The sequence below is a fragment of the Ixodes scapularis genome, unplaced genomic scaffold (assembly GCF_016920785.2).
Source record: "Ixodes scapularis isolate PalLabHiFi unplaced genomic scaffold, ASM1692078v2 PGA_scaffold1__304_contigs__length_218370807, whole genome shotgun sequence".
Classification (NCBI taxonomy): domain Eukaryota; kingdom Metazoa; phylum Arthropoda; class Arachnida; order Ixodida; family Ixodidae; genus Ixodes; species Ixodes scapularis.
The window spans coordinates 66549941-66622029 of NW_024609846.1; the positions used below are offsets into that span (position 1 = coordinate 66549941).

General features: G+C 45.9%; 1 protein-coding gene across 1 annotated transcript; it reads left to right on the forward strand.

Moving 5' to 3' along the window:
* Window positions 1-23602: 23602 nt before the first annotated feature.
* On the forward strand, window positions 23603-52474 carry LOC120844617 (male-specific histamine-binding salivary protein-like). The gene is made up of 6 exons (XM_040216486.1): window positions 23603-23704; window positions 30809-30975; window positions 31048-31118; window positions 34117-34125; window positions 37077-37154; window positions 52323-52474. The coding sequence occupies exons 1-6, from the start codon at window positions 23603-23605 to the stop codon at window positions 52472-52474; spliced, it is 579 nt and encodes a 192-aa protein (XP_040072420.1).
* The last annotated feature ends 19615 nt before the right edge of the window (window positions 52475-72089 follow it).

A 72089-nucleotide genomic window follows, 5' to 3' on the forward strand; every position in this document is an offset into this window, starting at 1 on the left:
AAACAAACCGAAACCCCGAAGCTGTTAACAATGTCTTGACTCTCTCATGTGCCGTCAGATTGGGCTAGTAATGCGATACACAATATATAGAGTAAAAGATAACAGAAACGAACATCGGATTCCTTAAGTAGATAGTTGAATTAGATGAAATCGTATCTATATTGGCGTTAACTTCAAATGTCCTCCAAAGTACATACTGTAAAATCCTTAATGCTCGCAAGCCCTTAGAGGGGTTATCATACGCCAAAAATAAGATATGAAACAACTGTACTGCTAGGACCTGTAGTTTATTCCTATAATCCCCTTATATTTGTTTTGAAAATGCCGCGATAGTTTCGTGGATAAATCGAGGGGCGGATCCGGGCAGACCAGGAGGCTGGTAAAGAGCTTTCACGATCACATGGTTCATGGATACCATGGCGTTACTACCTTGGGCAGTGTTGCCTGGCCGTGTAATGAAAATGACGAAAATTCTTAAATTGAATATTGCAATTACCAGCGCTCTAAAAATCGTGTAACTTGGTGTATATACTAAATAGCCTGTAGAGTCTCGGGTTGTTCTAGACTTGGTCTGGAACGGTTGGTGAGAACACTAACATTTTATTTCGTTAACTGATTATTACTTGGCCAAATTTATAACAATGATGAAAGAGCGTTGTCGGCGTTTATTCAGGCCGCTGGTCCCATGCCGTCTCGCTGCTCACTCCGTCTCGTCTCTGTTCAGTCCTCTGTCCCGACTCCTTTTTAAACCCTAGTGCTGAGGGTTACCTCGCGATGGCGTGAACTGGTGCAATCGCGAGGCAATACGTCAGCCAGATGAGACAGCAGTATTGGCAGTACTATGGTGTGATCGCCAAGATGTTATCTAATGTGGTGCGATGGATGTTGCGCGGACTAATGTAAGCGTGCGGCAACATCCGTCGACGACGCAGCACTTGGCCCGGGTAAGGTAAACTGACGCTCTCCGGGGCCGCTCGATCGAGCGGAGAAAAGTTCTCTCGGGAGCCGCTGGGTCAATGCGTGCGTACGAGACCACAAGCCTATGAGCATTCCATTTCAAGAATAATCTATCAGTTTAAGTTTTGTGTCATAACACCTTCAATTTTTGCGAATTTCGCGAATTCAAAAGTTTGCTAAATTTAGCGGCAAGCGGGAATTTCGCGCCTTAAGGGTTTCAGTGCAGGTGTCTGCAATCTGCGAAATTTAGTGGCCGCAATTATGTCCTCTTTAGCCGATTGCAGAAAAATAGGGGCCACAAAAATAAAAGATTTTACAGTATATCAACCTTCCCATTTTTTATGTTCTGAGGTATTCCTACTATGGTCGAAGATACACACATATTTTTTATTTAGCTCTATTTTCTGAACATATAGAAACAATCTGAGATTGAGGAACGCGAAAGTTCACACCAAGAGAAGAGAAGAACGTCGGAAACACATGGCTGTGTTTGAAAATATCGCGATTGTGCCGAACGGCTTTCTTCTGTCTCCTCGTCCGTCCTTGCCTCACCTTTCACTCTAGAAACCACAAAAATAAAATCCAGTCATATTTCTGAACTTCTTTTGTGTTTTCAATTCAAGGCCAGAGATCTTTCCTTCTTCCTTTGTCTTTTACCTCGTCTATTTTAGCGCGTTGTTTTTTTGTTGTTGTTGTGGTGTTTGTTGTTTGTTTTTTTTTTGAAGAGGAGGAAAAGGGGTGGAGGGGGGTAGTTGTCGGATATGCGTACAGAGGAATACAAAGCATTGTTGTGAAGCTCTGCCGTCCTTGGTTCGCAGCATATTTCCAGGCTAAGAGCGAAAGAGTCAGTTTTCATGAACAAATACGCCCGAACAGGCGTGTCAAAGCTCTACGTGCCGGTAATTTACTTCCGTGTTCGTCTCGCCGATAGCAAAAGTATGTTGCAAAACAAAAGTGCGAGCTGCTCGATCGTTGGTGACTGTCCTTTCATGGACGCAATATGCCCGCGGTAACATTACAAGCCTCTTTATATTAGTGGCACCCCAGTTTCTCACGAATCGTTCTCTACGCGGTTGAGTCAACGCAAGCGAGCTAAGAGCGAGCGAGCCAGTTTCCATTATTAAATACGCGCGAAAAGACGTGTAAAATTTCTTCGTACCGCTAATTTAGTTACATTTTTGTCTCGTCTCATGATCGTATTAGGCGATGTTCATCGGCGAGACCGAAAGAAGCATGTAATACTATTCAGAGTTTTACAGCGACTTACCTCGGAACGTCTCTCTCAAAGGCAGTTGAAACTTTTCGGAACAATCCGGTGGAGCCATTGTCTTCGTCGCTGGTGATTTTTTTTCCCGTCGGGACGGCAAAAAGCTCCTTCCGTTTCGCAACCCCGTTTGTGCAATCCACAGCGGAGCATGATGGTATCGGGTTGCCGCCAAAACGGTAATAAAAAATAAATAAGAATACCCTCGGCCGGGCCGTAAGCAACGAAGCAACCGCCACGCATCACACAATGAGGGCGTCGATTTCTAGCAGGCCACCGAAACGCGCGCTATGATAGGAAGGTAAGGGACACGTGCCGCGCACGAAGGGAAAGGTAAGTTTTCAGAGGGAAAGGCATGGTCGAAGCTAAATTTAACTTCCCCATTTCAGGCTATAGTTTGCACTCCCTTTGAGTACATAGGAACCTTATCTGGTTCGGACCTCTAGCGCTATCTTTAGGCAAATCGTTCTGCGATGCGTAGATTATTTTTAAAGATAACTAATACCTGCGAATTTTTTTGGGAGAACACTTCTTAGAACTTTCCTTTATAATGAGTTATGTGAAAATCAATGACGATTGTCATCTGTTTATTGTCAAAAAGGACAACAATTTAAGGCCTTCTAAGTATTACTGGATGAAGCAGAAGCGATAATGCGCCGAGTGACCTTCTGAAACGAGCTTTGGCCGACATGGTGGTGTCATGTGCGGCTGCTGCCGCTATAAAAATACGCAAAAAGAAAGAAAAATATACTCTAAATCACTAATGTTTGTGTAAAAATACTCGAAGCCTAAAAAGAAAATAAAGTTTATTCTGTGACCAATCACTGGCACCTGGTTTGCTCAGTGTAGTACGCTCTCAGCACTAGTACACATCAATACGGTGGAAACAGACAGTGCCAAAACATGGGAGCTCCCAGGAACCTCTGGTGACAGTGTCTGTATTCACAGCCCAGTAAAAGCTGAAACGTAGGAAACTTCACAAATTTATTCAAGTGATTGGACCAATTGCAGTCATTTCTGATTTCAGATTTCATTGACCAAGGTAGAATTTAACGACTAAAAGAAACCGTACGATATATCATATTGTTGTGTATCGAAGGTGATGTCGCGGAAAAGAAGACAACGAGGAGAAGAACACAGAGTGCTCGTGAGAGAGTTGGAAGCCTACGAGCAAAGCAAGCGGACGTCCAGTAAATGAACAGCTTGTAAGCAGTAAAGGTTGCATTGGTGTCAGAAGTGGCATTTAGAAGATTTCACTGAGGTTCGGACGAAGATGAAAGGCTAAATCTTCGGGAGCCTTTCATCTTCGTCTACAGGACCGATTGCCTGACCCCATGGAGCCCCCGGTCGTGGACGTCCCAGCCTAGACCCCCTTGGGACACCCGAGCCTACGACTAAAACCATCACCATACAACGGTAGCGCTGACGCGAACAGTTGGTCAGAGGTAAAAGGCTCAAGTCTTGGCCACCCATTTCGCGGGACCAGCGTTGACCCTATTGCATCTTTTGCCACAAGAAAATCATAAATCCCACCAGGCTTTTGGTCGCGGCATTTTACGAGCGTTTTGGGGAAGGGCCACTTCGGTTCCTTTATCACGCACAACTTCGGAACCGCCGTCAGTCTCCGCTGGAGACCATCTCCGAACTCGCGGATGACATTGAACGCCTTGAGAGTCTTGCGTTCCCAGATTGCCCAGAGGACACGGTGGAGGCTGTCGTTACCAGGGCATTTATCGAGGCCATCTCGTCTGTTGAGGTACAGGATACGGTTCGCCTTGCACACGCTAAGACTCTGCGAGTGCACACACGTCTACCTTGGAGGTGCAGGCTGCCCGACTGGCATCTCGATCCACGCGTGTAGAGTCCTTCATGCAACTGCAAACTCAGCTATAAAAACGCCAACACCTTCAGCTCCAATTTGCTGGAATCGCCACTAGCAAGGTCACTCGGGGTCGCATTGCCCCAACTATGACCTTGCCTCTGGTAGCCGGAGCTCAACGAGAATGTCCCCAAGAACAATTACATAAACTCGCGTCTTGGCTTCATCTTTCAGTTCCATCTACCTCCAAGGCGCCGTAGCGTGCACTTGTCGATACCGGCGCGACAACCTCTGTGATCCGGTGAGAAGTTTTGGTGAAGGCAAACCGAGTTGTCCAAGCAAACTCCGGTAGCTATGCTCTACAGACCGCAACAGGGGATACAGTAGCTGTACTCGGCTGCATTACCGTGCCTTTCACCGTAGGAAGCCTTCAAGCTGCTTTGCCCGTTGTCGTCGCGGCTGTAGAGGAGCAGTGGATTCTTGGCGGTGATTTTTCTCTAAGCAGGCAAATGCATGCTTGACTTCAATGCCGGATTGGTGCATTTGGGAACCGACTCCTTGCCCCTTGGTGCTGCCACAGTGACGGTTCTCTGCGACAGTGAACCCCCAATAAACGCCGAGTTCCCGTGTCCGTGTCTCCGCGTATTACCAACCAAGTTAGCAACACACGTGTCACCTCTCTACGAGGGCGCGACTGTTGGCCTCGATAAAAGCAGCGCAGGTAAGCTTCATCAGTTATTTGAAAGATTTACAAAATTTTTCAGCACGGGAGACAGGGATATGGGCTTGTCATCAGCAGCAACACACCTCATCATGACGGAACAAGCTACCTCTGTGCGACAGTCTCCTTGACGCGTTCCCCTTACACAACAGTCATTCGTTAACGACATGAAAAAGACCATGCTACAGCAGGGCGTGATTGAACCCGCGTGTTCCCCTTGGTCTTCACAAGTCGCACTGGTGAAGAAAAAGAACGGCTGAACATGTTTCTGCGTGGATTATCGACAACTTAATTATGTCACCAAGAAGGGCTCCTTTCCTTTGCCCCAAACTGGCGATATCGTGGACGCTCTTGCAGGCTGCGAGTGGTTTTTTACGCTTGACCTCAAGAGTGGAGATTGGCAGGTTCCCTCCCGTACACCCGGATGATCCAGGAAAGACTGCCATCACTACAGGTCAAGGCTCATATCAATTCCGAGTGATGCCATTCGGGCTCTGCAACGCCCCGGCTACATTCCAGAGACTAATGGAATCTGTGCTGCATGGTCCAATAGAAACAGTTTGTCTTGTATACCTCGACGACTTTGTGGTATTGGGCAAGACATTTTCCAATCACCTGGCGAATCTCGAGCTCGTGCTTGCAAGCTTCAAAAGGCAAACCTAAAACTTACGCCAAATAAATGCTCGCTGTACTCAAGCCAGGTTGAGTACCTCGGGCACATCATTTCGACGGACAATTTTTCCACAGGTCCTCGGAAACTCTCTGCTATTGCCGAGTGGCCAACCCCGAGATCCACCACTGACGTTCAAAGCTTCATTGGGCTGGCATCGTACTACCGAAGATTCGTCCCTAGTTCTGCCCACATCCCCAAGCCCTTGTATATCCCGACAGAAAAGAAAGCTCCGTTTGTCTGGTCCCCAGAATGCCAACTGGCGTTCGAGATACTCAAAACGGCCCTCACGTCTCCACCAACTCTTGCCTTCCCAAAAAGACACAACACCATTCTTCTTTGACAGTCGCACACAAAAATCGGCAGCCGGTGCTGTACTTATGCAAGAACAAGATGGGCATAAGCGAGTCATTGCGTATTAGAGTAAGGCTTTTACGAAGCCAGAACGCAACTACTGCACCACCCGACGCGAACCTTTGGCCATCATTAAGGCCATAACCCATTTCCATCATTATCATGTTGGACGGATATTCATTATCGGAACCGACCACACATCATTAACTTGGATGTTGAGTTTTAAGAACCCTGATGGACAGGTCGCCCGATTTCTGGAACGCCTTCATTAATACAACTTCGGCATATAGCATCACCCCGGCTGACTCCACACCAATGCCGACGGCCTTTCGCGTCGCCCATGCAGTAAGAAGTCGTGCAAGCAGTGCACAAGCATTGAAAAACGCAGCTGCATCTCGCTCAAAGCAATTCCTTGTGGCCACGAAGCGTGGACACCGGAAAGTCTTCGGGCATCTCAACTTGTCGATCCAGATATCGGCCTGCTCATAAAATGGAAAATGACGAATAGACGACCTCAAGGCAAAAAGGTATACACCTGATCTCCTACCCTTAAGCGCTACTTGATGCAATGGGACTCTTTATACCTTCGCGACGACGTTCTCTATCGACGCTGGGAGTCCGCTGCGGGTGGCTCTCTGGTCTGGTAACTGGTAGTGCCACACAGTCTCTGCTCCCACGTATTTGAACAACTGCGCAGCAGGCCAGAAGGAGGAAACTTCGGCGTGAATCGCACGATAAAAAGATTCGACAACGCTTCTACTGGCTGCAGTGCCACAGTGACGTGAAGCAGTTGTGTCGTCATTGTGACATGTGCGCCTCCCGTAAAGGGCCTCACGCCAAACAGCGAGCACCACTTCAAGAGCATGTGACGGGGGTGCCTTTTAAGCGCGTTGGCATTGACGTGCTAGGCCCACTTCCCCGATCTAAATCTGGTAACAGGTTCTTGCTAGTCATTGTTGACTATTTTATAAAGTGGCCGGAGTTTATTTCAATTCTAAACCCTGAAATTGCTGGCGCCCTGGTGAAGCATATTGGAGCACCAGCTAAACCAGACCGCCCCTCAGCATTCACTCGGATCAAGGCAGGAGCTTTGAATCTCACGTATTTCAAGAAGTTTGCAAGATCTTCAACATCGCCAAGACGAGAACCAAACGCTTCCACCCGCACTCAAAGGGCTTGATAGAAAGAATACACCGCACCATCTTAAAACATCTGTCGACGTTTGTAAATGATCGTCAAGATGACTAGGAGAGCATCGTGCCCCTATTTTTGTACGCATACCGTGCAGCAGCTCACGATGTCACCAGTTATACGCCAGCGATGATGCTGCTCGGCCATGACCTTCGTATACCCTGTGAACTAACCATTCCACGAGCATCAGAACCGGCCACAGACCCTGTGTCTTTCGTGAGCAAACTGAGAACGAATCAAGAGCGAATGCACGCATTTGCTCGACAACGGCTGTCACGCGGCCTCGCTCGCATGAAGAGCCAATATACACACATGTCACAACATGCCCTTTTTCACCAGGCGACAGGGTATGGTTGTATAACCCGATTCGGAAACGAGGACTGTCCCCAAAGCTGCAGCGTCACTGGCAAGGACCCTTTACAATCGAGAAACGGCTCAGTGACGTGGTCTATCGCATACGTCAAAACGACCGATCCCGGGCTCTCGTAGTTCACCGTGATCGACTGTCCATGTATGAAGGACTTAATTAAATCTGGATAAAAGACGGGAGGGGAGTAATGTAGCGAAGGTGATGTCGCGGAAAAGAAGACAACGAGGAGAAGAACATAGAGAGCTCGTGACAGAGTTGGAAGCCTACGAGCAAAGCAAGCGGACGTCCAGTAAATGAACAGCTTGTTAGCGGTAGACGCTACAGTTGGTTTTGCAGAAAACATTGCTCAGCTCTTCGAGACGTGTCACGTTTTTATTCTCAAGCCATTTAACACCTTAATTTATCGTTACGATAAATTAAGGTGTGATTAAAAATAAATAATGTCCTCCAAAAGCTAGGCGCCGGATTTCTAAGGGCTGTTGTTCAAAATTGTGCGAGAGTTGGTCGGGCCGAGATGGACTCCAGCAGCGCGCTCTTGAAAGCGAATTCGTTTTAGTGCAACAAGAAGTGCATTCAAGAACGATACGTTAGAAACCGTGAACAGTGGTACAGGAAAAAAAAACCCAGGCTGTAAAAGTTAAAAAAAATTTTTTGGTGCGAGACAATACTCCGGATATTGTAAAGCACCAAGACGTACAAGCGGCCCATTTTAACCACCGCACAATTTCAATCCTCGACGGCGTAACTCCTAGCTATAAACTCTAGAAACAAACTTCATGCGGATAAATATATTATAGTCTGTCAAACACCAGGACATTTCCAAATGAGACAAGACCTCTTTAGCTTCATTCTAAGTGTACGCATCCGTGAAGAATAATTTAAATGTTTAGATCATTGGCAATCGTAATGACAATCCAGAAGGGCTGCTTTTTTGCTTCTGATACATTGGTGTTTTTGTGTGTGCTTGCAATTTCAGCTGGCCCTGAAATAATTATCATGCAGTCCCGTATATTTTCGTCTGGTATTATTGCGATATGTATTTCTATCTGCGTTTCGAGATTCATGCTCTCAGTGTTAGATAAACAACATCATCTACTAAATTATTTCCGAGTCTGAGCACGAGTCCGTGGAAGCGGCCCAGATTTAAGATTGCCTACAGCAATATACCTTGTGAGTGCCGAAAAAACAAAAATTCGGTTTACAGCCTTACGGCAATTTGCGTCCACGTGACCACCGGGTCACACCTATATAGGTGCTAAACCCCATTCCGAAAATCTGGCTTTCAACAAAAAGAGACCCAAATCTCTAAGTTGAAATAACGCGATATTAAACGGTTAACAGTGTCTTGACTCTTTCATGCGCCGTTAGATTGGGCTAGTAATGCGATACACAGTATATAGAGTAAAAGATAACACAAATAAACATCGGATTTCTAAAGTATATTGTTGAATCAGATGAAATTGTGTATATATTGGCCTTAACTTCAAATGTCCCAAAAAGTACATACTGTAACACCCTTAATGTTCGCCATCCCTTAAAGGGCTTATGACACGCCAAAAAGAAGATATGAGACAACACTACTGCTAGGACCCATTGTATGTTTCTATAATCCTGGTATATTTGTTTTTGAACTGGCGTGATAGTTTCGTGGATAAATCGGTTTATATGCGGGTCCCTCGGAAGGGCGGATTCGGGCGGAGCTGGAGGCTGGCTACGTAGCAAGCCTCCCGCCCGGCGTCCCCTTGTACGCACTCACAGACTTGGCTCTCTTGGCGTCTCGATCTTTAGCCTCCTCGTTTACCTTTCGCGTTTTGAGCACGCGGTCCGTGACGATTACGTCTACGGCATCGCTCGCCTTGTCACAGTGTTCGACATTGGTCGCAGCAGCGATGAGAGTGATTGCTACCAAGAAACGTAGGAAGCTGTTCATTTTGGCTGCGACCTGCTAGCGACGAGCTCTAGCGACGGCGAGTAACTAAAGAAAGTCGCCGTGGTCGCCGTCGTCCGGGAATATCTCCAAGGTGCATGCAAGGTGGAAGTTCAACGGGCCGAGGGCCAGAGCGAGACTAGCGTTCGGGTTACCGAGTTGCGTGAGCGGTTTTGGTCGTAACTTGCCGAGGGGAGCTTGGGCGATCACGGAGGCGCCTAGAATGAAAGGGCGTTCATGATCACGTGGTTCATGGATACCACGGTGGGACTAACCTGGGCAGGGTTGCCTGGCCGCGTAATAAGAATAATTAAAATTTTTAAATTGAATATTGCAATTACCGGAGCTCTAAAAATCGTGGAACTTGGTGTATATACTGAGTAGCTAATGAGGATTCCATTTAAAGATTAATCTATCTGTTCAGTTTGCGTGTCATAACCCCTTTAATTTTCTCGAATTTAAGGGCACGCGAGAATTTCGGGCCTTAAGGGTTTCAATGGAGACGACTTGAATTTCCGAAATTTAGTGACCGCAATTATGTCCTCTGTAACCAATACAAGAAAAATAGGGGCCACGAAAAATAAAAGATTTTACAGTATATCAACCTTCCCAATTTTTATGTTTTGAGGTATTCCTGCTACGGTCGAAGATACACAAACATTTTTTATATAGCTATTTTTTCTGAACATATCAAAACAATCCGAGAGTAAGGAATGCGAAAGTTCACACCAAGAGAAGAGAAGCACAACGTCGCAAACACATGTCAGTGTTTGAAAATCTCGCGATTGTGCCAAACGGCTTTCTTCTGTCACCTCGTCCGTTCTTGCCTGACTTGTCACTGAACGACAATTGTTGAAAGCAGAAAAATAGAAACGAGTCATATTTCTGAACTTCTTTTGTGTTTTCAAGGCTAGATATCTTTCTTACAGCTCCCTTTGTCGTTTGCTTGTCATTTTCTCACGTGTGTTTTTTGTTGCTATTTGTTTTGTTTGTTTTTGTTTTTAAAGGGGGGAAGGGGGGTAGTTGTCTAATGTGCGTACTAAGGAATACAAAGCGTTGTTGTGAAGCTCTCTGGCGTCCTTGGTACGCAGCATATTTCTTGGCGTACACGAATTTCCGCTACTGCTTCCTTGGACTGATCATGATGTCTCCAAAATTGCTGTCACTCCTGGCTAAGAGCGAACGAGTCAGTTTTCATGATCAAATACGTACAAAAAGGCGTGTCAAAGTTCTTCGCGCCGGTAATTTAGTTCCGTGTTCGTTCGCAAATCGCAGAAATATGTTGTAGAACAAAGGTGGGAGCTGCTCGATCGTTGGTGGCTCTCTTTTCACGGACGCAATGTGCTCGTGGTAACGCTACAACCCTCTTTATTTTAGTGGCATCCCAGTCTCTCACGAGTCGTTCTCAACTCGACCGACAGAACGCAAGCGAGCTAAGAGCGAGCAAGCCAGTTTCCATTATGAAATACGCGCGAAAAGACGTGTAAACGTACTTCGCAGTGCTAATTTATGGTGAATTCTACTGGGCGTTTTGGAGCGCGCCGGGATCGACTTTTCTGGAGCGAGCCTATTTCACTGGGTGATCGGGATCCAGACCGACGTGCTTCACTGGTCGTTTTGGATTAGCTCCCACTCCAGATCTCGATCTGGATCCGAGAAAAGTCGCTCCTACGATTTCGGGGGATTCAACCGGAAGCCAGCCGGGCCAGCCCTCGCCGCACACACGTGACTTCCTATCTCGTGGGACATCTCGCCTGATCTCGCCCATCTCGCCTCAGAAGAAGAAGAAGCACGTCGCGGGCTGGGCTCCTAGATTGTCTTGACATCAGAATTCGTAATGGCCGCTTGCTTACCCCTTGGCTCGACAGCCGGTTCATTTTCCAGGAAGGAGAAAAGAAGGTATTTGCCGCGCTACGGGCATTCTGGCAACCTTAGCCAGAAGCGCCTAAGCCATTCCTGCCGCTCGTGCATCGAACACGTGTTAGCGCCGGAATTGCAAAAACGTGTTTGAAACGACCGCGGCGGCCACGGAAAGGGGATTCCTGGGCAGTTGAATGACGGGAAGGCATCCGCCGACCCCGGAGCAGTGGTCATGTTCAACTGGGGATCCGTAGGCGGCGCGACCCCGTTCGGATCGTGTGCTCCAGTCCGGATCTGGTCGACCGATCCCGGCGCGCTCCAAAACGGCCAGTGGAATTCACCATTAGCTCCGTATTTGTCTCGTCTCATGATACTATTAGGCGATGTTCATGGGCGAGACCGGAAGAGACAAATAATACTATCCAGAGTTTTACAGCGACTTACCTCGGCATGTCTCTCTCGGGCCGTGTTCCAAAATTTACTCGATCTTACTCCAGAGTAAGGGTTTTCTACTCCTGAGTTTCAAAATCTACCCGCGTCCAGCACTTTTCAATCTGTAATGTCACGTGACACGACCCGCGGGAGTAACTCAGATCCATTTGGGTAAGATTTGTAACACAGCCTCGGAGGCAGTCGAAACTTTTCTGAACGATTCCGTAGAGCCATCGTCTTCGTCGCTGAAGGTTTTCTTTTCCAGTCGGGACCGAAAAAAGCTTCCTTCCTTTCGCAACGCTGTTTGTGCAATCTACAGTGCAGCATGATGGTATCGCGTTGCCGCCAAAATCGTAATAAAAAAAATAAATAAATAATCCCTCGGCCGAGCTTGAAGCAACGGAGCAACCGCCACGCATCGCACAATGATGGCGTCGATTAATAGCAGACTACCGAATCGCGCGATATCATGGGAAGGTAACGGTCACGTGTCGCGCGAGATCCAATTGACGGGAAGGGAAAATTAACTTTTAGGAGGGAAAGGGCATGGGCGAAGAGAAATTTCTCTTCCCCATTTCAGGCTATAATTTCGCGCCACCTTTCAGTAAATAGGGATCTCATTTGGTTCGGACCTCTAGCGCTACATTTGGTCAAATCGTTCTGGGATGCGTAGTTTATTATTGAAGAGAATAAAATCCTGCAAATTTTCGGGGGATCACCATGTAGAACTTTCCATTATAATGAGTTTAGTGATATGCAATGACCATTTGCATTTGTTTATTGTGAAAAAAGACAACATTTTAAGGCCTTTTAAGTATAACACGATGAAGCAGAAGTCATTATGCGACTACTGATCTTCTGAAACTAGCTTGAGATAACATATTGGTGTCGTCTGCGTCTGCCGCCACTGCAACTACGCAGAAAAGGAAGAAAAATATACTCTAAATCACTAAAGTTGTGTAAAAATACTCGAAGCCTAAAAAGCAAGTACATTTTATGTTGTGACCAATCACTACCACCCGGTCTGCTCAGTGTAGTACGCTCTCACGACTCGCACACATAAATACGGCGGAAACTGACAGTACCACGCGGTGCCAGCATCGTCCAAAAATGGGAGCTCCCAGGAACCTCTGGTACCATTTTCTGTATTCACAACAAAATAAGGGCTGGGATGTAGAAACTTCAAAAATTTATTCGATTGAATGGACCATTTGCAGCCATCTCTAGTTTCAGATTTCACTGGCCAAAGAATCATTTTAACGACTGAAGGAAACTGAATTACTTAGTGTATTTTCTGGTTTAACAAAAAAACGTTGCTCATCTCTTAGAGACGTGTCAGGCTTTTATTCTCAAGCCATTTCACACCTTAATTTATCGTTCCTTTATCGTCCCCCCTTCTTTCCCTCAAAAGCGGGGGCCTGATTTCTAAGCGCTATTGTTCAAAATTCTGCGAGATTTGGTCGGGCCGAGATGGACTCCAGCAGCGCGCTGTTCAAAGCGAATTCCTTTTAGTGACACACGAAGTGCAATAAAAAATTATACGTTAAACACCCTGAACAGCGGTACAGGAAAAAGACTCGGGCTGTAAGAGTTGCATTTTTTTTTTTTGTGCGAGTCAACACTGCGGATCTTGTAAAACGCCAAGACGTACACGCGGCCCATTTTATGCCACGGCACAATATCAGTCCTCGACTTCGTTACTCCTAGATATAAACTCTAGAAATAAACTTCATGCGGATAAATATATTACAGTTTGCCAAACACCAGGAGATTTTTGAATGTGACAAAACCTCTTCAGCTTCACATTAAGTGTACGCATCCGTGAAGAACAATTGAAACATTTCGATCATTGGGAATCGTGATAACAATTCAGAAGGCCTGCTTATGTTTGCATTTAATATGTTGATGTTTTTGTGTGTGCTTTCAATTTAAGCTGGCCCGAATCTTCATGCAGTTCCGTATATTTTTATCTGGTAGTATTTCCATTTGTCTGTCTATCCACGTTTGAACATTTATGCTCGCAGTGCTAGTTAAACAACGCCCTCTACTTGATTATTTCTGTCTGAGCACAAATCCGTGGAAGCGACCAAGATTTAAGATTATACCTACAGCAATATACCCTGTCACTGCCGAAAAACAAAAGTTCTGTTTACAGCGTTACGGGAATTTGCGTCCAAGTGACCACCGGACCACACTTCTAAACTCCGTTCCAAATATCCGTCTTCCAACAAAAATAAACTAAACTTATTGAGTTGAAATAATGCGATATAAAACTGTTAACGGTGTCTTTACTATTACATGTGCCGTTAGATTGTGCTAGTAAGGGCATACAAAATATATAGAGTAAAAGATAACACAAACTAACGTAGGATTTTTTTAAGTAGAGAGTTAAATTAGATGAAATCGTATCTATATTGGCGTTAACATCGAATGTCCCAAGGAGTAGATACTGTAAAACCTTTAATGTTCGCAAGGCCTTAAAGGGGTTATGACACGCCAAAAATAAGATATGAGACAACAGTACTGCTAGGACCCATTGTATGTTCCTGTAATCCTGCTATAATTGTTTTGGAAATGGTGCGATAGTTTCGTGGATAAATCGATTTATATGCGGGTCCCTCGGAGGGGTGGATTCGGGCGGAGCTAGAGGGAGGCTACGTAGCCAGCCTCCCGCGCGGTGCCCCTTTGCACGCACTCACACACTTGGCTCTCTTGGCGTCTCGAGCTTCAGCTTCCTCGTTTACCTTCCGCGTTTTGAGCATGCGGTCCGCGACGATCACGTCTACGGCATCGCTCGCCATGTCAAAGTGTTCAACATTGATCGCAGCAGCTATGACAGTGATTGCTATCAAGAAATGTTGGAAGCTGTTCATTTTGGCCGCGACCTCCTGGCAACCAGCTCCAGCGACGCGAGTTACTGACGAAGTCGCCATGGTCACCGTCGTCCGGGAATATCCCTAAGGCGCATGCAGGGTGGTAGGTCAACGGGCCGGGGACGAGAGCGAGAATAGCGTTCGGGTTACCGAGTTGCGTGAGAGGTTTTGATCGTACCGCAGCGAGGAGAGCTTAGGCAATCATGGAGGCGCCTAGAATGAAAGAGGTTCATGATCACGTGGTTCATGGACGCCATGGTGGATGGATGGATGGATGGATGTTAATGGCTACACACTTTTTAACGGGCGGTACCTGTGCCACCTAGCCTAAGTCTAAAAAGACAAAAACGTTATTGCTCCTGCCCTTTTAAGACCACTTTTTCTCCCCCTAACTATCACCAGGCCATGAGGGATTGCACCAGGATGACCTTCGGGGGATCGATCAAAAACACTTGGACCGATTTGGGCAGTGTTGCCTGACCGCGTAATGGAATTGATAAATATTCGTAAGTTGAATATTGCAGTTACCAGAGCTCTAAAAATCGTGTAGTTTGGTGTATATACGAAGCAGCCTATGAGCATTCATTTTCAAGAATAATCTATCCGTTTAATTTGCGTGTCATAACCCCTTTATTTTCGCGAATTTCTCAAATAGAAAAATTCCCGAAATTCAAGGGCACGGGAAAATTTCGGGCCTCATAGATTTTAATGCAGGCGTCTGGAATTTGCGAAATTTAGTGGCCGCCATTATGTCCTCTGTAACCGATTCGAGAAAAATAAGGGCACCGAAAATAAATGATTTTACAGTATATCAACCTTCCCAGTATACATGTAATCATGTATTCCTGCTACAGTCGAAGATACACACACATTTTCTATGTAGCCATATTTTGTGAACATATCGAAACAATTTGAGACTAAGGAATGCGAAAGTTCACACCAAGAGAAGAGAAGGAGAACTTCGGAAACACATGAGTGTGTTCGAAAGTATCGCAATTGTGGCAAACGCCTTTCTTCTGTCACCTTGTCCGTTCTTGCCTCGCCTCTCAACGACAATTCTAGAAGGCACAAAAACAGAATCGAGTCATATTTTTGAACTTCTTCTACGTTTTCAATTCAAGGCTAGAGATCTTTCTTTCTGCTCCTTTTGTCTTTTGCCTTGCCTTGTTTTCACGCGTTTTTATTTTTTTTGGAAAAGGGGAGAAAAGGGGGGGGGGAGGTGTAGTTGTCGGATGTGCGTACAGAGGAATACAAAACATTGTTGTGAAGCTCTGTGCAGTCAACTGACAATCCAACGACAGTTGTAGAAAGCACAAAAACAAAATCGAGCCATATTTTTGAATATCTTCTGTATACATTTCAAGCCTAGAGATCTTTCTTACAGCTTCCTTTGTCTTTTTCCTTGTGTTTTTCTCACGCGTGCTTTTTTTTAAAATGGATGTGCGTTGTTAGGTGTGCGTACAAAGGAATACAAAACATTGTTGTGAAGCTCTCTGCCGTCCTTGTACGCAGCATATTTCTAGGAGTACACGAATTTCCGCTATTGTTTCCTAGGAATGATCATGGTATCTCCAAAATTGCTGTCACTCCTGGCTAATAGTGAACAATTAAATTTTTATGATTAAATACACTCGAAAAGGCGTGTCAAAGGTCTTTGTGTCGGTAGTTTAGTTCTGTGTTCGTCTCGGCGATCGCAGAAATTTCTTGCAAAACAAAGTGCGAGTTGCTCGATCGTTGGTGACTCTCCTTTCACGGACGTAATGTGCTCGTGGTAATACTACAGCTGTCTTTATTTTAGTGGCATCCCAGTCTCTCACAAATCGTTCTCAACTCGGCCGACTCAAAGCAAGCGAGCTAAGAGCGAGCGTGTCAGTTATCATTATTTAATACGCGGGAAAAGACGTGTAAATGTCTTTCGACCACTAATTTAGTTCCGTATTTGTCTTGTCTCATGATCGTATTGGGCGATGTTCATCGGCTAGACCGAAAGAGGCAAATAATACAATTCAGAGTTTTACAGCGACTTACCTCTGAAAGTATGTCTCGGAGGCAGTCGAAACTTTTCTAAGCGATCCGGTGGAGCCATTGTCCTTTGCACTGAAGATTTTCTTTTCCCGTCGGGACGTCAGAAAGCTTCTTCCCCTTTGCACCACTGTTTGCGCAATTCACAGTGTAACAGGATGGCATCGCATGTCCGCCAAAATCGTAATAAAAAAAAAAAAAAAAAAACCTTGGCCGCGTTTTAAGCAACGGAGCAACCGCCACGCATCGCACAATGATGGCGTCGATTTATATCAGACCACCTAATCGCGCGGTATCATAGGAAGGAAACGGACACGTGTCGCGCACGATCCAATAGACGATTTGCATAATTCGCAAGCGCCCCGGACCGAACTCAAGAAATCATGGGAATGGTGGTCACTGACGAGGTGAAAACGGCCACAAGGATGGGCGGACTAGACTGTCTCAGAAAAACACGACACGACGCCAGGAAAGTACAACAAAACCACCGGTATTCCACCGGGCAAAGGGGAAAATAGGGAATTGTACTAGATCGTTTCCGCAGCCCGCTAAGCACCCGGATAGCGCTCCGTAATCCGGCACAAGACCTTGAACTATGCAGACAAGTCTGGCGGCGCGCATGCGCAGCTGCGGCGTTTTCTTCGCGGATACCGTAGCGGAGGAAAAAAAACGATCTACTACAACACCTTAATGAAACGGTCAAAATAAAACTCCACTCACACCTGGGCGAGGGGAGAAAACGATAAGGAAATCCGGCCGTGGACTAAAGTAACGTAGTGGCAGGACAACCTGGGCAGGAACTCACGCTCGCCTAAGCAGAAAAGTTGAGAGGCGAAATGGGGGAGCAAGGCTCCACGGAGCTGGGAAAGGAGAGGCCGCAAGGCACGGGTGCGCCGCTGTTGGCCCATCGCGGTACAGCGATTCCGCCAGAGAACGAAGTGTCCCAAGGCCAGGAGATGCAAAGTCAGGCCACCCCGTGGGCACCGGACACCGAGAGCAAAGGCGGACTCTCAAGGGGCGAAACCCGTGGTGAACGAGGCGCCAGAACGTTTGCCCTACCAGACATTCTTGGAAGACATGCGAAATAGTCTCTACTTGTCCGCAGTTGCTGCAACGGGGGTCCGGGACTAAGCCCCAATGTAGGAGACGTTACTTCGTGGGCAGGATTTCACACCTCCGACGACACTCGAAATCGTCCCCACGCCCAGGCAGACAGCGGGACACCAATGAAGTATACGAGAAGGCGGTCGCCCTTCGGTGCTCCTCGGGAGTGACACGCTGAACGCAAAGTTCTTCAACAACACGAGTAGGGGCCACGTCCCGCACGACAAAGTTCGGGAATGCGCGCAGCAGTTCGTTATGGAGGCTCACCACCTCGTGGTAGAACGGAAGAGTGGACTCGGCGCTAGGGTAGAGGTTACCCAAAGCGCGAGGAACGGGCTCACGGCGCGAAGTTCCCAGGAAATAGAGGGCGAGGGAACGCGCAGTCTACTAGTCCTAAAACTGTACGAAGGGCCAGCAAACGGGTCATGGTGCCGACACACGGCATGCCTCTGCCACCAAAGAACGTGGGGAGACGAAGCACCACCCGGCTGATATGCTCGGAGCCCCCGTTCCAATTGTAAAAGCGGAAGAAGCAAGAAGTGACGCGGTGAATGAACCGGAGGGGAGGGATGGCGACGTGAGCGGCGAAAAGGAGAGGACCGCAGAAAGCGGGTTTAACAAGGTAAGCACGCTCTCGAAGAGACAATGTGAACGCTTCGGCAGCAGAGACCTGCCGTTCGAGGTTGGTGGGTGCAACCTCCCAGGTTCGGGACGCCAAGCCACGACAGTCGAAGAAGAAAACGCCAGGGATGCGGAGCACGGTGACGACCTGGATATCCGCCGTCAGGTTTGGAGGAAAGGCGCCACGGAACAGACGTGCGTTGCACTTGGAGCGGTTTAACTGTTCGCCCGATAGGACGCCATACTCGGAAAAGAGTCGCATGGCAGCCCCAAGGCTCTCCGAGTCCCGAACGAACCAACCGACGTCGTCAGCGTACGCTCTGACGGTAACGCAGTATAGACCGGACAACGGGAAGCCTCGTATGTCCGAGCAGAACGCCAAACGTCTTAAGAGAGGATCGAGGCTCAAAACATAGTGCAAGGGGGATAAACGGCAGCCCTGCCGAACTCCCCGAGTAACGGGAAATGGAGCAAGGGGTCATCCATACGAGAAGTCGGCTGGTCAAGCCGCTGTACAGTGACCGCAAGAGGGCGACGAACCTCTCAAAGAGCCGAAGGCGCCCAAGACCTCGAACAAGAGCTGGAGTTCGATACGGTCGAAAGCCTTCTCGTGGTCTAGTGAGACGAAGGCTCCTGACAAGTTGGTGAAATGCGCGTACGTAAACAGGTCGCGGGTAAGAGACAGGGAGGAGAAGATGTTTCTCCCGGGAGCAGAATTCGTCTGAGCCCTGCTCACCACGCAGGGCAAGAGCGGTCCGAGACGCGAAACAAACAGAGACGCCACTGGTTTGTAGTCCATGTTAAGAAGTGTGATAGGCTGCCAAGCCGCGGGGTCCGACGGGGAACCATCTTTGGGTAGAAGGACGACCCGACCGTGTCGGAAGGAAAGAGGGACCTGCCCATGTCTCCAGGAAATGGTTCACTAGGTCGACTAGAGGGTCCGCGAAGACGTCCCAAAAGGCCACGTAAAATTCTGCAGGCAAACCGTCGTGCCTGGGGGCAGACCCGACATTCATCGCACGAAGACGGCCAAAAAGTTCATCACGATTAGTGGGGCGTACAAGAGAAGGACACTTAAAGTGGGGGCAAGCCGGGAGTTCACCACAAAATAGGCGAGCTCGCTCGGCAAAGTTCAAAGCGGACACCGCTGGGTCCGTACGAAAAAGGGACGAGAAGAACTCGTAGAACACCGCGCTAATGTCGCGGGGGTCGGCGGCAAGGGCGCCACTTGCGAGGCGGACGTTCGGGACGCACGGGGGCTCATCTCCCCCTGTACGAGAGGCGCGCAGTCACTGAAGAACTTCGGGGCCATCCACGGGCTGACCTTGCAGTTGCTGCGCGACGGTGGGTAGAAACGACGAGTAAAGCAGGCGCTGGTAGCGGTCGCGAAGAAGCGCCAAGTACTCCGACATCAAGTGTGTGCGCGTGCCGCCACGCTACACGATACGGATGCGGCGGATCGTTTCATCGAGGGCCTCAGTCACGCGGCGTCGAAGCAGCTTCCCCGCTGTCGTCGCTTAAAACCTGGAGTCGTACTTGATGACCTCCCAGCGGGCGGGAGGCACCGGAGCAACCGACAGCGTCATGCGAATTGACCGGTGCAGGCTGGAAAGGGCCTGCTCGTCTCGCAACAGCGTGGTGTCCAAACGCCACGTGTCGCCGCGAGGATGTAGAAAGCTCGAGAGGTCCAAAAACGACAGACACCGGGTGGTGATCGGAAGCGCAGCCGGCAGCGCTGGGAGCAGAGAGAACAGCGCAACGAATGAGGCGCGGCAGGAGAGCGGGAGGGAGATACACCCGGTCGAGTCTAGGGCTAAAAAACTTGCCCTTGTTAACGGCGGATGGCGACGCAGACAACCGAGTCGAGTGGCGGGGGGCGTTTCGCGCTCGTATTGGGCCCGCTAAGGCCGCGCTGCTTTACTCCTACTACGAGCGCAGCAACAAAATGGAACACTCCGTACACGAGCGCGACACACCTAAACTATTGACGAGCCGCATGAGCCACTTCCGACCGCACGGCGATGACTAACCCGGTATATCGTGGATACGGGTGGCAGAAGCCGAAATTATCATCGAAGGTAAATTAGTTAAGGCCTCTGTGAAGCACCAGAGGGTAAATTAAAAAAAAAAAAAAATGACTGCGACGCTAGGAAGTTTTTAAGAATGTTTTAATAATCATAAAAAAAAATGAAAGCCGTTTACAACTCCCTGTAACGCCGAATTGGAGCGCAGCTCTTGAGGAGGAGGAGGGAAGGGTACTGGGGGGTGGGTCAAGTGACCTCGGGGGGCGGGGGGGTCACGTGACCTTGGGGGTCACGTGACCTTGTGAGAGTCACGTGACCTTGGGGCGTCACGTGACGTCGGGGGGGTCACGTGACCTGGGGCCACGTGACGATACCGATGACGTCATCAGTAGCGTCACTGATGACGCCATCAGTGATGATGATGACGATGCGGATGCCGGTGACGTCATCAGTGACGTCACTGATGACGTCATCAGTGGCTATGACGTCAACGGGGGGTCACGTGACCTCGGGGGGTATCCCCAGGTCACGTGACCCCAGGGGGGGTCACTTGACCTGGGTAACCATCGTGACCCTCGTGAGGGTAACCCTAGTAACCCTTGTGAGGGCAACTCTCGTGACCCTCGTGAGGGTAACTCTCGTGACCCTCGTGAGGGTAACTCTCGTGACCCTCGTGAGGGTAACTCTCATAACCCTCGTGAGGGTAACCCTCGTGAAGGTTACCCTCACGAGGGTTACTAACCCTCGTAACCCCCGTGAGGGTTACGAGGGTAAGTAACCCTCGTGAGGGTAACTCTCATAACTCTCGTGACCCTCGTGAGGGTAACCCTCGTGAAGGTAACCCTTTTGAGGGTTACTGATCCTCGTAACCCTCAAAAGGGTTACCTTCACGAGGGTTACCCTCACGAGGGTTACTAACCCTCGTAAACCTCGTGAGGGTTACAAGGGTAAGTAACCCTCGTGAGGGTTACAAGGGTAAGTAACCCTCATGAGGGTAACCCTCGTGAAGGTAACCCTTTTGAGGGTAACTAACCCTCGTAACCCTCGTGAGGGTAACAAGGGTAAGTAACCCTCGTGGCCCTCGTGATCCTCGTGAGGGTAACCCTCATGAGATTAACCCTCGTAACCCTCGTAACCCTCACGAGGGTTACGAGGGTTGCGGTTACGCCGACGCCGACGGCGACGGCGACGGCGACGCCGACGCCGACGGCGACGCCGCTCAAGCCGGGAACGGGCCCCTAAGAGCTGCGCTCTAAAAGTTTGAAGACTCCCTTTGAGCACATTTGCGGAAAGTTACCTTGAGTGACCGATGTATGCTGTTCAGACTTAAATGAAGGACAACATTCTTGAACTCGTTTGTCGACGCAGGACGCTGTCAAACTTGTCAGATGCTCTGTGTTCCGTCTTCCAGCGCGAGACGAAACCCGTCGATGTGCTGCGCCGATACCGGCACACCATCCTTTGATATCACGTCAATTCGTTTTCAGGCGAGATGCATGAACAGACCTTTACCGCAACGCTAACTGATATTTCGGCTTTCCAATCGAAGTATCTGTTTTCGCTGGGGTAAGCATTCTAAAAAGAAAACGTCCGACTGTCTTCTCATCTTGACAACTTTTCTGTCGCTTGCTATCGGCACGTTACCGTTGGATAGATTACTTCGTTTTCAGGCCAAATGCATGAACAAACCTTTTCCGCAACGCTAACAGATATTTCGGCTTCTTAATCGGAGCACGGACTTAACGCGCCGAGACGGTCGGCTGTCCAGAATGGCCGCTGCTCGAACTTGACAAGGCGACCACCGCCTCCACCGACTAGCCTTTCCGACGACCATTCCCAACTGTCCCTAGCAGGTGCGCAAGGGCTCTGGTAGCAGGCTCTGGTAGCAGAACCCCCCCCCCCCCCCCCCCCCCCCCGATATTTTATTTATCCTCCACCCTCCCCGGCCGCCGCCGCCGTCACTGCTTTCTCTTTCGGGCGCTCGCTATTTGTTGCATACCTCGGCTCGCAGCCTCTTTGAAACCAGCCAATGTCCACGCGATTAGTGTCTTTTTTTTTATAGCAACACGGCAGCAACGCCAAGGCGCCCAAGGCCAGCCAAGGCGCGAAACGCGATCGAATCGGTATAGGTTGTCAGTCGGTTGGCGTGCTCCCAGTAGCAGCTAATCGGGACGCTTTCTTACCGCCGGTGAGTTTGGTGGGTGAGGAGGAGTGCCAAATTTCGCGCGCCGTCATCCTGGGTCCCGAGTGAAAGATCGCGAAAGAGAGCGACAGAACACGAGAGAAAGAAACCATTGTTGCCAGCTGAAGGTCGACAGTCGCAATGGTAATCGCGAAGACTGAAAACTCTCAGCAATATAAACAGTGATAATTTAACGTTGCAAACTAAATTCTGAGCTATTCTAAGGTTTATAAAAAGCAGCATACTCATTACGCTGCATTAACTTCCCTTCTGTCGAAATCTCGAAAATCTGGTAGTTCCGCGGTTTCGTATTTCCGGGCGCGGCCACCCGCGCCCGGAAATACGAAACTAAACCAGATAACCGAAGCCCGTTTTCTGGTTTAGTTTAGTGTTGACGGGAGGCCGTACATCTGCGTGCTATGCAAAAAGAAAGCTTCGAAAGGAACGCGAATATCTTTCCACCGGTAAGTTCGTGGATTGTTGAAGTTCATGAAACTGCTTTTATGATATATTTGTGAAATCGAAGGCAGTTGGTAACCATGTGGGACCCCGAGGGTCTGCCTGTATACTCCGCCGCTTGCGGCAGCCAGAATGCGTGGGAAAATGGCGGACCTTTTCCTCTAGAGTTAGTATGTATGATCTCTATGCCGCCGGCATTTTGTTTGTTTTCTTGCGCTCGCTCGTCGCTCCCTCCTCTCCCCTTGTTGACGGCGGAAACTACGTCTTTTTCGTGGACGTTGAGGACTTGTCAATATTTATAAAAAAAATCGCTGTAAAAGTCACGGCCGCTTTTTATAATGTATTTCAATTGTTCAACTGACCTTCCCAACCGTTTTCATTGTCCTTCCTTTTAGAGGTCAAGAGAAATGTGAAGACTGCGAACGACAAAAGGAAATGTAACGATGTCACGGCCATTTCAAGCGAAATGGCCGTGACATATAAATCAAGTGAAAGGTTAGAACCGAAATATCAAAGGAATGATCATCACTGACCTACTGCCAGGAGATTCCTTTAAAAGCAGCTTTGCCTCGTACACGGAGTCAGTCTTGAACAGGGATCCGAAGAAGCAACACATCTGCCAAGGTAAGCCACCGATATTCTTACCACTCGTTTCTTTCTACACGCATGCTAGTTCATATTGAAACTGTGACTAACGAACAGTTTTTTATTTAACTTAGATCTCCCTTTCTGGTCGAGCTGAAGAAGTCAAGATGTATCCTACACTGCTTGTGTTTGCTAGCCTTGTGGCCGCCATCGCCAGTGTTGGCTCTCAGGGGACCTCGTCAGACGGTTCACCTGTGGACGCATGGAAGGTAAGAACGGGAAAAGGATTACTTAGGTATAAAAATGCTTGATTCTCACTTTTCCTTCAAAACACACGCAGTTTTTGAAACTATATGTTTCGTAAAGTCCTAATTTTTGAAATATCGTTTTAGATTTTCCAGTAGCTTCGCCGTTTATAGTATTGTTACTCGGACTTAAAATTGTAGTTTTTTAAAATTTGCATTATTTTACTTACATTTCACAATATGCTTCTTAGAAAGGCCATGAAAAGCGAAATGAGAAATCACGTGGTGTGTGACGTGCTTGGGACGATGGCTCCAAGCTTCCACCTTTTTTTTTTTAAGAAAACCATGGAACGTGTCATTTGCAAGCGACGATAAGTGCCGTCACGGCAATCATTGGCCACGAACGCGAATTCGAATATTCGTCGACGGATTGATTGTTGCCGAGTGCCTACGTCCGAGTTACGCAGTGCTCTTGTCCAATGCCTGAGCTGGTGCAGGCTGGCGTGCTTTGGGTACCGCGGATGTAGCACGGTGAAAACGCGGAACGTTTTCGAAGGAAATGAGGTACGAAATTGTCTGGTATATTTTCGAATTTTCGTACCGAAAAGCAAGTTTCACCTTCTACTTTTTCTTTCTTTTTTTTAACTTTGCCTTCTGAACGATATGCGATTAGTAAGATCCCAATCTAAAATTATTTGTCCCAGCCCAGAATTTCTTTTATGGCCTCTTGATTTCGCTGAAATCACCGTGAAGCTCACTTTCAGTATTCTGCTGCCTATTGAAGAAACGTGCAGGATCTGGAAATTGCTGTGCGGTTGAGCCATGCTCTTTGCTTTTCCTTTTCTTCTCCGTTTATTCTTCTAAAAGTGTCGTTTATGCCCGAGTCCCACTAGAGCGACAAACCGAAAGAGACGACAATGACAAGCCTCAAAAAATGTCTTTCGCGATTTGACATGCATTGTAAAATATAGGAAGCTATGCTCAAGCACGAGCATCATGCAGGTGAGGGCATCTTTTGCAGGCTTGCAATCACTCGTGCTTACTTCACGAGCACCGAACGACTAAACGCCTGCTAAAGGTAACATCTCGAGCATGCTGCATGTGTTTTCGACATGTAGTTGTTGTTTCTTTATGGTTGTCGTTATAGTGGAACTTAGTCATAGAGTACGAGAACTGTTCAGCCCTCCTGTGGCGCCCGAAAAACACCTACGTGCGTTTGCGGGCTTCTCGTTCTCGATAGAAACCGCGATATTAAACGGTGTGCATCACTTTGATCTACGGAAAGCAGCAGCAGGGTCTTGTGGCCTCCTTCTGATTAAGAACGTTGATCGTTCTAAACCAGACGTAATGCGTTGAAACTTGCAGCAGTGCCCAGCAATAAACACGCTTTCCGATTCCTCTCGATACACCGTTTCACATTAGGTCTGACCGCGGCAAACGCCACGATGCAATGGAGCCAATCATACCGCGCCAAAAGTGGATTGCCACGGCACTCGTCATCTTTCTGCGCTTCCTAATAACGGCTAAACCAATCACGGACGAAATAAAAATGGCGCAGTATTAAGCAGCATTCACTTTGAGTAATTGGTTTACACCGTAACAGAAAGCTTATAAAGGCGACCAGCGCCGTGACGATGCGGTTTTGGCGCTTATTGATTCACTTCGTCGAATCACAGTGTTGGCTGCGGTCGAATTAAAGTACAACTTCGCTAAATTCTGAAGATATCGGAATAATGAGTGATATCGCCTTGAAAAGCCCCAGTACAAGACAATACGGTATTTGCTTCGCGAAAAATGGGATATATACTTTTTTTATTTAATTTTAAACATGAGCAGAAGTCAAAACCGAAACTTCGGCTCCGTCCGGCAACACATGCCTCGGGCCGTCAATAGCATGGTTATCACGTGCTACGAGATGTTACGTGTTGCCGGAGGGCTATGCCAGGTAGTGAATCCCGTGTGAACCATCTTGCGGCCGAAGCACGTCGGCACGAGAAACAGCTTTCCAGATAAAGGTGGTTTGAGTGGTGTGATAGCCTTGGGACCGGTACTAAAAACGAAAGCTCTCCGACGCATGCGTCACTCTATGGAGCGAGGGGAAAAAGAGCCCGAACCAGCTGTTTGTGTTCGTCTCGCACTGCGAAGCACACCGAAAAGCGTTGCAACCTATGTAGCTCGAAAATTATTTCCCATATATGATCAGGCTTCACCCATACAGTGCCCCGATATTGACGAGTCTGAGTCCAACTCCCAGGCAGACTTATCTAGTTCTTTTAGCATGGCTTAACTTATTGCGGCGATGATAATGACGAACCGTGTGCGGACAGCTATTCTTGAACTCCAGCGCAGTAGTTACGGTTACATCAGAAAGACGCCGAGCTCTGTTAGGCTCTGATTGAAAGATAGTGGGTAGACCTAAAAAAAACTGCCTTGAGGTCTACCCACCATTCTTCATTCAAAGCCAATCAGAGCTTGGCATTCTGACGTCACCACAACCCCTGCAAAAGAAGCAGACAAACGTGAGCTCCGCCTAGAGCTCGGGCTTCTTCCGCGGGTTACACGATTTGTATACTCCTTCCTTCGGTATCAAACCTTTGCTATAAGGGTGGATGAACAATGAGAAAGATGTTTTACATCCAATAGGGGAGTCCCCCAAGGCACCGTCTTGTCTCCGCTTCTTTTTAACATTGCACTGAGATCTCTAGTATGGCAACTCCATCGGGTTCCGGGCGTCGAATGTCTCATCTATGCCGTCGACGTCACTTTATGGAGTAGTCTCAAGGACCTCTCTGGCAAGCCAATCTGTTCTAAGAAGCCCTTGATATCCTTCTGAACTATTCAGAACAAGCTGGGCTGTAAATTTCTTCACAAATATGCAACAACGTTGTGTAGCAATCAAGACGGTATATTAGGAATTCACTCAGGCTCCCTTTCAACTCAAGCTGGGTATACTAACAATACCTAAAAATACGAATGTCCGGATACTGCGCCTGGATATTCGAACCCAAGGGCTCCGAAAGACTAGGCAAACATCTGCCACCACTCCATATCACTCGACGTATAGCGCCGAAAGCTGGTGGTGCCCGTACAGACATTGCTCGACGGCTGGTGCGTGTCATCTTGCAACCGCGAATTAAATACCAGGCGCAGTTCCAACAACTTATGGTGGCACAGTGGATCGCAATTTGAAACCAGGAATCGTGACGCAATGCGCGCTATAACGACGCCGTCTCGCGTTACTCCAATTTCAATCCTACAAAAACACTCGAGGCTAAACACAATCACGAAACTCATCTCTCAACGAGAACAGGCACGGGAACAGCAGTTTGTACCAGCGGTTGCTGCGCTACATGCGCATTTTCAACGTGGCCCCCCGCTGTAGGTACAGTCGAAACCAATACCCCCATAGAAATTCCCCCACATTACCACCAAGAAACCGACAAAGTTACGACGTCGCGATCAGGAAGGCACGCCCTCTTAACGTCCCTGCCGCGAAACACAGCACGACAACCACTGTCAAGTTTACGCGGATGCAGCGATCTTCCCTGACGGCGGCCGATTTTCTTTCCTCATCAGCTCCTTCGACATACTTTCACTCAGGGGCACCAGCAATATATGTCTGAGAAAGTCGACCCTCTTGTCATGGAATTACAGGCCCTCCATGTCACTGTACAAGCAGGAGCCACCAAGCCCTGCCGACCATCCCCAAACTTCACATTTTCGCAGACTTCTTAGCGACAATTCAAGAGCTCAAAAAGGTTTCTAAACGATGGAACTGTGTCAAACGATACACTCCTTTCACCGTAATGCTTCGACCTGCATTATAGGTGCACTCAAGTGGATTCGGATAACATCTATTTACCGCCGTAACTCAATCTCCTGGCTCTAAGCATCCTAAAAAAACCGAAACTACATTCAAGGGCGGTCGAATTTCCTGTTAAAAATCCAATCAAAGATCGTGTGACGCCCACCTTTCTGTGCCGTCACGCAGAACACCAGGGGGTGACACCAAACGGTAAGGCAACAGGGAGGGGCACGAGACAGCCATTCACGGGTGACGGCTTTCCGGCGGAGTGAATTTTAAAATACGCGCGCCTTCGAAAATTCTGTCCGCCGGGAATCCGTCACTCGTGATTGGCTGTCGCGTGATCTTCCATGCTGCCTTCCCGTCTGGTGGCGCTGCCTGGCGTTCTGCGCCACGGTGCAGAAAGAGGAGGATGGTACGATATTTGATAGCGCTTTTAATACAGAAATCGGGCGCTCTTGAATATAGTTCTGGGCTTTGTAGGTTGCTTAGAGCTTGTAGATTGAGTTATGACAATAAATGAACAATCTATGAATCCACTTGAGTGCCCCTTTGAGGTGTACTGGATTCAAAGTCATGCCACAAACCAATACAACCTTGCAACTGATCAGCAGGCACACTGGTGATCAGTTGCAACGCAGTTACGCGAGGACAGCGCACACTGCTTCGTTGCGCTGTACTCGCACAACGCACCAGAGGCGGGTTTTACTATTTTTCCACGGGGCGCGGTGCCGTCGGGGCCGAGATGCGCTCCGATTGCAAATCGAAACTTAAAACACCCGTCGAGTTTGGGTGGTTTTCCAAAAGCCGTAAAATGCTTCGCGAGACTTCTATCGTTCTGCAATTTCTTGATATACTGTTTTTCGATGATGCTCAGCAATTTTCTAATTAAAACCATGCCCTTAAACACAATACTTAAAAAGGTAATTACGCAAAAGTAATTAACAATTTTATTATTTTGGACTTTAACATTTTTTTCTAAATAGTGCCCTGGCCTAGGACCGAAACGACACAAGGCTTTTTTTTGTTGCGACGTGTAGTTCTCGCAATGTCGAATAGGTCCACGTTTCGTGAAACTCCCCGCACATATATGTAAAGATTTTTTTTTAATTGCACGTTCAATTTTAGGTTTTTTTTTTATTTTATTTTAAGATATGTTTGAAGCGTTGTTGTTATTTTTGCTTGTAATCTAGAGCAGCAACTTATGTGTATATACAGGTGATAGGTATTTATATGAATAACAGTAGAAAGAATTCCAATGCTATATATTTAAACACCACGAAAAAAAAAAAAACTAGGAAGTTGAAATGTAAAAGTAGCCAAAAGTGTGCTTTTCGAAGCGCTATATTTTAGACGGAGATAAAACAGTGCAACATACCTTTTTTATGGAAACTTGGTGATATTGTGTAAAATGCTTCGCGTACATAAAAACGAAAAAAATGTTGTTTTCTTAATGCACGTTGAAGTTGCGGAACTTTTTACCTTGAGACATGTTTGAAACGCTATAAAAAGTTTAATTCGTAAACTAAAGCATCCATTTATATATAGATGATATGTCGTTTTGAGGAAAATATATAAGAAAAAATCGAAATGTAAAGCTTAAAGAAAGGTACAATATCAATATGAATGTTGGGTAAAATGTCAGTGGCCAAAAGTGTAAAATGTGGAAGTAGCCAAAGGTGTCAAGTAGCCAAAAAATAAAATCTCAAAGTAGCCCAAAAAAAACAAAACGATACGGTTTAAAATGCTTGCTTGGGAGAAGAGCGTGTTGGTTTTGGCCATGGATGAAGAAAGAATAAAACAATTAAAACAGGGACAACACAACCACATCTTTCAATGCTTCATTTAATTTTTTTTTTTTAAATTCAAAGTTGGGTGTTTTTGTTTGCACGTTGAAATTGACCCTAGAACATGTTTGAAGCGCTGTGAAATTGTCCTTATAAACTACTAGACCAACAAGTTATATGCAGACGGTACCCTCCATGTGAACAATATTGGGAAAAAAATTTAAACGCTTCATCTTAAAAAAAATATGAGATAATAAGTAACAAATTTATAGTAAAAATGTCAGAGAGGTCCTGTTTATGCGTTTTATACTCGCAATATATAGGGTGTCTAAAATTCGGAGGCTCAACCTAAAATAAGCCATAAAAACCGGCGCCAGCAGTTAGCAACCTAAACTTGTCGTCAACGGTGTATTTTAGAGATGGATTTTACATTTTTAAATTACGAGGCGCAACTCCCTTTACGTAAAACAATATGGCGCCAAACTCTTGCCATGGTCAAGGGCAGACGGCGATGCAGACGACCGAGTCAAGTGGCGGGGCGCGTTTGACCCATGTCTTTGAAGCTCAAGATTACATTTTCCGACACGAGAACCTTTTTTTTAAGTTATAATAAACCTATCTCACCAGCCAGTTGGACTACGCCACCACTGCCGCCAAGCATGGAGGGAACTTTAGTCTTCCTGCACGTGTGATAACTTCCAAAGGGCTCAGCGCGTGTAGAGCACAAGGCGGTACAAGCCCTCGTATGCACGGCCGTCTACCTCTTGTGAACTAAAGTTATGGCGGCGTCACGCATGCGCTAAACGCTTAGTGAGATCGGTCGATTGATGATGTGTATACGGAGTTGGTGAGGGAGTCGGTTTGTCACATGACAATATCTTCCCTCCAAATTTAGCGGGGAAACTGGATTGGTGTCTAGGTCACAGGACGTGAATTTTCCCGCTCTGTTTTTCAACTGGCTGAGCTGGTGTACAAGTCGCGGGACGTCATTTCTCAGCTAGATTTAGCAGGTGAAACTGAACATATGTTTTGTCCACAATACGTCAATTTTCCCTCTAAATTTAGCGGGGAAACTTAGTCAACAGATAGGTGTTGTGCCGTCGATTTCCCCAAAGAGTATAATAGGTCACGTGACGTGAGGTAACGTCATATGACGACACCTTTCCCGCTAAATTTGGCGGAAAAAGCACAGACGGACGGACGGACGAACAGACACAATTTAGGAATGGCGGGTAGCGCTAAAAAAACATTTCAAGCTTTAAAAAAAAAATATAGCGTTTTCAGTTGTGGCATTTAGACAGGTGAAGCTTTAAGGTCAGTGCCACAGTGCAGTCAGGTTTCTTTTTTTAGATTTCAACATATGATCAGTTCCGTCATTCAAAGATTGCAGCGATGGCTCTCGTAAGTGCTCTGCGGAAGAGCAGACGCTGCAGAATGAATAGAGTGTTGTAGAAAGTATATATACCACACTAGGGAGCGGGGGGGGGGGGGGGGGCAGCTCAAAACTGTGATTGTTTTCAATATCTTTTTTTGCAGACTGTGACTCTGAAGGACGCTTTTTACCTCATCTTGCGTTCCTATGAAAATGATGACGGCCTCGGAGGCACCGGGAAATGTGTCTCCATACAATTGTCCGAGAAAAACGAAGGATCCAAGACCACGAACAGCAAAATGATGTACAGGGACCCTCAGACGAACCAAATGTAAATATACGCTTGCCCTTGGCTACCCTTCTTTTCTTCGCCTGATTACAAAGAACTGACTTTATAATTTAGGAAAGAAAAGATCGTGACTGTCAAAGTGTCCAGCGAAGCCCGCGACACCGTCGAAATAAGCGATGGGACATGTAAGCCGGAATTTTTTACTTTATTTAAAATCTAGATATCATACCTTACATTCTCAGAAAAAAAGAAACGGTATATTTTATTACCCCTTGTCCTACATACGACACCCCAAAATTTCATTTCGACGCACAGAGCGCTGACTTCGAGCAGACGGCCTCAAATTTTACGAGGCGCTTGGGAACGGTGAGATATACCTCATTAAGCAGCTAAAATACGTGTCGAAGACTACGGAAAAGAAACACTGAGGTTTTGCAGTAATACCAAGAAAACCGCGAGAACTTTTTTTGTAGTCAATAACACGTACATTAGCTATTTCAATAAGTTGTACCACTCGCCTATCAAGTCGCCTGTAAAAGTTGGGAACGACGGCTCGACGCCCGCGTGCTCTACGTCGAACTGAAATTTTGGGGTGTCGTTTATAGGACAAGTGGTGTTAGAATATACCCTTTTTTTCTGAGAGTGTAGATTTACACAGCACAGTATCTATTCCGGTTTTGTGGACCGCGTAAGGTCCCGTTCACACACATGCGTCTGCTTAGGCCTGAGTTCTTGTAATATTTTACGATGAGAGAACAAACTGGCACGCTGGCGCCATCTATGAGGTAATCCTGGGAACTGAATTTCACTCTATCGAAGGTTTCGCGGCATCTGCAGCATCACATGTATGTACTCTGTATCAGAAATGATATTTTATAACGTTGTCAAGAGTTTTTCAATCCAAGGCAGAAAGAATGATGTGCGAAAAAGAAAAGGAAATATACCGCAGACCGCGAATGTTCTACAGCTACCGGAAATACGGCACCAGGCTTCCTCGATGCGCGCTCTCCTGCCGACCTCTAATGCCCCTGGAGCCGGGGCCTAACCGACCCCCGGTCCAAGTCCGAGTTTCGTGGCGTTCACATTAGCAGTAGTAACAGTAATTTCGTATATCAATAATAACATATAACAGTAATTTCTATAAAACGTATTTGGCGCATCTCGAAAATTTAATGTAATTTATTTCTATCTTCATTTCTATATTATTCTTTTGTTCTGAAAACAAAACTAAAACCGACCGGTCGGCGGTTGCATGAGCCGTCAAGTGGCTCGAGTCGCCGGCACCCCGGGCCTCGGCGCCGACCATCACCCTATAGAAGCTAAGGCCGTAACGCTCTTTTCGTGACGTCGCAAAGGAAGGCCATCGAGGGCGCGCGCCGCAGCGCCGAAGCGAAGGCAACGTGCGTGGATCGACCGTCGTAACAATACAAGCGTGTCTTATTAGCTAAAACAAAAAATGCACAGAGAAACTGATCTAGAAAACATTTTATTAGATGTTCAAAATATTACACCTCATAATAATCGGTAGTAATACCACGAGGTATCCATATAAGACGTCTACAGAAAAATTTTATTTTATTAAGTCGATAACATTAACTCGCGTAATTATTGATGTAAGAATGCGTATTTTATACAAAAAAATCTTTGACAAAACGGCGAGAACCGCAGTGATTGGGCACAGCAAAACAGATCAGAGATAAAAATCACGTGGACGTAGTCAACGCAAACACAGCTAGACAGATGTCACAATCATGTAAACGATGTGATCGCATCCAGGCACTGAATTCTATTCATATAATTTTTATTGAGTAAATTTATATGCTTCGCAAATCACCTTGCGATTTTCGTATCTTCGCTCAGGAGCGCGAGGTGATTCAATCCTATAATATCATTTAAAAAAGATATCTTATATCTACTATATCAGCTAATCCACATCTCTCAAGAAGCTCAAGCTGCCTAAGAACAAAATATAACTTATGCTTGATGCAATATAACTATTAGCTTAATACAGCTAGGATTGTATTGTGAACGTGTAGGAATGCGAAGGCATTCATACACGCAGCGTATTCCTACAAGCAACGCGCCACGTCTTTCTTCACACGGCTCTCGGGCGGTGACATACGCTCCCCCACTGCACAGGCGCGGCAACCCTCGCCGGTTACACGGGTTCCGTGACGAGGCATCTGCGTTGAAGTGCTTTTCTTTGTGTTTTATTTTTTTGAGGCGCTTCCGCTTGCCGCCATTGTAAATTTATGGGCCGTTTCGACCAGCCAACGGGAATTTATGTTCAGTTTCGCTCAGTCAAAATGAAAATTCACGCACCGTTCCTCTCAGCCAATGGTTATGTTGGTGCCGTTTCGCTCATCCAGTGGGTATTTGGGTGCCGTTTTTCGCTGCTACAAACATCAGATAACGCCGGCTTCACTCCATGGGCCAGTTAATGCTTTCGTATTTTTAACATAAGTATAAATCAGTATTGAGCGGTAACTAGTCACTAGTAACGCGCTACCGGTTACTAGTTTCGTTTTTAGGAAAAACTGCTGCAGAAGCCATGTGTACCACGAGGGAAAAAACTAAAAATGAAAATGTACTATATTTGGGGTGACGATGCTTGGCCAAGCTGATTCCGCCAACTGAAGGATGTGGACGTTTGTGTTCGTACCCCACGTGCATGGTGCATGTCCTACAGCGCACGCAGATGAAACAATGCGCGGCGTCTCTAAAGCGCTTCTCTTTTCTTCGCGAAGGACAGTCTTTGGTGATTGTGGCCTCAAACGCCCGCAGGCTTACGGCACAACCAATTTTCCGAACCTTTTCCTTTTGCCGCCGATCATCTGTTTCCTTCCCCTATAATCTGAATCGTCCAACTCCCAGTGCGCGCTTGAGGAATTTCGACTTTAGGCCCCATTTAATCTCCCTTCCCTCATTTTGCAACCCAATTACCGGCCTTGCCTCCCGGCACCAACTTGCTGTGCCCATTGCTCTGCTTCCCGCGTCACGTCACCTGACAAACAGTATTCGCTCGAAATGTGTGTGTCGTTGTGTTTGTTTGAGTGCTTCCTTGAACTTGAAAGGCCGCCCTTAGCCGGGATTAGGGACGCTTGGCATCAATTGATTTATAGGTATTCACGTCGTGGGCATTCCGGGTGGTGTCTTCGAGTTGGGGCGGTGAGATGGAGGTAGGCGAAACGTGTCCCATCTGGTTAGGAAGTGGCGGAGAAAAGGTCGCAACAGCCGTTTAGAATTCTATGCGCAGTGGTCATTTGTACCTCGATCAGATTATCTTTTGCACCGCTGCCGTGTTCAACGGGTTCGACAGAGGATTGTTGCCCCAATATTGCTCTCCAATTATTTAAGATATGCTTCTGGTTTCATGAAAGACTGTGCGCACGCCGTAGAAACTGCGTGTGAATTGGTGTGGCTTAAGCAGACACCTACAAAGCTGATTGCAAGGTTCAACTTATATTATTATTGACTTCACATTTGCACTGATGTTTATTGCTTCTATCCCAGTTCTTCTCACCAAAGAAATCCTAAATTAGAATTGACCGATTGTAAACTCGCACCATGACTGGATATACCTAAGACCTAGACGCGTGCTTTAAAGTCCCCTGTAATTTTGCCAAAGAAGATACAATAAATGCTTCATCATATAGTGAATTTACCCTAATACTAACCTTAATACGAAAGAGAGGAAAAAACGGCAGCCAAGCGCGCGCCACCCTCTCCCTTTTACCGGCGCGTGGGCCGCAAAACCAGGAAGAGGGCTTCTCTGGGGACATACCGCATATTAACTTTTATTTTCTATTAAATGTGGTATAATTTCTGCAATTTATATTCATAGCCGCGTGACACGGGTGTTATGCTGCATGTTTCACTTTGGAACCATGACGCGTCGCTGCCAATATGAATTTAGCCGACGTTTTTCGCTGCTACAGACGGAATTTGGCTGCCATTTTTCGCTGCTACAGACGAAATTTATATGCCGTTTTCCGCGGTCGCAGACAACGCCGGCTTCGCTCCATGGGACAGTTAATGATTTCGCATTAAAAGTGAAATCGAGATAAACGCCTTCGAAAGTCAGAAAGCTGCACCATAAGAGCTGTCCAAATAGGACACTGCAAAAGTCGTCAGGCAACACAACTCCGAGAAATCGTTCGACGGCCCGCTTCCGCCCTTTTTTTTTTTTTTTTTGAGGGGGGGGGGGGGGGGGGGGGAGCGGGGGCAGTTTTTAATTTAAATCGCGCCCGTGCCCTTTACGGCGCCCTTTATGGCGCACTTTATCTGCTCATCACGTGGGTCCGGAGAGCTACTCACACGCTCTCTTGGCTGTCGGTCAATCGCTCAAGGCCTCCGCCGTTCTTCAAGACTCCAAAACGGAAAAGGGAACGACGCGAAGGTGTCATTCCCTTTCAATGCGAGAAGCGATACGCCTGCTTCGACGCAGGAATCTCCCAAATCCTCTCGAAGCGGACCTCTTTGGCCTTCCAGCCGAGGCGACTGCGGTAGCGAGGTCAGCGAGCCGCGAGAGAACACCAGTGGCAGGTAGCGTGCGATGTCAAATCTGACGAGCACCGACGTCAAAGAAAAGTGGAGGAGGCGAGGAGAAAAGTCGTGATGTTGGCTTGGCCACAAAAATATTCAGTCGACACGAGCACTTCAAGAATCGCCGAAATTGAAGCGCCCGCTTCAATTTTGCCGATTTTTTTAAGGAGTCGGGTTGCCTAACGCTTTTTGTAGTGGCCTATTTGGACAGGCCTTTAGATGACGCCAGTTTGTCGGAAATAATTTCTTTTTGAAAATTATTTTTGATTATGAGTGAAACTTTTTGACAACATCCAACAGGCTATTTAGAAGCTCATGAAACCAAACATAGCCATTACTTCATAAATTTAATATAGTACAAATTCAAGATCACTATATTTATTAACTTGCACTTTCCTACAAAATGTATTTTAGACGGAACGCAAAATATGTATCTATCAATTTCCCGACTCGAACTTAGACAAGCAAATTATTCAACTCGTAATGCTGAGATATGAATTGTGCCACATTCAAGAACACACTATGGGAATCAGATGTTGCAATGTACCCTCCCCATCTTCTGGTGCCACATTCAAGAACACACTATGGGAATCAGATGTTTCAGTGTACCCTCCTAATCTTCTGAATCGTTTTTATGAACACGATATAGATATCTTCAGCATGTCCGCCAAACAAATATGTTCACTTTTTTGTTTAATGATTAATACCATGTGAAAAAAAAGAAAGTTTAGTATAATCCTGATGTATGCGTTTGGCGCGTGTTGTTATTTTTGACATACTTTTTCGTTTCTTTTTTCTCTCCCTTTTGTTTACAATCTACTTTTTAGCAATATAGATGATGTCTTTCCCACTCTCTAAAAAACGCCTGTGCGTCTGCCTTCCCGCACAACACTCGGAAAGCCAATCACCGCAACCTACGGAGGCAGCTCAGCGAATGACAATCCGGAAACATATGTTTAGACAAAAAACCCCAGTCTCAGTTGTGACGTTAAGCAATGCAAGCGTGACATTTTTCATTGATTAATGTCACAACTCAGACTGCGTTTTTTTGGTCTAAACACATGTTTCGGCAGTATCGTTCGCTGAGCTGCCACCGTAAGTTGCGGTGATTGGCTCTCTGAATGTTGTGCGTGAAAGTAGACACACAAACTTTTTTTAGAGTGCTTGCCATAATGAATATTTCAAACGCTAGTGTTTTTAAGTTTATGTTTGTTCTTCCCTGGGCTGCTATGGAGGGGGGGGGGGGGGGAGAGAGGCTGCTCAAGCAGCGTGTCAGTTTCTTTTTTCTCTGCCTCCTTTCTCTGATTCAAGGATTAATAAAGAATTTAAATTTTAATTTGAAAGATGCGCTTTAAAAGAAAGTTTAAAGTAGTGTTTACTTTTAATAATGAATGCTTTAAGAAACGCAGGGTGCGGCACGACCCAAGTATCTACATATTATTGGTCCTGAGCCAATCAGATCGCGGCATTTGCGGACAAGAACGTTGTGAAAGCGAGCAGCTTGAACAGAATAAGCCACACCTTGCTTTTCTTAAGCTATCAGGGACTGCGGCGATTGCCGTTTTTAATATATGTCTATTATGTTTGTTCGATGGCAGCGACCACTAAATGTCGGTTCCTTTATTCGGATTACGGAACCTGTGACGTGGTAACAGTTTTGGGAACAAACGAACCAAGTAAGTAGTGCGGCCTCCACATTTTCAACTTCTACCCCGCGTTGTAAGTTTTTGTTAGTACATGTAGTTTCTGCACATGACAACATAGGTTGCACTTTATATTAAAAATAGACGCAAATAAGCAATGTACATTATTACGATGTATCACCACTAATTGCAGCGACAAGATAGGACGCTTTATGGAAGCAATACAATGCGTGTTTTACAACCTGCGAACCGACCATTCTACTGCAGGTGTGTGATTAGTGCCGATGAGGTTTATGACTTTCACTGTCAACACGGAGTCAGCAGGTATTGCCTGGAATGCACCATAGCCAAAGTTCCCGCTGTCCGGTATTGGTTATCAATGTAGGCTCGCTCATCTTTGTAGTGCCCAGTGGAGATGACGACCAAGAAAATTTTGGCAAGCGGGATGAAGGGTCCGGCAATGAGCTTGACCTCCAATTGGCTATTCTTTAGATTTGCCTGAAGGTAGGCGTCATCTCAGGCGCGGTGCAAGCTCTCAAACAAATAACGGACATCTGCATGTTTGTCCGTCCAGTAAAGCAAATCTTATTCGAAATACCATTCACTATGACTGTAAAAAATGGACCGTAAAGTTCCCGGTAAAAAACCAGCAGCTGATGCTGCCACTATTTCGTCGTAAAAACAATGGTGCACTGTAAATCTCTTTTAAATTAAATTTAAACGGTGACCGTTGAAACCTAGAGTCACTAGGTGTTAAAATTGGCCGTAAGCCAGATTTACAGTGCACCGTCATTTTTAAGGCACTGTAATGCCGTTACAAGTATTAGCGTCACAAGTAACGCGTTACATTTTTTTCGGTAACCTGTAGATACTTGTTACTATTTCAGAACAGCAACGGCTAACGCATTCACGTTACAAATTTTGAGTAGCGGGTAACGGAGTTAAGTTACTTCTCCTTCCCAAGACTTAAAAAAAGTTAGACACATTTTTTTGTGTGTTTTTAGGTGCCAAGCCATGTGAAGTTTTTGAGTTTTTGCATTTTTCTTTGCGTTTTTTGTAAGTATTTAGGTGAAACCATAAGAAAGATAAAGTACTATGTTCAGTGTCTGCATGGACATAATATTTCTTAAAGTATGGCGCGTATGCATACCTGTAACGTCAAAACAGTGAAAGATTGTTAATTCATAATAAAAAAAGTTACCCAAAAGTAACATGCGTTACTTTTTATCAGTACCGGTAAGGGTAACGCGTTCCTTTTATTTTGAAGTAACGTAGGACGGGAACGCGTTATTTCACGCTCAAGTGACGGGTAACGTATTTCGTTACTTTTTTTCGGTAACGCCTACAACACTGCTTCGGGTAACAACTTTGCGGTACGATGCGGCCGGAGTCTCCAGCCAAATCTGAAAATAGACATTCACCACGGCCTCCTGCGCCTGACGCCCAAACGTGGCTTTGCGAAAGGACGTTTAAGAAGGACTCGGTAAGGAAAGCGGCGAAGCACATGATTCGGCTATTACGGGAACAAAATCACACAGAAAAACCGAGCGCTGCAGCCGTGTTGCCAACAGGTGTATGTGTTTTCACCAAACCACATGCAGTTACATATTTTTAATAAAAATATAAACTTCAGATATTTCATTCCTTTAGTTGCAAATCATTCTCAGCAGCACACATCTGAAATATTGCGCAATGTTTACGCACAAATTATTTAAAAAAATCTTTAGCGAACTACTTTGTGGTACGTAGGAATGCTCTTCTCAAAGTTGCGAACCGTCCCTCAGCCTTTGGCTGCCATCGGACGGAAGCTGAAACGAGGTATAAAGAGAGAGCTTCACCGGAACCCCACGGGTCCCCCAATCGCGTCACAGCGCACGTCACTCGGAAGAAGTTGAAGGAGTTGAGAGGGTGCCGAAAACTTCAATCTTACTCAATCTTTAAAATAAATACTAAGACATGCAGGCAAAGCCGTTTTTTTTTTCTTTACTTCAGAAAGGTCGAGACACAAACTCTCAAATTATTTAAGCAAAGCACTGAAATTCTTGCACAGCTCCTCTAAGTAAGCAAAGGACAGGGAACCCGAAATAAAAGAATCAGATTTGGTTTGTATTCTAAGCCATCTCACCTTTGCATGCCGCTAGCATTGCCAGGAACTCTCGCTGCACAAGTTTTCAAGCAAGCAATGCAGATTCTAAAACAAAGAGCTCACATTTAAAATCTTTGCTGCAGGGCTGCCAACTCGAGAGATATTTCCCAGATTAAGGTAATATTCAGGTCAAGATGGGACAAAGGGAAATCTTGCTAGCTTGAGGGAAATTTTAGGCACCGTATAGAGCTAAAAATTTAAAGGTAAATTATGATTTTTTTCCGAGAAAACATCGAATTTGAGTGGCTTTAACTACATTTGGATCATTTCCTCCATCCGTTTGGTGGTTTGTTGTGCGACCATCTGGCAGCAAGCACTGAGGAGCACTCCGAGAACTTTTTTCGGCAAAATCAGTTTTCATCGCCGCCGTGAAAACAATAGAGGGACTCGTCAACTCGAAGCTTCTGATAGCGCCGTTGTGCCTTCTCGGAGAAGAAAGCTTGAGTGCAACCAGAAATACTGCGATGTAAGGAAATACAGACACCATGCAAGATACATACTTAACGTGGCGAATAATATTTCGTGCAGTGCCGTACACACAATGCTGCCTACCATGTCTCGAGTTCCATGTTTTCGGGTTTGAGAACTCTAGCTTGTGTTACACCTTTTGTTTTGGACTGATTATTACAAAAAGCACCAAACAAGTTAATAAAGCAGTACCATGTTTTGATGACGTGCATAACATTTAAGTCGAAGATGGGGTGTCGTTCGTCAGTTTGAATTTCCCGGTAACATCCTTCCTCGCCAGATTTCCTTTGACCACCCGTTTGGCCTGATAAATTAAATTTTGCGAAACGTACGCGAGACGTAAAGGTTACAGAATATATTTCTCATCGCGAAAATTGACGGGATACAGAATACAACGAATATTTAGTATTATATAATTATTTCGGCAAGCCTGGAAAATTTCGGCAGAAGTAGGGAAATTTCAGGCATCCGCAAGGGAAATTCTGACTTCCCGTGTAGGTAGCCCTACATTGCTGGCATTTATAATCGTCGGATGAACTATACAAAGGAACAACTATACAAACCAAATGATGCAAGAAAGCACGAATGAGTTCAATTTGTTTAATTAAACTCCAAGGAAGTGCAAAGCTCCTCTGGGTATGCAATGTTGAAAAGGTAGTACACGCTGAATAGTACAGCCAGTGCTTGGTCGAACATGTAAATTTTGTCCATCACAGTTATTCTATCCTTTGAGATCGAGTACTGTTGGCTGAGTAGACGCTTTCCGCTACAAAATAAAGGACAACCATAGGACGCAAATGAAGGTATAACATGCTGTAAAAGTCCGAAAATGTTGCTCCCACCAATATTTGAAAGGAAACCCGAAGTTTCGAAACCAACTCGGTTTTGACTTTCACTTTCACCCAGCCACGCAGATTTCTGCCGAATATGTTTACTTTCAAATAATATGTTGTACCCTGCAAAGCTATTAAAGGACTATAAAATAAAAATGTGATAATGACAACTTGATGTTTTGGAAAGTAACAGATACTCATCATGAACTACCGCGTGGGTCTGTGGATCGATGGTGGTTTGAAAGGACCGCATAAACCGATTTCTTAACTTGCCGAGCAGGTATTTAATAAAGAGATGCTCGAAGCTGGCGCATTTATTAATAGAGGGTAGGAATACATGAAACTGCCGGAGTCAAAAGAAAAAGAATCAGAACTTGTTTTGGTCTCTGGAAAAATGATCGCTAAGCTTTTTATCTCAAAATCATCAGAAAATCGTTTTGGGATATTGTAGCGCCTGGTAAGATTGAACAATTTGTAAACTGGAGTGCAAATAGAACTGACTTACTTATTCTTCTCTTTATTTGGGCAATCTAAGCGCCACAGTAACACATAATATTTTTAGAGTGTACATGCAATGTTTAGAGAAAACATAATTTTGGTTTTTCTTGATTTACACAGGTGAGGCAATCCTTTCACAATTTTAATAAACGCTTCCAACACTTTTAGGCAACTCTGTAGTATATTCTAGCACAATACGCTAAGAACCCGATTTTTGCCGTCCATTCAAACGGCCATCGATCCGTTTGACTCACGCGGTACAATGCATGGTAATCATGGGTGGTTAATCTTGATTCCTGTCAGTTACTCACTGGTCTTCCTATAAACGTTTGGAATACAATGAGCATTGGTAATCCTAGACGTTAACTTAAGACAGTTAAACCTCATTCTGCGGAACTAGAAGAAAGATTTTTTATCAAAGTATGTCACAAGCAGTACAATTAGCCACACGATGTCTGCTTGATGACTTTCAGAGAGATGGCCCTTACGCTGTCGCAGCATTATTCGCAGCATTTTTTGACCAGATTCTTGCTTTGCATGAACTCAATGATCCTCTCTGTTACGCTTACAAGAGAACTGTTCAGGACAACTTCAATGTCACCAGCGACGAGTTGTTTGAAGTGTTGGAACAAACCGGAAGGAACAAGTAAAAAGAGCCAAGCCTCTTCCTTGTCCAGCAAGCCACAATGTTACTTGTTCTCAACACAGCAGCTTGGGGTAGTTGGTTTGTCATCTTACGACTTCAGATCGCATAAACATCTCGCAAACAGGCACTCTGTTGATTACAGACACAAAACATACACACACGTGCAGCGCTGAACTCACAATGTTTTGTATTTTGCCTTCGTTTTCTTTTACGTATTCTTAGAACAAAAGCTATAAATGTTTTGTCCACGGTTCCTTATTCGATTTTTAGAACAAATTTGTAAAATAGTCCCTAATTTTATTCTGAAGGTGAGGCAAGCTAATTATTTTGCAGATAAGGTGAAATGCGGGCAGCTCACGCGTCCATCGTCAAACCTGGAAACATACTTCGCTTCAATTATTTCCGTAGTTAGTTGGTTGTTGTTTCGGTCTAGCACGCTGCAACTGCTTAGTTGTGCCGCACACCCGCGATCCCGGCAGAGCAGATATAGATATCGTGAATTGCCTCTGATGATGTTATTGTGGGGTTCGCGAAGTCGGTCGTTAAGGTAGCATCCTTAGCAGCGCACCCCAGTGTCTTATTAACGTGGATTGCAGAGATTTTGCTCAAAGATATGAAAATGACGGGAGGTCACTAAACCTCACCCAAGAGAAAGGTACTCTAGAATTATTGTTGTTCCTTATGTTCAGAACTTCTACCATGGACTGAAAAAGTAGCGAAAAAGTGAACGCTGAAGTGGTATTTTCAGCTACGAACAAGCTCTCCAGCGCGTGCAAGAAAATGATTGATTCTTCAAACCGATGAGAGAGATGCACTAAGACGAAAATTATCAGCTTTGTCTAGTGCACAAAAAAGGTCGTTGTTTCGGCGGCCCTACTGTTGCAGCAGTAGGCGGAAGAAGAGGAAGGAATAAAGGTTGTTCTTCACCGGTACTGGAGCAGGGCGGTCGACTTCAGCTGCCACGGCAAAATACAACAGATTAGCGAAGTATGATTGACCGACAAGCATGAGCCTAGCGGTGCCGCCTTCTTTCCTTCCCTTTTCCGAAAAACTTGTTAACCCGAGGAAAAAGTGGCGGCGAGTGTTCAAAATTACCTGCTGCTTTCGGGGGGAGACGCCCATGGACCTGTTTGGCGGAAGGCCAGACTTCTACGTTGCCTCAGTGTCGAAGCACAGCGAGTCTTCACACTTCCGGCGGCTCACCCTCCGGTACCACAGAAGGTACCAACTGCCGGCGCTAAGACACCGACTACACCGGACGACTACAGCGTCGCTTTGGCGGCCCTGGAGACCTACTTCGCGGCAGCTTCGAACGCGGTCGTGGCACGACACCGCTTCAGGCAAGGAGCGCAGCTACCGGGGGAACCTGTCAAAGTATTACTGGCCGAGCTGCGAGACCTGTCGCCGGGCGGCGAGTTCGTACTCTTGATGGCCGAGTTCATCCGAGATCAGCTGGTAGCGAAGACTCCGAGCCAGCAGCTACGAGAGCGTCTATTTCTGGAGGGGAGTGGTCTAACCTGGGACCGGGCGGTGCTTATCGGTTGTCGGTTAGAGGAAGCGGTCCGGTACTCCAAACAACTCGTATCGTCCTCATCGGTACACAAGATGTACGTTAAGTCTACTCCAAACACCGAGCGACTAGAGCGTGCACAGAGAGGTGAGCCTTCATTCTTCCCTTTGAAGAAATGTTACCGCTGGGAGATAGTCGGGACAGCTCGTAAATTCCGCTATGTACAAAGGAAGAGGCAAAAAGTGTGCTGGATGCGGGAAAGTCAGGCATTTTCAGGCTCTCTGCAAGAGTACCGCCAATCGCACTAGCAAATGTGGTACAATCAAAGAAGTTGCGTGCTTCAATGACTCTAACGAGAACGTTCTTGGTATTCTTCACGTGCACAATAAAATAAAGAGTCGTATCTACATTCCGGTTCAAGTCGAACATACTCGACATCGATTGCATCGCTTGTTTGTCCCTTGAGGTTACTGGTTGCCCGTTAAAATGTTTCAAGACCACGTGCGTACCTTCTGGACTCCCTCGAACCTCGGTAGATGATTTCGCGAACCTTTTTGAAGGAACCCTCGGTACCGCAACGGCGTTCGCTCACAAGGTGAAGACGCGTCAAGGAGCTCAGCCCGTTCCTGCCAAGCTGCAAAGACTTACTTTTTCTGTCAGGGACGAGGTCTCTGAAGAGCTCCATCGAATTCTACAGGCAGGCGTCATCGAGAGAATTGATGCGTCTGAGTGGGTCTTTCCAATCGTGGCGGTGAGAAACAAGACGGGGAAGTTGGACTCTGCGTTGATTTAAGAAAAGTAAACAAGGCCGTCATAATTGATAGCTTTTCGTTGCCCCACACTGAGGAACTGCTACAAGCACAGGTCAGAGCGAAGTACTTCTCGCGGCTCAATCTATCGAGCACGTACCATCAGGTCACTTTGTGCCCAGAAAGCCGAGACCTGACGACGTTCATAACACACGAATGGCATCTCAGGTTCAGCGGGGTTTGTTTTGGGTTGGCTACGGTTCCTGCTGCGTTCAAGATTTCATACTGAAGAGATGTCAACAAGTACACTACTATCTAGAAGATATCATTGTTCTTGGAACTACCGAAGTGAAGCACCTCAACAATGTGCATGACGTCCTCCGTCGCATCAGCGAAGCGCGCTTGAAGCTAAACGATAACTGCATCTTCAATGTTTTGGAACTGTCAGTCTTGGGACATGTTGTCAGCTAGCGGGGAGTGTTACCCATGGAAAGCCATGTTGACGTGATTGTTAAGGCCCAAGCACCGACATACGTCACCATGCTGCGCTCATTTCTGGGCATGGTCGGCTGCTACACCAAGTTCATCACTGGGCATGGAGAGCCGGCAAAACAATTACGTTAGCTACTACACAAAGGCTCCGCTGGATTGCTGCATGGGAAAACAGTTTTCAGAGACTGAGTTCTTACTTTTCTGCGAGCCCCTCCAAAGGTTCCACCCCAAGCGGCCCGTGGTCGTGACAACTGACGCCTCAGCACACGGCCTTGGCACTAATCTACAGCAGAAGAAAAACAGAGACCTTGTGACCGTCTCCTTTGCTTCTTGAACTCTAACGCCACAAGAGCGGAAATACTCTGCTGGAGAGCGTGAGGCGTTTGCAGAGACCGACCGCCAGTCACCGTTGACACTATTGAGCTCGCAAGGAACTGGCCAACGACCATTCTGGATTTGCAAGATGGCATGCCCCTCTGCTCGCCTAAAGCTTCACCATGGCTTCCAGGAAGAGAGAAGACAAGCTTGTGGCAGGTGCTCTTTCGCGTATGCCTCTTAATCCGTCCGGGGAAACCCTGGAAGACGAAGTTGTCTGTGCCATTTCTTTGTGTGCATTGCAGCAAGAGTTAGTCAAAGAGACTTCGTAGGACAACCGTCTGCAACCAGTGATTGCTTTGACAACCAGTACCTGCCCACCAATAAAGGAGCTGCATCCTTACATGGCACCCTTTCAACAAGTAAAAAAACTTTCCATGCGTGGAGATCACCTGTTTCGGGGGGTTCGGGTTGTTGTTCCTACCTCTCTTTTTGCGAAGGTTTTGGAACTAGCACACGAAGCTCACCATGGAATAAAAAGAACAAAGGAGGGGGCTTGTGAGACATATTGGCGGCTTGGAATGGACAAACACACTGAAACTGTTGTTAGTTCCTGCGGTGTTTGTGAAGCAGGTGACAAGTCTGCAAAATTCGTAGTATCTCCCCTACATCCAGTTGCATTTCTGTCTGCTTCTTGGGAATAAGCCTGAATGGACATTGTTTGGCCCTTTTCCAATGCTCCAAGCGACTGCCGGTACGCTCTAACACTAATTGATTATGTCAGCAAGTGACCCGAAGTGTGTTTGACGGAACTAGTCACGTCAAAAAAGATCATCTCGTTTTTACGGGCAGTGTTTAACCGGGAAGGCAAACAGTGCCCGTAATAGGAATTGAGGGGCGTGATCATTGAAGTTGTCAGGGATCATGGCCCTCAGTTCGTTTCCGCAGTGTTTGAAGCATTTTTAGCAGAACAGAAACACAGTTCAATGCGGCGTAATCCCCAAAGTAATGAACCGATTAAACGTTTCAACCGTGTGTTCAAGGACTTCGTGCAAGTCAGTGTCCAGGAGCAGCATCCCCTCAAGAAAGCCGTGGTGGAGCACCAAGGAGTTTACAGTTGCACTCCTCACGCAGCGACAGTCAAGAAGCCAGCTTTCCTGCTGCAAGGACGCCAATTTAAGGATGGGGCTGGACATCGTGGGGGGCCCTTTCAAGGGTTTTCTCGATCAACCAACAAAGAGACTGGGAGAGCATCGACAACGAGTGACTAAGTACCAGCATAAGTCCAAGAAGTATACGGATGCCCGGCGGGGAGCAAGACTCAGTGTGCAGAAACCTGGAGTTAAAGTACCGGTCAAGCTACTATGACACACTCCAAAAGGTAGCCTCAGCTATTCTGCGCCACTCAAGGTGGGAAAATACCCAGGGTAGAGCGCCTGCCGCTTAGAAGATGAGAAAGTGTTAAAGAGGAAGCAGCTTGTCGTCCTACTACCATGCACAATGCCACCTCCTCAAGATGACCTGGGCCAGATCCTATGGTTCTCAACGTCATCAATGACCCCATCGTCAGCTGCATCTCCGCCTTCTGTGGTGGCGCAAACACAATAACCTCCCCGCGATACTGTTGAAGACTGCGTTGCCGGCATCTCCATCGACCTCGCCGGCACCGGGATGTCCACTCATCAGTTCGCCCTGTTCAGTGGCCATGGAACCAAGACGGTCTGCCAGAAAGACCCCCAGACCACAAAGATTCCTGCATTTTGTTTGATATTAGTGTTCGTGTTTCAAATGTCGTACATAGCATTTTCTTTTTATTCTTGAATGGGCCGAACTGTTGTGTCGGATCTACTGTCGCCTTGTTGACGGTTGTTCTTTTCCGGTACTGAAGCAGGGCGGTCGACTTCAGCTGCCACGGCACCCTACAACAGACGTGTACTCCATTGCTCTCTTCTTTGGAAAACGCTATATTGGCCAGACTGGACGGTGCCTTAACGATCAACTTCGCGAACACCACAATAACCTCATCAGAGCCTACTCGGGACATCTGGGTCTGCACGGCCAGGATTGCGGGTGTATGGAACAACTACGTGGCTCCGCCGTGATAGACCAAAAAAACAAGCAACTAACTAGGGAAATATTTGAACGAAGCATATTGCCAGGCTTGGCGATAGTTGAGGGAGCTGCACATCTCTCACCTTTTCTGCAAATAATTATTAGGGAGATTATCGCGGACTATATATCTTACGATTCTGATTTAATAGGCGGAGAAAAAAAAACGAAGAAAAAACAATTTACAGGTTTTGTTTTAAAAAGACGTAGAAAATGAAGACAAAGTACAAAGAGTTATGAGTTCAGCTCTGTGAGTATGCTTTGTGTCTGTGATCGAAAGAGTGCCTGTTGGTGGCAGGTTAACGCTCAGTGAAGTCGTAAGATATTCTTCCTTTGCACTCAATGTGTTAGCTTCATAAGGCGCAATGCATTGCCTCTCTGGTTTCCCTCTATTTGTATCTGACAGAGATCCTCGAGCTCAGCTTGTTTTTCTTTCAGGACATTTTCAGCCGCGTCAGGGTGGGAAGAGGTTTTCACACATCCGCACTGTATTTTCATCATCTTCCTTTTCGTAGTGGCATGACTTTTCCTGCCGAAGGTTGTTATCAACCCTTGGAAACAACTTGTTTTCGCAAAGACTTGTGCCCGGTTCCCACGTCGTGTGGATGATTCCTTACTGTCTTGCGTGACATACCGTCGAGGTGTTTCTTTAAGGGCCGGTTGCATATTTCGTGTCTGCCTTCACTATGATGCTAACCATCTCTATGCGATGCTTGGGTTCTCGTTGCTTGTTGAACTGCAAGGAAGCTTGCAGGGCCCCAGGCATCTCTTTCCATGGTGCAATGAAGTTATCCATCCCTTCGAGGTCTAGGTGTGAGCTCGGTAACTCAGTGCTTGTACTCCGTTATGGTGTAGAATTTCTTGAGTGTGGTTCTGTTGCTTCACGAGAAGAAGCAGGCCGTTTCCCCGTAAAAATGTATAATAATATTAATTATAATAATATAATAAGACATATTTGTGTCATAACAAATATAAGGCAGAATTACGAGCAGTCTTCTCCCTTCGAGTTCCGTTATTTGTAGAAGCGACTTCTAAATGCACCGCGTGCCGACCCCCCCCCCCCCCCCCACACACACACACATGTACAGGGTGTCAAAAAAAAATTTACACTATCTGCTTTACCGCAAAAATAAACTAGGCATCGCCAAACGCTCATTCTCCGCCCAAAGGTAGAGCTATAGGTCACAACCGAATGCAACATTTTCAGCCCGATCCGATAACTTAATCAAAAGTTATAAGTGATTTTCTGAAAATTTCGATGGGAAAATGGAGCCCGTATTCGCCCGTTTTCGGTTTCTGGTGCCATAGAGCCCCATGTGTTTGAAAACTCCGTCGGCCGCCATTTTCCCATTCAAATTTTCTGAAAATCAGTTATAACTTTTTATTAAGTTATTGGATAGGGCTGAATCTTTGGCATCTGGTTGTGACCTCTAGAGCTACCTTTGGGCGGAGAATGAGCGTTCAGCGATGCCTAGTTTATTTTTGCTGTAAAAAAGGCAATGTAAATTTTCTTCTGTGACATCGCCAGAAAAATATCATATGCATCGTCGTACTCTCACCCAAATATAGCGCTAGCGGTCTATTACAGATGCCAAAGCTCCAGAACCAACCGTTAACTTACCTTATTTAAAAGTTGACTGTTTTTCTGAAGCTTGCTAAGGGAAAACAGGGCCCGCTCTCGGTAGTGGGCACCATTCAGCCAATGTATTTATGAGTTTCAGCGGCCATCAGTCTCCTCTCTAATGCCCCTAAGGGCCCTGAGAGTTTTTGTAAAACTATGATACCTTTACAGAACACTTTATCTATCAGGCGCTACTATTTTTATCAATAGTTTAAAAAAATTCTAACACCAATAGACGGTTGTTAAAGCTATAAATTATGCTACCTGCCTAACTAATGGCACCAACGTGAGATTTTGCCTCAATAGGGAGTTCTCGTAGACCGCGTTTCCGCCTCCGCTAAGCCCTCCGCCAAAAAGAGGCGGCTACTGCGCTTGATCGCCGATGGCCATGACTGTAGAGTTCCGTGTATCGTTGCGAGTTGCGAAGAGCGTTGTGGGACGGCGAGAAGGATATACGAAAACACCCGAATATTCCAAGGGAAAAAATCTTACCTTCAGCACAGAAGCTTACAAACAGTTTCCTTCTTGACTTCGTTACAGACAACCCGCCAAGTCTGCTTCACTACCACAGCTAAGGTCACTGCTTGTCTTGACACCAAGGTTTTGCAAAGCTTTGATCACATTACTGATTTCCTGTACCGTCAGGCTGCCTAACGCACTAAGAACTTTTTTTCTTGACTGAATCCATCCTAAAATGAAATCATGCGTTTCACAATTAGGGTCGAAAAAAATTAAAAATTGTGGTATGTGTATGTCTATACGACCTAGAACTTAGTCTGCCTCAACGGGTGACTTGTCTCCCAGATGTAGATGAAAACGTTAGCCAGTGTAGTACAACCACTAGCCTGAAGTTTTTAACGTTCATCACGCAGTAGTGAATCGTGATACACGACCGCACGCCGGTACAATGCTCATCGAGATCGATAAAGTCAAGGGCAAGGATTGAACCGATGATCCCAGGGTTCTGTAGCGCGAGCTTTCGATCCACGTGCTTTGCGCTGGTGTGCGCTAGCCCACTAGGCCACCGATCTCCCCTAATTAGGTTATAGTTTTTATGAACACTGTAGTGCGGAAGCGGAAAGTAATCGCTCAGAGGTGTTAGACATTTAGGCAGACGTGATCATACATTTTACTAACCGCGTAATAGTAAAACGGTGACATGAACCTCTTATAATAATTGCGTAGCGTAAACAAAACAGCCTTTATTTACCACTAGACCCTGAAGAATTTTCCCGAACACATGCTCATGCGACTGAAGTGCCACAACCGTTCCATGAGAGTAGGCTGTTTCCATGTAGATCACTTCGTCTGTCATACTAGCACCTACCAACGATATTCCCTAATTCCTGATACACTGCTCCTATTCAATACAAAAAATCGGCATATTAAAGGGGCTACCGCTTTTATAGTTCACAGCGGGGCCTAAAGATGTGCTGAAATGCAAGTAAGCTTGAAGTAACTGATGCCCCTGCGCTAGGGCACGTTTCCAAAGTGATTTGAAGTTTTTACTTGTCGCACACAGTTCTTAAAGTAAAAGTGATTTGATTCGAACCTCGTTGTCCACGTATTGATCAGTCGACCGAACTCCAGAAGAAAGCCTGGATAGTGTAACAGAATATGGTGCTTGGGAACCAAGGCTTTGGAATATAAAAACTATAGAGAATTTTATGGAACTGTCTTTGCACATCTGTTAGAGTAGGATGGGCCCTTCGCTACGAAATGCGCATATGTTAGTCTTCTGTATTAGCGCATGACCAGTGAGCAACGGAGGGCCCATTTTACCGTATAGGATATGCAAACACGGTTTTCTAAAACTCCCTGTAAACACGTAGTGGTTATCATCACGGGATTTTATCACGGCAAAAGCACCGTCTTCATTACAATCCGCACTAGTCGATGGAATTGAAGGGTCCTCAACCTGAAGCGGGTCTGCAGGCGATGTGCCGTCTCCCAAGAAACACGTCAAAGGTGAATACATCCGGCTCATATGTGAAGTGGACGATGATTTCACTCCAAATATCTTGTGGCAGTTGGAGTACGGACACGTAACCAAGATACCATCGGTGATGTGGCCTTTGAATGTCTTAGTGAAGTTTCCTTTGAGCTACAATCGACTTAAGCATAATGGCAAAGTGCACTGAAATGTTTCCAAACTCCTCGAAGCAAACCGAATTTGCCCTTAGGTGTTCGAATGCTGATGACTTCTCAAAACATGACACCTGAGAGCAGCACACGTAAGGAACTGGCGACAGCATCGTCCGTCAAAGAACGGAATAATTCGAGAGCTGAAAGTGTGCTCGTCGAAGTGTCTTGGGATGTTACATGGTCGCCGGAAACGCGTTTTCCTTGTGTCGACTGGTAAAGTGGTCCAACTCGTTTCTCAATGAGACAGCGCCTGAATAATTTTGAACAAATTGATGTGAATACTACCCTGGCTATTCGTGATGACGTACGTAGATTTTGCAGTTTTGTTGGGATTGCTTTGTTGCCCATCGTTCCGTGATTAGATATCTCTACCACTGTCCCCATGTTTCAGATTCGTTTTGATACATTCTGGGCAATATAAAAAAATGATTCAAAAGCAGTAACTGTAAAAAAATATCGAAATATGTCTTACGCATTGCTTGGTTGAGAATTTAGACTTTATTTATTTTAATCGCACATATACGTACAAATACCAATCTTCCCACACCTCTCCTCTGCATCACCCTGGTGAGAATCGGTGAACCAATTAAGGCACGTTTTCCAAGCTGTTGTTAAGGTATACAGGAAAATTAAGAAGTTTAATAGCATTTTCTAAGTCTCTTAATAAAATCTAATTATATATTTATTTTGCCAATTTTTAGGCCGGGGTCAGATTTCTCATACATCATACAGAAGACAGTCTGCAAACACGAGTCAGCGCAATATCTTAGGTTCGAATGCCGCGTGCCAAGTTGCATCCTTGAAATCATTGCCATGCGGCATTCGAAGCACGGACCTCGCGGTCACTCGCGTTCGAATCTGTATGCAGACTGTCTTTTGTGTGATGGTATAAGCGTTGTCACCCGGGCTTTAGAGGTACCGAACTTGTTTTCAAATAAACTCTTAATTATTCCTATATAAATTAAAATTGAGTGCGTAAGAAATACTTGAAACGTTAAGTGTTCTGAGCTCTATATGCTCCGCAAAGAAATTTCTCATAAGAGCCCAAAATGTTTACTATCTATTGCATGATACGCTTATTTTCATGTCTACCGTCAGCTTCACATTTAAGAAAACACCTAGTTTTGACGTACATAATTAGCCTAACCCCTGTTGTTCAGTTTCGCTGATGAAACAAAAAAACTAACCCTTTCGAATTTGTCTACGGATGCTGAGTGCCTGCTACGATTGAAAACATTCTGGTGAATTTATTGCTCTCATGTTGTAACTTGCTGCTCTTCCGTTTTTACTTATAGGGACCCATCTAATATTACAAGCGTTAGTTTATATTTTAAATTTTCTACTATTCTAAAATGAACGTAAAACATGACTTTTTAGTGATGTGTAAGCTAGCACGTGACTGTCTCTCATGTTGATTTCCTCATAAAGTTTGCATGTGACAGATAAAAATAGTTATCATCGAGGCCATTTGTTTCTTATAAACGTTACTTGTTCTATTGCTAGTTGTGAACCTTAAGGCATCTCTATTGAAAAGATTTTCGGTGGACATTATCAATAACTGGAAAGTCCATGGAAATAATAATCGGTCTTACTCTGTCGCGTAAAACATTAATGCGATGGAAAGGAAGCCAACAAAAAAGGTTATAATATTCCAATTTCTTCGTTCCAGAATGTGAGCTCTGGGTCAGTGCAGCGGTAGCTTCCGGAGGCGATACAAGCGGCAATCAGAACATCGCTAAATGCGAAGAAGAATACAAGAAGAAATGCTCAGACCAAAAGAAATACGAAATCTACGATAAAGCCACATGCAGTTCCCAATAGACTGACAATTGACGAATCAAGAGGCACAACATTGCACACTGTGTCAATCAGTTGAGGGTACGCTGGAATAAGTCCAATTAATTTTGATGAGTTTGCAGTGTTTCAAGGGTGGTGGTATGCACAAATAAAAAAACTTAATGAGCTCAATGATTGTTTATTAAAAAAAACTTGTAAACTGTTCTGAAAAAAAAAAAAGTTAGAATCATTTATACCAGAGTGCATTTACAGAAATATTTATTTGCACAATAACGTTATTTGATAAAATAGATAATTTGTATTACTTAGAACATGCATCCGAAGTTCGGAGGATTGTTTCCTACGATACTTCCAAAAATCTACATTAAAATGGCGTCTTGACGAAGCTCAATTTAATTATTTTTACGTAACAGCGTTATGTGATAAAACCTGGATATTTTACTTCAATTCTATAGATTTCACGTTCGTCCTGCCCAATTGCTTGGACACACGCCTGTTATGTAATGCTTGCAACCCCCAAACCGACTGCAGCTCACGCTACCCTCTTATTGAACCAATCCAATAGTGCCTAGATGTGCGTCGTCACAGCGGCCATTGTCCTTTTTCGTTTGCTATCTCCAACTAAACAATCACGCATTGTGAATGAGCCGACATTTTGCGCTCCCTTTCTTTTTGTGTTTGGTTAAGCCGGTGATACTCACAAAGACAACGAGCACTGTGACGATGCACTTCTGGGGCTGCTTGATCGGCCTCGTCGGTTTGTAGCGTCGGCAGCGATCTGACTTCAGGTGACACTGATTGTAGTACCGGTCCAATATGGTTGTTAAAGAACAAAAGAACGTAACTCGTTAGATTGGAAGGGCATGGCTTTCCCGTTCTTACATCGCATATCGCACTGATGTTGCCCGGAAACGTGACGTCTTCCAGACGAAGAGAGGATGACATGCTCAACGGTTCGAGCTCGTCATCATTCTCTCTAGAGGCCCGTTCGCACAATTACGTTTGCTTAAGAACGAGGTTTTGTGACATCTTACGACGAAAAACCACAGTGGCATGCTGGCGCCATCTAAGAAATTTTCCTGGAACTGTATCTCACTAGCGCGAAGGTGTTGCTGTATTGACGAGATCAAATGTACGTACTATCTATGAGCAGTGTTTGTTTTAAACTTTGTCAAAAGCGGTTTAAATTTAAAAAAAACAAAGTCATGCGCGAATAACGAAGGAATTTTTCTATGGGTGAGTCCTTAAGAAAGGCTTTAGCTTGACCGTTGGGAAACGCCACACACGTCCCCCTCTGGGAAGCGCTAAAGCTGATCGTTTCATCTTTCTGCTTTGGTTTTCTTGTTCGACTTTCTCTTTTGCTTACTCTATTTGTTGCCGGTTCTTTTTGGCTTTGTTACGCGTTTAGTGTTAGCGTTTCCAAAAGGGGGACGTGTATGGCGTATTCCAAGGCTCATGCTAACGTTTTCCCTAAAACTCCACCAATGCATCTTCCTTTAATTCTATTTTCCCGGCGAAGCGAGTTCGCCGAGCCCGCTTCGCCCCCAGTCTCTGTCACACGCAGACCCGCGTCGGCTTGCCGCTTGTTGCGCCCCGTTTCGGCCAGCCGAGCTATGCGCTGCTTCTGCGCCTCAGTCTCGTTCTCCCGCCTTGCACGATTAGCAGCGGCATCCGCTGTCTGACGCTGCTTTGGCTGTTCACCGGTTTTCTTCGCGACCATTGGCTTCCGCCCCATTACGTCGCCTCCCTCTCGCCTTTGTCCTCCACTAATCTGCTCCTCTCTTCGCGACGCGCTTCCAGTTACATGCACTGTTTTGACGGCAGACGAACGCCGTCAGCTTTTCCCTGTCACGTTAGTACTTATGCTAGCGCAATACAAGGAAGCTGAAAATGTATTTCGAAAACTGAGAGAGTGGTTGATTCTAGCGTAGTTTTATCCCGTGAATCTGAAGATCATGTTCGTTTTCCAGGAAGATGCAACTAAAAGTGAGAAAGACGAAAAACCTACGAACTGTCGTAACGTCATAAGAGGATCTTTTGGCCGCCAAGCACGTGCCGCTGAGGACTGCACGTGCAATCACAAGCGTGCTAGGTATATTCCCCCGCACTCGTACCAGTCGTGAAATCTTTTTCTGCCCTTTCTAAAAATAGCAAGAATGCGCGTGCATAGTTTTGACAGGCGCTAAATTTGCGCGAGGGCGGATATCCCCGAAAACTCCTCTTGTGACGTCACGCTCCGGAAAGGAGGGCCTTCAGCGCTACTTTGAAAATAATTTTCAAAAGGCTCCACGCAACAAATTAAAAAATATATATATATATATATATATATATATGTTGATATTCCAGAATTTGGAGCTCAGATTCAGACGACTTAAGTGCGTGTCCTCAAATACAAAACCGCTTCAGCTTCCACTTAAATAATAAATAGAGGAAAATTCCGAGTGTTCCACCGCTAAGCAATAGATGGCGCAACTGTGTTCTCTCGTCGTAAGAGATCCCAAGACGATTTAGGGAACTCGGTCGAAAGCGGTCGAAGGTTAGTTAACCCAGGCTTAAAGGAGCCATGAAACAATTATTCTACTTTCACTAAATATTTCCATCCGCTAACGTTAATAGACAGTTTTAGTGGACCGTACGCTATAGCTTTGCGTACGCAAGGAAATTGCGGGTCGTGAGTGCGCATGCACAGAACGCAATAAAAGGGCTAGCGTATTGCGTACGCACGCAACGCTGGGGATTCTGCGTCGCTGGCTACCGGGTCTTGCGGGACGCTCTCGAGAGATCACGGACCCAACGAGAGTGCCAGTTTCAAGATGGCGGTCGCCCCGACTGGCGCAGCAAGGGCGACGTGGTGTTTTCGAAGTTTTGTGTTACGTGAAATTGCGTGGTGTTCAGCTCGGCGATTCTTTCTGTGACCTACCGCGGTCGAATCACATCGCCGCGCAGCTCAAGGAGTGCACAGTGAAAATGTTCGCCGCTCGGAATGTGCATCGACGCTGCGATCTGCTCAACGCTAAGCCTATTCCCACAGTTCATCGCCGACGGACGAACGACTCTAAAAGAAATCGCCGAAGTTCTCGTTATGCACTGGACATCAGGGTCATGAATTTCATTCCGCGATAGCATTGATAAATGGTGCCGTTTCCACGGGACGAGTGACGAAGGCTCCGTGTTCGAATTTGGCTACGCACTCGTACTCGTAGCATCTGTACCCCGTAGAAAAGCGCGCTTGACGAGGCAGCTGTGGCTTGGTTTAATTTGAAATAAAATGATTGGACCCGTTTTCATTTTCAATATTTCTTTCCAGGAGCATGGTTGCGCTATAAGCACGCGGAATTCTACGGCTCTAGCAAATTTAACCAAGATCCTGCGCGGTGTCCACTCGAAAACGTAACGCACAACCAACGTTACTAAAACACTCAGTTGGGAAACTCCCATAGAGACAGCTTTGAAAAAGTGGCCCCAATCTGTCTCCAAGCACCGAGCTAATGACGAACACAACGCCACCATTTGTCCCGCAGCGGTCACTCGAGGAACTGCACGTGACTGCTAGTTTGGCTTTAAGAACAGATACAGCGCATGAGGTTACAAGGGTTCCACCCCCGTCTCCCCGGCGGACGCGCCGCGTCGAACTACGGAAGTTAAAATGCACCTAGGTCAGGACGCGCTACCTGAAAGCCTCGCTGAGGCATGGTTGTATAAAAACAATATTAATTGTTCCGCAAAACTCTGCAAACTAAAGATTTTAAAAACATAACGCGCCCCCCTTTTTGTACGAAACTCCAAAAAATTTCATACAAAAAGTGTCTTTTCCGTTTGTTTTTACGCAAAAACAGGCTTTGAAAAAGCTCAAGGTAACCACAGTACAGACAAACGATAAAGAGTGGCGTTGTTGTCACATTTAGCTCGGTCTCGGTGGACGCCAGCGGCCCAGGTTTCGATGGCGAGTTTCCCAACTGAGTGTTTTAGTAACGCTGCGCACAACTAAATTCGGTCCGAGCAGGTCATTTTTAGCGTACGCTATACTATTGCGTATTGCGTACGTAAGGTCCAGCAACGGTATACTAAAACTGTCTAATAACACAATAAACTTGCCTTTGTTTTTCTTTCTTGTCAATGATAGGCGCCAAAAAAATATAGTAATATGAGCATCGTTCATCTCCTCAATTCGGAGCCAGAACAAGCGGCCACGTTGCCTGGTGCCTATCCTGTGCAGTCAACGTTAATCATACCCACGTCTAGGGGTTGGCAATGCAGTAAGCGCGTGCTGAGGTTCAACCATTTGTATAGACCTTTGTCCAGAAGTGCTCTTTTTAGCCTCGACCGCAAGGAGCAAAAGCGAGCAATAATCTCGAACCCAGACGCTCACGGGGAGGGGGGGCTGCGTCGGCCTAGCCCGCCGCTTCCCGTTGAGGGCTTCTTCGCTGGTGTGCCGACTGCCGTTTCGCCGGCATCGGTCCTGTTTACCGCTGTATGTGAGTATAGTGCCCGTAATGTGAGAGCCGTGTGTTCATACGCCACTTTGCCGCTGTTGGTTTCCATCTAGCCGAGCCAGAAAACATCTCGCGACGAGTTCACCGCGCCGCGAGTGACGAAGAAGATGCAAACATGGCGACGGTTCGTGCGATTGCTTTGGTGGCTCCGGTGTTGAGTGTCTTTAACGTCCACGTGAGAAGGTTCCCCTGCCTTTCGAAGTTATTGCAAGCACCACGAAAACTGTGGAATCATCGTCTCAACTACAAATAAGCAGGCCTTCACGAGAAACAACGGTGCCAAGCAGGCGCTCGGCACAGTTGTGTCAGGCTCACGCAGCCAGCGGCACTGTTGTGTTGGTTGTGTCGTCAGAGATGTTCAACAACGCCGAGGTATTTTCATTTATCATTTGGAATGGCTTCAAGAGTGGGAAATTAATCTATTTCGCGGATTGTTAACGCCGAGGCGAGTGCCCTCCGTTGCAGTGCCGTCGTCGCGCAAAGTGCAGAGAAAACCGGGTGGCGATGGCGGCGGTGCTCTTTGATCTTGCGCCGTCGGGTTCATGAAGTCCGGAGTAAACGTACGTACGTGCGTCTGCTGGATCGGTGTTTTGGACTTCCTCAAAGCTCTTTCTCACGCGCATTTTCCTTGTGAAGCTTAGTAGCTCATTACACCTCATCGTCGACTGCGGTCATTTGACTACGACGGACGAGCCTGCGTGATGTGAATTTCACTGCCTAAGATCCTTGGTGTGCTCTAACGAGGGCTAATAAAATATCACCGCGAACTTCTGAACAAACGAGTCGAAGTTTCGTCTGCTATCATAACTGATCGCCTGTCACAATATTAATCAGTAGCGTTCCTAGACTCCGCCCCCACAGGCACCCTGCTTCGTTGCCCGATAGTAAGGTTCTCCTGGTACCTCGTAGAATTCCAGCTCCCACTTCAAGTAAGTACCATCCTTTAGAACTGGCAATTAATAGTTTCAAACCCAGACGCTCGCAGTGTGTGTTTGTGTGTGTGTGTGGGGGGGGGGGGGGGGGGGACGCGTGCTAACATACTCGGAGCCCTCGTTTACGCCGCTTCGCAGCGGCAGACAAGGCGCCACATTACAAAAGAAAGCTAATCCGAGCTGTCTATGTATTTAGACCCATTCGCTAGTCATTCGATGAAACGTCGTGGTCTCGTCTTCATTCGCTAAAACGGCGTTCGATCAAATGAACGCCTCCCACTTATTTAGGCTCGCCAGAGTCGCGCTGCCGCAGAAAGGCAAGCAGATCGCGAAAATCGGTCTCAAACGTGCCACGAATGTAATGTCGTATACAAGAAGCCAACAATCAAGCATTTGAAAGCTACAAGAAAGCGGCAGCGAAATATTTACTACGCAATGAACCCGGACTGAAACGCGGATGTCAAGGGTCAGCAGACACCGAGAACATTTAAGACAAGAAAGGTTTTCTCTTGTTTTCTTGATCGAGATGGGTTCTCGAATGTTCACGACATCTTATCTCTTGAAGAACGGGTCGCGGAGGCTTCTGGTGAAGACATCGTTCACGATGTGCCGGTGAATTCAGACAGCCTGCCGCATCCAGCTCCCCAAAGCAACGCCGCCAACGCAGCCCCCCCCCCCCCCCCCCTCCTGCCTGCCAGTTCTCTCCGCGTGGTGGCGCGAGCGTAGATAAACATGGCGGCGCCCTGGAATTGGCGCGGACACTGGTCTATAGTAGGGATATTCTCATCACCGCAGTGGCTGGACACGAGCCACTGGCTGAGTGTCCGCCGAGGCATTGATTTTTACGAGCCGAAGTAGAGTGCTCACGCAGTTCTCGTGCCAAATACATGAGCCGCGCTCGACTGTTGTCAGGCGGATGATTTTGATCTAACAATTTGTGGTAGGGTTGCCTTGCTGCGTGCCCATCCGGGAAGAACAACACGAAGCCGGGGTTTCCAAAACATAAAACTACATTTATTAGAGTAACTAGAATGGGTTGTTAGTACGGAAGTATAACATTGCCCTGGCGTTCGACCTACACGCCTCAGTGACCGCGGTCCGTCTCCCACTGTTCTGTGGGCGTGTCGTCATTTTATAGGTTCTCGCGCGTATTCCTCATGCGCTATTCAGAGCCGTATATGTAGAGAGTTTGGCCATTCGTTGGGAAGTATAGGAGACAAATGAAGCGGTGCCATTGGCCGAAAGTGGGCTGGGCGTGTTCCAGGGCGTCTTCAGAAATTCGAATGTGACCAACCAGAAGCCGGAAATAATACCCTGGCGGTGGTCGCAAAAAACAACCCTGATAACTGCATTAAAGTAACTCTTGATGGCTGAAAATATGGTACACGTGATGTTTCAATCACACTCATCTGAAATGATGGTGGAAGACGTGCGACTAGCGGAAAGATCGACATAATCCTTACGCCAAACGCCGAGCGCCGGGAATCTGCCGTCAGAGCGGTCACACTCTGTCCGCGCAAAACAGAGTTGAGCGGCGCATTCGTTTCTTACGTCTATCTGCATGATCATGATGAAACAACACGTACACCCTATTTTCAACCACAAAGAGTTACTACACTTCACTCTTACGCACTTATTAAAACCATATACGAACATAGACCTTCGATGATCGATCGGCTCAGAATTGTTTCTCGCTACCACCGCTAGGGGATTCTTTTCGGCTTCTGGTTGGTCAAGAGGGCATGCCAAGCCCCCTTTCCGAGTCTGCCGCACGCCCTGGCTCTGCCCGCGCCTCCCATTGACCAAACTCTCTACATATACGGCTCTGGCGCTATTGTGCGATTCGGACTGTGTCCTTTTTGGACGGTCGGTAGCGGCCCCTGAACGTAGTGGCAGACCCTCGCTCCCACATTAGCGTCCGGCTCGCCAATGGCTATCTTCGTGGTCGTCGTCGGAAGGGGGTTGGTGCAGAAGGTGTGGACGGCGGCGCTGTATGAGCACTTTGGCGCGCTCAAGGTCGGGGTCGTCCTTTGTGGCCGTTCTCGGCATCGCCGGCGGAGGCATTTTCGGGTGCCTCTGGAACGTCTTGCCCACTGGCCTCTGTTCCGTGGGGTAGGTCTGGCCGGTTGCCGCCCTTGCTGACAGGGACGCCCACGCGTCCTAGGACCCTGGCGTCCAGATGACCGGGATTCGTGGTGGCATTAACCGGGATCCATCTTCGTGGATGAGAACAAGATATTGCAATTGATGCCTTTTATGTGTAACCACTGGCTTTATAATGCCTAAAAAAATAAAGGATATGGCGTTGGCACACAATCGCACAATATCCCCCCCCCCCCCTTTCCTTCAAAAAGGCGATCAGATCCGTGGGGTAACATACGAGGTACAACGCTCGAAACTCGACGGAAAGAAAAAAAAAATTTTGAGGAATCTTGTCCATCGCTCTATTCGCGACTCCAGCAAAACGGACGCCAACAAGCGGGAAAACCGTCAACCAGCCGGACCAGGTCTGTCCGCGACCCTCCGCGTCCCTCCGCGTCTTTGGTGGCTTTCGCGGACACGTGTTGTCGGCGCGGTTGCGAACAATGTAATTTGACAAAGGTCCGAAAATTTCTTAAGTTTGGCTGAGTGTTCATTAGTGTGGTGAAGCCTCAGTAGATTGTTTCCTTCCATCACGTGTTTGAAAGCGCGTTTACTCCACAACACACGGACGCGTGCTTTCGATTTCTTGGATGGAGAGGAATAACGCTTTGATTTCTTGTCTGTCTCGAATCACATTGAGAGTAACGAGACGACTACTTGGTAACTGATAAGTGGTTTCTTTATAAGGATGTAGAACAGTGGACTGAGGACGACAGACGAGGTGTTTCACTGGAGGGAACACCAATGTTGCAGTCAAGTGAATGGGAAAGTTCGATAGCTGCTTTCCTTGAGCTTGGTTGTGTTCGATTAGCTTCAAGTTTGAGCCGCCCACGTCCGGTCGGTGCTTTGGCTATTCACCTTGTCTGCTCTTCGCCGAAAAAGCCTCTGGACCGCACTGAAGGAGTTGGGCTGATTTCGCAATTACTTGATTCAGGAAAACCTGCTTTCTGCATATGATGAATGCGGGAACTTATGTTTCCAAAAGGTGGGGGACGCGTCTCGCAAAGTTAGAAGCTGTCACGGCATTATGATCTATCGCGCCTCCAATATTCATATTATATCCCCGTCGAAGCCAGCAGCAATATATATCTACATTGCTCGGGTTGACCGGCCACAAAAAATACTGATTTTCTCCGTTCAGGTTTCGATGTCAAGTTCAATGCAGAGAGGTTCCGCGTGAATCTCCGATGAAGACTCTCTTCAGTTTGTCCGCATTCGTCTCCGTGCTGCCGGCTAGAACCGTTTGGGTAAGTTTAAGCAGTATCTCTCTGTCTGTCAAATATACTTTTATTCAGCAGTCTCCCTAATAGCGAGTCAACTAAGCTCATATTTCAACCCGATGAATATACTAATATCGCTTTAGTGGGTGCACTCTAAAAAAAAAGGGTATCACCTTACACCCTTTTGTCCCATATAATACACCCCAAAACTTCATTTCGACGTACAGCGCCTTATAGTTGAACAGACGGCACAACATTTTACCAGAGGCTTGATAACTGTGCGATGTAACTTATTAATTGCTAAAGTACGTATCAAAGACCAAAGAAAGAAAACACGGAGCTTTTGCACTACGGCCAAGAAAACTCCGATAATTTTTTTTGTAGTCATTAATACGTACATCAGCTATCTTAATAAGTTGTACCACACGGCTATCAAGCCCCTCGTAAACTTTGGGGCCGCCTGTTCGATTATGGGGCGCTGTACGGCGAATTGAAGTTTTGGGGTGTATTATATGGGACAAGGGGTGTAATAATACGCCTTTTTTTCTGAGAGTGTAGGACATAGTACGTCAAAATGACTTCTCGATGGCTACTAAAACCTGAATTGAAATACGAGTATCAGCTGCTTAGTGGGGCGCCAGTGGGTTAACATGCTTCTTAGCTGAAGAAGCGCTTGCTTAATTGTCGTAATTTTCCTGCAGCCTGTGTTGTTGACCAAGCAGACAACTGGAGCTGTTTCTTAAGCACGGATAGGCAAAAAGCTCGATTTCGCGGACAGATGAGTCGCATGGTCGAGGCATGCAAGTTAGCTGAAACATACTCTCGGTGGAACAATTATATAGTCATCGCCGCTTTTTTTAGATGATCAAAACTTATTGGAGTCTATTACCGTCTCTCCGGAGACCATAGTTTCGGTTTTAAATGAAATCTCTGAAACAAAAGTTTTACACGAAAAGAACAAAAAACACCGGTAAAACAAAACTATGCTCTGCAAGTTTATGTGCACCGGCTACACTTAGCCGTCTCAGTTCAAATACCTATAAAACTGGGCATAAAACAAGAAAATCTGTTAAATTGAATGCGCCACCCGTTCAGGTGGTCCGGCCGAACCGACGCGACCTGGACCCAGCCGCCATGTTTGTTTGGTGGTGGCGCCCCCTATAGGTCGCTGGAGTCGCGAGTAACTTCTCTCTCTCAGCCGTCACCGGCGTCGCAGGTTGTACCACCTGTGTGGCGACGAGGGGGGGTCCGGTACCGGGCCGTCGTCGGCATCGGTCTGATCCTGCGATAAACGATCTTCCGGAATGTGGAACTGTTTAAGGTCAGTGACATGAGTTCGTCTCGTGGACTCACCACTGGGATGGTGAATAAGTGTGTATGTAAGCAGAGAAAGCTTTTCACCTACACGAAATGGATCATCCCACCTTTTGGCCAGTGAGGACGCGTTAAGCCTTTTGCCGCGTCACTCAGGCGGTGAGTACGCCTGAGAACCACGTCTCCCACCTCGAACTGCAGGTCTCGGCGCCCCTGGTTGTACTGGTCGGACTGCTGTAGTCTGGCAACGTCAAGGTTCTCCCGGTCTTCCTTAAAGGGGCACTGACACATCAAAATCATATTTTTTTTATTATCCGAAACGATTGAAAACGATGCCGGGACATTACCCTCAAAATTTGAGATTTGGGAATTCAGTATTCGTGAAGTAAAAAAACAATTTCCAAATGCCGAATTCGAAGTTCCCGCGCGATCGGCGCCGGTGCCTTGACGTCAAAAATTACGGAGACCTGAGAGTCCACTTCCTTTCACCACTCCGTGCTGTTGCCATGGCGACCCAAAGCGAGGAGGAAAGGAGCGAGCGCCCGGCGTTGTGGCGGACCGGTTTTGAGCGGTGTCGCCTGTTTTCCGTTGGAGGATACAAATCCAGGAGACGGCACCACAACGAACTCCCGATTTTTGGTATTTCAAAAAGAAGGGCCGTAGTGCGTTCGCAATTGCGTTAAAAAACATGTTTTAGGATTGCCGTAATTAAATGTTATAGAGATGTCGCCTACAAAGCTTCTAAATTTCCTGATTTTTGACGTCACCGATCAAAAGAAGCGAGGAGGCGAGAGGCGGGAAAATCAAACGCCAAAAATAAAAAGGCGCGCGCGCGCGCGGGAAAATTTTTTTTCGCGATGCGGTTTTTTTTGCGTGTTTATGACTGCAACTTGCATCGTTTTAGACAATAAAAATAAATACGACCTTTGGGGTGTCAGTGCCCCTTTAAGGTTGATAGTAAAACGCTTTCGCAGGTCGTCTGCGAACTTTATGTATTTGCGGTCCTGTGCCCTGGGATCTGTCGAACGGAGAGTGTTAGTGAGGGAAAGCAAGCTCTCTGCCGAAATTGAGCCGGGCAGGGGTGAGCCCGTTTGACCGGTTAACCTGGTGCGGGTGGCGAAGTCCATTTTTTGAGCTTCGCATCCCAGTCTTTGTGACGCTCCGTATGAGCAACAAGCATCATCTTAAGGTTTTGGTTTACTCTTTCCGTTATATTTGCCTGTGGATGATATGGGAGAGTCCGTTTATGTTGAATTCCCAGAACCACGGATGCATCGACGAACACTTTTCTCGTAAAATATGGCCGCATTATCTGAAATCAGGCTTCCCGGAAAGCCAAAACATGTGAAAACTTGAAGGAGGAAGTTCCATATTTTCTGCGAGTCCAACTTTCGTACAGGGAACAGCTCCACCCGTTTAGTGAAATGGACTGTTACTATAAACAAGTACTGGTTTCCCCATGGGTTACGTGAAAATGGACCCATGATGTCACAGCAACAAATCTGCCAAGGGCTCTTGTTCGCGATTGGTTACATGAGACCAGGAAGTTGACAATCACGGGGCTTCGCTTTCTGACATTACCGGCAACTACGCGCGTACCTCGGTACATCTTGCCGCATGCCGGGCCACGTCGCAATCTGGGACAACGTATCCTAAGTTTTGCTCCCACTGCTGCACTCTAAGAAAAAAGCGTGCCAACTAGCACCTTTTAGGGTTCTTTCGCTTGTCCAATGGGCGGCACCCTTAAAGGTGCAGAAAAGAACCCACAAAAAGGGTTCTTTCCAATGAACCCTATTTCGGGGTTCTTTTCGGATCGTTTATTGGTTCCTCTTAATGAACCATATTTTTGGTTCTTTTCAGAACGCTTCTGGGTTCTATTTAACGAACCCTATTTAGGGGTTCTTCTAGGATCCTTTTTTGGTTCTTCCTAATCAACCCTATTTCGGGTTCTTTCCCGAACCCTTTTTGGTGCTCTTGATGAACCCCATTTCGGGTTCTTTCTAGAACCGTTTCTGGTGCTCTTAATGAACCCTATTTCAGGTTCTTTCCAGAACCGTTTCTGGTGCTCTAAATAAACCCTATTTCAGGGTTCTTTTCGTATCCTTTATTGGTTCTTCTTATTGAACCCCATTTGGGTTCTTTCCAGAACCCTTTTTCGTGCTCTTAATGAACCTTATTTCGAGGTTCTTTACGGTTCCTTCTTTGGTTTTTCTTTATGAACCCTATTTCATGTTTTATTTGGAACCCTCCTTGGTTCTTTTAATAAATCCCGAGTTCTTTAGATTATGTTGGCGTTATTTTAGTAAACCATATTTTGTACTTCTAACCCTCTCTTATGACAAATGAGTTTTTTTTACATTCCTAGTTAGTTTTTAGTAAATCGTATTTCGTATTTCTTGCTTTACAAGGTGCATTTTTTTCTACCAACCAAAGTGTCTTTAGATTGTTCATTAATCGCTAGCACTGGGCCTTTTCGACAGGTTGACAAACATCAGTCTGGCCAGAGTCAACACACTTCATTCCTGTACGTAATTAACTAGGTGACAGACAGAACAGTAAACATCATGTCCAATCATATACTTTATTGGAGTAGCAAAAATTGATTCTTCTGTTCGCAGTAAAAAAGCTAACAAAATTCGAAACAGTTTCAAGACGAGACGGGTATCACTGCCAGCAATGTGCACACAGCTTCTACTGTCGTTCTGATGTCGCTCACTGTCAGGACACCGTCCAAAAAGTTGTCAAATTCATTTTCCTGGAAATGGATGAGTGGCATCAGTGTCCGGACTTCCTACAACAAGAAAGCAAGAATATGAACACATGTATTTTCCTCTGTATTATTATGCTGCGAGTTGCTCATTCGCCGCGCTTTCAGATCAATTATAATTGTATAGGTTTCACTAAGCATTTTATTTCTCGTTTAGCCTTACGCTCTAACACATACCCGCAGATATGATTTCCTTCAAAACATTTAGTGGGTCAATCAGTGCGATCTAGAGAGCGCGACCAGCGGATGACGAAGCGTCCCCTTCGAAGCCCCCTTCGCTACAACAATGTGTAAAAGCGAAAAATGGTACGCAGCATCAAGCGTTCCCTTTCCATCCAAGAAGTAGTAAAGGAAGAAGATCGGAAGTCAATGAATTACAATATATGTGCAGTACACACGTAAAACAATGCCCAACGTGCCACCGAATTTTCTCTGCTTTTAAAAATGCCCGTGCGTCCACTCGAGGGGCCGATCAATGCAATCTACGAAGAAAACTCGGCCAATGGAGAAGCTGAAAATATGTTTGACTTAAAAATGAAGTCTGTAACGTGACACTGAGCACGAAGTCAGTACGTGAACCGCCATGCTCAGTGACATCTCTCGCTTCATTCATATGTCTAAACATGCTTTGGCCTTTTTATTCGCCGAGCTCTCTTCGTGGATTGGTGTGATTGGCTTCTCGAGTGTTTTGCGGGAAGTAGATGCACAGGAATTTTAAGCATGTTTCTAGAAACGTTGGTTCTACCCATATTTAATCCTTCTTGCCCTACAGTCAGTAACAGGTTAAGAAAAAATCTACGAGCTGGAGAGGAGGAAGCGGACAGAAGCTTGTAGGGGAGAGGAGAAACCTTCTCTCCATTTCAAGCGTCCATCGGCTTTCTTCTTTTAGATTTTTCTTAACCTGTCATTGACTTTAGTCGCTTATATTTCCTCCATATTATTTTTAGAAAATAAAGCAAGGATATGTTTTATATTACTAGCTCGTATATTGAAGATATAACCCTGACAAGTTTGCATTACCATCTGTGACAATGCACTATACTCGGGGGTGACTTGGGCAACTTTTTTGGCAATGTGTAGTCGAAGTTAAAAACGCCCGCGGATCTTAAGCAATCAAGGCTATGCACACGCACTCTTCACTTCAGAAACGCCACAGAAGTTGTTTCTGAGTATAAGTTAACCCTGTCTTAAACGAATGGCCCCGATAAGCGGTCATCAGTTCGTAATGATGTAGTAAGTTAACCCAGCATATTTATGGTGGACGAAGGTAAACCTCTGCGTCGTCGCAGTCTGAAACTTGTGCTAGATTACAAAAACACCAACTAAAGTATACCTTCAAGCAGCTCTTCGAGGTTCAGAGTGACGTTCTTTTCCTTTGAGGAGCACCTGTGTAGAAGCTGTAAATGCCTCAATCTTGGCTCCCATGTCCTCCGGATGTCTTTGCCGAACGGCAGTTTAACGTCTTGTAGTAACTGAAAAATAAACAACGAATGGACAGTGTTGCTGGTTTACAAAAGTACATTTATGCGCTATGAATTTGTACACAATGATTGTTTACACACACACACACACACACACACACGCACATATATATATATATATATATATATATATATATATATTAACTAAACGACCACTTACTGTCACTATAGTGGAGTAGGGCTTGGCGTCAATTAAAATAATTTCGATTTACGTTTTCTTTTATATTGACTAGTTAATCAATTTATAGGTCGCGCTGATCTCGAGGAAAGATATTGTGTCCAGAAAAGGCCTAGAACAACCGATTTTTTCTTTGACAAGTTTTTACTGCGTCTTATAAGGCTTAGTACATAACAACTTGTCATTGTGCCTCATACAGAAGTAAGGCATGGCTAACATTTAAAATAAAATATATGTACATATTTGTACAATAACAAGTTCAAATATCAACTTGCCGTTGTGCTCATACACAAGAAAAGCATGGAAAACATTTAAAATAAAATATTTGTACGTTATTATTTAAACTTCAAAATCACTCTAGATAATAATCATATAAAACACTTAAGTAGCCATGAGACACAATTGTGTTATAAACACAAAAAAAGAATTAAATGAATATTCTTTTTACTTTTTTGTTTATAAGACTTTTCGTAACTCTAAATCCAACCAATATGCCTGTTAAACTCACTTGATTCAGAGTAAAACAATAGTTAATTAAATGGAATGTTAACTAATTGATTGCCTAGCCTTATTACGAGGTAAAATTATTTAATTTAGCACGTATCAAAAGCCCTTATCTCATTCACAGGCGATAAAACGGGTAGTAAGAAACTTTTGAAGTCCTGATGATCTGTAAAAATCTCGAAACTTTAAGACTAAATATAAAGAAGATAATATTGAGTTACCATTCCGGGAATCGTCATTGCCGGAAATTCCTCAAGGACTGTGAGGGCTCCAGCATCGCTGAGGATCCATTCTTGGCAAGACTGAAACGTCCGCATCATGCGGTCTTGTATCAAGTCGACGTTCAGGGGCGCTTTAGTTATCTCTTCGTTCATGAGCAAAACATGACGGCGAGCACTCACGGCGTCTTCACATTTGTGAGTATCAACGAATCCCTAAAACAAAAACAATTTGTTACGTTGATGCGCCGTTTACGCATGTAAGCTATTTACATAATAGTTGCAGCACTGAATATAGGACCAAATATAACAGTTATTTTTATCAAACATACATCCACATTTGTGCAAACACAAAATGCACAAAAAGTTCGCGCCTGTCGATTTCCGCACAACACTCCGAGAGCCAATCGTTGCAACCTGCGAAGTCCTCTCAGCGGATGACGACGCGGAACATACGTTTAGACCAAGAAATGCAATCTGCGCTGTTACATTAAGCAAAGCAAGCGGGACGTTTTGCATTCCCTGATGTCGCAGACAGCATCTTTGGGTCTAACCAAATGTTCGGCATCCTCATTAGTTGAGCGGTGCCGTAAATTGCAGTGATTGGCTCTCAGAGTGCCATGTCCCTGGCCGGTCAAAAAACAAAAACGTTTACAGCACCTATTCGCTCACGTTTATTGGGGCCATAAATACGGATACATTAGCTAATTAAAGCCCGGTAACATACGTTGTTACATTTACGAAGAGATATCATTGCTCATTTCATTCGCGCTGTAAATTCGAAGTTCTGTTCTTGAGATCTTTCTGGCGGAAAGCTTGAACTCAGCATTTTGTCATATTATATATAGTCAGTATTGTAGTAATGAAATCAGTGTTCGCTTCAAAAACGTTTTTTTCTTGTGTAGTTCAACATACAAGACTGTAAAACAATTTTTTTTTGCAACGTGCTTGTTTGGACAACTCCAAGTTAAAATAGCATAAAAACAAATTTCAAACGACAAGTAGCTTAATTAATAAGAAGCCGCCCCCTGTCCTACTTATTCTGCCTATGCATCAAACAATTTCCGGCCATTTTGAGCACTACTGTACTTATAGCAATTTTCAAGATAAATTATAAATATTGCCTGATTAGAAGAAGTTTTACCTTGAAATGATGAACAGGCCGATTGCAGTTCGTTTTCAAAAAGCCACCAGCAGACGTCTCCAATCGTTCATGTGCTCATGTCCGCTGACATGTTGCAAGTGATGGCTAAGAGGAAAGGGAGGAAGGTACTTCCTTCTAGAGCTTCAAACCCAAAGGGAGAGGAGGTCAAACATTGTTCCGATCCGCCACTCGTACGAGCGAGTGTGGCACTCCCTCGAGCAACGAAACTAGATCCTACCCAAGAAAGGGTAAAAGCACAGGCGAGCTGGTGAAGAACTTCCATCGTAAACCGGAGACACGGAAAATAAAAAAACGGACAAAACAACAACAACTAGATCCTGTTGGCTCCAGTGACCTTCAGCGACCCATTCCTGTTCACCGCTAAGCTGACAGCGCGGTGGAAGCTACGTGCTTGCCGGACCAATTAGTCGCCTGGTTTTTATCACCTGACACCTTTCTCTGCGGTTGTGATCACATGGTGCAAGGCAGAAGGTTCACTGGTCAAACGAGCATGACGTTCCCAACGAACTGTCAGCCTAGTGGTGAGCAGATTAGCCCCCGAAACGTCGCTTTTGAACACATTACGGCTTATCTTCTGGGGTGCCGTTGAGCTGCCTGAACCATGGTTCGCTGGCGAAGATAATATGCAGATGTCATCGCTTTTCCGTCCTTGTCTGCCAGGAAACACGGCGATCACGTCACCAAGCATGTCCGTCAGCCGCCGGTAAAATTGTTGGCAGTTCACTCTCTTGCCAAAAATAAACACAAAATAAACAAGAGCGAAATTCTCGATTCGGCGTGACACCTTCCGGCAACGGAAACAATCAACACACTGTGTTGAGCAACGCGTGTTGGCCTATTTGGTGGCTGAGCGACTTTTGTGCCGGCAGTACGACAACGCACCTAGATTCGATGATTCAGTGTCCGGTCAGTGACGTGTTTTTTATAGGAATTTATCAAAATAGAGGGCTTGGAAACAAGATTGAATGATAATCGAGCCTATTTTGGAACTCGAAGGAGAAGTGATAATAAATCAATCAGAGAGAGCGAATTGATGTCGCTGACAAATAATTTTTCTTCCAATCGGAGCCACCTCCGAACCGTCGATTGCCATTTCTGAACAAATATTCGCTCAGTTAAGCGCCACGTCACGGAAATGCTGGGCGTGCAGGCGGCGCTTATCCCTTTTACACTAGAAATGGGAATCGAAAACATAGAACCAGCCCAAAAACCGGAAAAATGGCCCCGGACAAAATTTTTCGAATAGAAAACTCTGACAAAATGGTTCAAATAAATTTTTTTCGTATTTTTTCTCGCTCCTTATTTTTATTAGCTTTAATTGGTACAATCCCAACATATAAAAAGATAAATATTCGTATAATGCAATACATATTTTTGTGAAATAAACATTTCATTACACAAAGAAACTAGTTGTAAATGTGTGCTACGTTTGGCTTCACTCAAAACGTCTTCTTGTAGCTCTTTTCAACAGAGCTACAAGAGGGAACTAGTTTAAAGTAAAACATCAAGTTCACAAAATGTAACTGTACGGCATCAATTTAAAGCTTCGAGCGGGAGATCGGAAAGAGTTGTATCAAACAGTAAAATAGATTGTTGGGCTAGTTGGTTGATCGGCATAATGAAAAAGAATGCAAAATAAACGGTACAAAGTCGAAGAAAAACACGCACGAGACAGGTGCCTGTCCTGTGTGTGTGTTTCTCCAACATTGTCGCGTCTATATTGAGCTTCTTTTTTTTTTATAGTCTCTACAAAAGTTGCATTATAAGAGCATTGAATGTACTTAACAGAACTTCAGAGTAGTGCGTTTTGAGTGAAGCAAAACTAAACTTCGATATGCTGTGCGTTCAAATTTATGTGCAGTGTAAGAAATGAGTGCTCCGTCCGCCGTTGAACCCCGCTCGCTACTTTGAGGTCGCCCACCAAGAGTTAGGAGAATGGGATGGCATGAGGAAAAAACAACAACACAGAAACGTGGTCGTTGCTGTTCTCGTAGTTTTCGCGAGCAATATGGCATGATAGGATGCAGAACAAATGGCCTCGGACGAAATGGCCCTGGACGAAACGGCCCCGGACAAAATGGTCCCAAGTGCAATCCTGGAGAGAATGGTCCCAAGTGATTTTTAGACACTCATATTTTAATAAGGTGCGCACCTTATTAAAATATGAGTGTCTAAAAATCACTTGGGACCATTCTCTCCAGGATTGCACTTGGGACCATTTTGTCCGGGGCCGTTTCGTCCAGGGCCATTTCGTCCGAGGCCATTTGTTCTGCATCCTATCATGCCATATTGCTCGCGAAAACTACGAGAACAGCAACGACCACGTTTCTCTGTTGTTGTTTTTTCCTCATGCCATCCCATTCTCCTAACTCTTGGTGGGCGACCTCAAAGTAGCGAGCGGGGTTCAACGGCGGACGGAGCACTCATTTCTTACACTGCACATAAATTTGAACGCACAGCATATCGAAGTTTAGTTTTGCTTCACTCAAAACGCACTTATAGAATATGCCTATGGGATTATTTCGGGGTATCCTTCTAGACATAACTGCTCCTTGAAATCGAAAAACCACCATTTACAGACTGATTTATTTTTGAAGATAAAGATGACTGCAACACATCACTTGAACCTTCCGCGCAGCAGGATTTTTGATGCCCCTCGCGGATGGGTCCCAACTCTATTTTTGCGGCTCGACGCGTGCCGCGAAACAATCAGAGGCGCCGTATTGGGAGACGGGTGGTGTCATGACTCATGACCACAAGCTAGGACACTGCATTCTATACTAAAACAAAAAAACCAAAAAACGTTCCTCTGTTCTATTTTTTTTTCATTCACACGCGCAGTTATACGTATATTGTTTAAACACGAAAGCAAGTTAAAAAATAGCTTTTGTTACAAAAAAAAAAACACGACGTCGCTTAATCACCGTATCACTCATTCATCGCAACATGCACTTTTTTGTGTGTGTTGCTCATTCATCGAAGTTGTGCACCTTTGAAAATTTGTATGCATTTTTTGGGGGTTGGGGGAAATAAACTACACAATCGATTTCCGGAGGTACAGATTTCTTCAAATAAACTTTAATTCAATGACCCGTTTGGTTTATACAAATGAGTACCTAAGAGTAGCTTTATACTAACATTTCTTACTAAATAAAACACGGCGAGCAGTTACGCTTGCAAACGAACGCCAGTGTTCAAACCGCTGAAGCAGGTGGCCCGGGAGTC

Excerpts from the sequence above, each read along its gene's own strand:
- LOC120844617 (XM_040216486.1), top strand. The coding sequence starts at position 23,603 with ATGTATCCTACACTGCTTGTGTTTGCTAGCCTTGTGGCCGCCATCGCC. Across the intron at positions 23,705-30,808 it reads CACCTGTGGACGCATGGAAG|ACTGTGACTCTGAAGGACGC; the intron begins GTAAGAACGGGA and ends CTTTTTTTGCAG. Across the intron at positions 37,155-52,322 it reads TTTGGGAACAAACGAACCAA|AATGTGAGCTCTGGGTCAGT; the intron begins GTAAGTAGTGCG and ends TCTTCGTTCCAG.